This window comes from Gallinula chloropus (genome assembly GCF_964237585.1).
Source record: "Gallinula chloropus genome assembly, chromosome: 4".
NCBI classification, from domain to species: Eukaryota; Metazoa; Chordata; class Aves; order Gruiformes; family Rallidae; genus Gallinula; species Gallinula chloropus.
In genome coordinates this window covers 47,637,666-47,709,754 of record NC_140088.1, presented here as the reverse complement: position 1 = coordinate 47,709,754, position 72,089 = coordinate 47,637,666, and the positions used below count along the sequence as shown (strand labels likewise).

The following is a 72,089-nucleotide window of genomic DNA, read 5'->3' as shown; positions in this document are numbered from 1 at the left end:
CCCCAGTAAGCAACGAGCTCTCGGGAGCAAGGGGTCACTGGTGATTTATCTCCTACAGAGAAACATGGATTGCTAATGTTACACGGAAGCAGAGAGAGTTTTGACAGCTTGGTGATGGAGTTATTACATATGAGGGCCTGTGCACAGTGAAGTATGTTATAAGAAAATTTGAAGCCTATAGGAAGAAATTACGTCAGGAAGGCTAACCCCACAAACTTCATGGGAGTTAGTGCAGTTGAAAGGAGAATTTGTTCTTTCTGGATTGTCCCCAGTGAACCTTCCAGTAGCTCTCTCTGTATGTTTCTGGAGGTCTTATCATTCCTGATCTAAGTGAGACTCTGTTTCCAGCAGTTACCTTAGTCTCCTTCCTTACATGTGCTTTGAAACTTCAATTTGATCTCAGTCATTGTTTTAAATATAGAGAATGCAACTGGCAGAGCTGCCTAGCCTTTTTCCTTCCCCCTCCTTCCCACCCCACCCAAGAAAAGGATGAGATCACTAGTAAATTCATTAAAACAAAAAGGTAATTGGGTCCTTGATGTTTGGTGCTCCTTTTCCCAAAAGGAAGAGAGGATTCAGAAAACACTTCTTGGGAAGTATGTTGCAAATTCAGCATGATGCCATGACTGCAATTGCTCCAGTGTGACAACGGTAATCAAAAAAAGAAATTATCCTTCCTCAAAAAATCTCCTCTAGGTCAGTGGTCCCCATGCTGTTGCCCACCCATGACAAATCACAAGTTTGAAAAGCTCGTCATGACCCGCTGGCTCTCACACAGCATATTAAATACACACTAAGAGTGTGATACAGTGGAGATAATGCTTGACATCCATTGATTTGGTCTATTCCACTTTCTTTTTCTTACCCTTGAAAATGGAAAGCAATTGCTTGCATTTCCAGCAGAATCTCCAAATGTTTTCTAACAAATGGCGGTGCCAGCCACTACCACTAATTTTTCTCTAGAGGCCCTGAAAACTCTGCAATTCTGTGTTCATTTACTAATTAATCTGGCAAACTAAAAAGCTCTCATTGTTTCCAGAAACTGATCTGTATCAAATCAAGATTTTGCTTTATAATTGATTTGCTTTTTCTCCTTATGTAGTCATTAAATCTGTCAGGGTTTTATCTTTGCCATAATACTTTCTTAGCATCTGAACATTCTTGTGTGAACGTTCTTCTCCCTCATTAACCACATATTTTCCATAAATGTTGTCTGGTTCCCAAGTTATTCTTTTAGAGCAGAAAAGTTATTCTTACTAGACAATCTGTCCCTTTTTTTTCTTTCTTTTTTTTTGGTTTGCACACTTGCTCACACTTGAGCATCAGAGAGTGTGCAAAATTTGCTCGCTCTTCTTATATGATGCTACTAATTCCTTCCAATCATTATTTCATTCTTAAAATATTTTAAAACTAGGAAATACATAAGATTTCTTCCACGTATTTGGAGTTTTTTTAAGTATCTGTGTAAACAAAGTGATTCATGTGCTGACACTTACTAGCTTGTACTGTAGTAATATTCAATGTCTCACCATTGTACATGACATCTGTACCAGAGGTCACAAGCAAACACCTAAATCCAGTCCTGTTTTTCAGCCACATCCTTTCTTTCAGTATCACAAAATGGAAAAACTGTAAAAGGAGAAAAGGAAGGGGGGAGAGAAACATGACTGTTCTATAAATAAACCATTCCCTTTGCACTTTTTTTACATTCCTTTCTTTCTCACCTTTGCCAAATATGGTCTCCAAACCCATGACTGTGTTTGGAAAAGCAGAAAGAGATCATGTTGAAATGATTTGGGAATGCCAAAATAGAGAATTATGAATAAGGCCAATGATTATCCAGTATTTACTTCTGCTTGTGTTATACAATTTTGCATCCGTAAAGAAACAAAGGAAAGCTTGACCTGATCTGCTTTAATTAGACAGTATTAGTTGGATCTTTTCTCCTATTTGCTTGCCTTCTTGCTCATTAAACCACTTTGTGAGAGATTGTTATTGCTTAGTGAGAGCATTGTGGCTGGTATTAATTTTTCTGATTCAAATACAGATCCTGCAATTTGTTTTTACCTCATATTCTGCTGTATTGTAAATGTCAACAGACCCGGCCCATTTCCAACCCATCGTCAATTAGTTGGTAACCCTAAAAAGGCACGATTTCCACTCCTGCCAAATACTACATGGATTTTTTACTTGCCTCGCACACATAGTGGGACTGTTTATGACAGAGATTTTGAGCATTTGCAGGATCAAGGTCACGGTCGGTGTATGGTAAAGGAGATGGTGCAGAACACAGATTTAATTTCATTGCACTCCCAGGAACTGTTAGAAGCCAGCAGAGAGAAGGTGTTTGCAAATGCCTTGAGGCAGTGCTCATATATTGTGAAAATCCTTATTATGCTGACTTACCCTAGGGTTACATATGTACTGAATTACGTGAACTTGCTACATTTCTTCAAATCAGAAACACGTTTTCTGATTACATCAGTGTTTCTGCTGCACTCATTGTAGATGGTAAACTGAAGAGGTGGTTTGTGCATTATATTCCATAAAAACTGTAATGGGTTTCTTCCATGCCTGTAAGAATTTCTATAGTTTTGCACATATAGCATTTACATGGCATGTTAATGATGACTGTAAAGTTGTTTGTCTTCACAGAATTAGACATAATCCATTTGCCAGCTCAAATATGCTGCGGCAATAAAGCAAAAATAAAGCTCACGTTACTCACCATGGTAATTCCCAAATAATTAGTTTGTCATGCTAGGTAATAGATCTGTGATGTGTCTCAATCGTAAACTACATAATGCATGGTGTGGATATAAAACACTGCTGCTGCCCAAGAAATACAAAACCAGAAATCAAATTGCTTCAATTCAATAAGAAGCCAGCTTTGAACTTAACCTCTTTTCATATCCTGTTGTGGAGCTTTTCTTCCAGTTCTACTGTATGGAAAATCTAGTTCTTTTTTAGGACTTGCACTGGGCATGCTAGAAAAACCCTCTCTTACTGCATCCCCACCATTTGGCATTGCACAGTTCAGTCAAAAGACTCATTAGCAAAATCAGGCCTGTTTTGTATAGAATTCTGCTTATCATACGTTTTTTGTCACTCTAGAGAGAGCATCAAAAACTACGTGGCCACTGTTAGCTGCGCTGTTCTGCACGCACATTTCTCGCAGACCTTACTTAAGTGGATTTCCTTGTTTTTTCACTTCAAATTGCTTATTTACTACTTAATAAGCAGCTATTTATATGCATACTTGTTTTATTTCCCACCGTTTAGATGAAGAGAAGTATCAATGCTTAAAAGCAGGAATCTGGGTGGGGTTTTTTCCTCAAAGTCTCACCTTTTGGCTGACTTTCTTCTACCTTGGCATAAAAACTTCCAGAGTGTAGTTCAGCCTGTAAAGTGTTGCACATACTACTTACAGTGTTTAGTGAATGTTACATGCGTAGGAAATTTACTGTTGGAAAAGAAATCATCCTGAATTGATTCCAAAAACATTCAGCAAGTGTGTGTGAGCGTGTCTGTGCTTGTTTTCGGCCCATGTGAATTTAGTTTTTGCATCCAGAAACCTGGTGCTCAATTACCATAGAAACAACAATATTCATACATATACTAAAATCGGTTCAGTACACGGTATTACAGCAATTTGCATCAATGTTCAGTTACGTTTTCTTCCTGAGGAATGTGTATAACTAACAAATACGTCCTTAGGCAAATATCTACAATCACTGCAATAAGAAAGGAGACAGATTGCTTGAAGCACAATGTGTTATGCAGTAATTTCCAAAGGGCTAATCATATTAACAGAGAAAATACAGGTGCCACTTTTACTTTAACTACTTAAATTTTCTTGAGGGCTACTGTACCTATCTGCTGTCCTTTGTATGATTACAAAACCATCTACGGTGTTATAGTTCACCCTTTTTAAAGGCGAGCAGCTGGGGAAAAAATTTCATTAAATAGCAACACTTAAAATGCAAAATGTGGAAAAAAGATCATAAATATAAAATGTATTTGGGGTTTTTTTGTTTTCTTAAAACTGTGGTAATGACCTCAGTGGGTTCTCCAAAATGCAGAATAATCTGAATCTGTGAGTCTACTCTGAGTGTTATGAAAGCCAGTGGAACAACCCGAGTCTCAGCAAAATCCCACTGGGAAAGTCCTCCTTCCAACTGATGCTGTTCTAGAGCCAATGATATACGGGTTGGGAGGTGTTCCCCAAAAACAGGCATTCTCACTGCTCGTCTTGTGCATGGGGATGGAACTTTTCATAAGGCTGGGACCTGGATGAACGACATGTGAGCAAACGTGTTGGAATCTCACTGTTATGGTATTGTCAGACAAAACCTTTAAAGGTCACTTTGAACCCAAAACCTCTGTCAAAGCAAGCCCCTGTGTATCGTAGATTTCCTGGATTTGCATTTCACAGAATCACAGAATTGTAGGGGTTGGAAGGGACCTCGAGAGATCATTGGGTCCAACCCCCCTGCCAAAGAGGGTCCTTAGCACATATTGCACAGATAGGCATCCAGATGAGTCTTGAATATCTCCAGAGATGGAGATTCCACCACCTCCCTGGGCAGCCTGTCCCAGGGCTCTGTAACCCTCACTGTGAAAAAATTCTTCCGCATGTTGGTGCGGAACTTCCTATGCTCTAATTTGCAGCAATTGCCCCTTGTCCTGTCCCCACAGACCACTGAAAAGGGGGTGGCCAATTCCCCCTGCATCCCATACTTAAGATATTTATAAACATTGATTAGGTCCCCCCTCAGTCTTCTTTTCTCCAGGCTGACCAGCCCCAGCTCACTCAGCCTTTCCTCATAGGGGAGATGCTCCAGGCCCTTAATCATCTTCATAGCCCTTCTTTGTCCTCTCTCAAGGAGGTCCCTGTCTTTTTTATACCAGGGAGCCCAGAACTGGACACAATACTCCAGGTGGGGCCTGACCAGGGCAGAGTTGAGGGGGAGGATCACCTCCTTTGACCTGCTGGCTATACTCCTCCAGATGCACCCCAGGATCCCATTGGCTCTCTTAGCCACCAGGGCACACTGCTGACTCATAGCCAACCTGTCATCCACCAGGACCCCCAGGTCCTTCTCCACAGAGCTCTTCTCCAGCAGGTCATCCCCCAGCCTGTACTGAAACAAACGGTTATTCCTCCCCACGTGCAAGGCTTTACACTTGCTTTTGGTGAATTTCATTAGGTTTCTCCCTGCCCAGCTTTCCAGCCTGTCCAGGTCTCGCTGGATGGCAGCGCATTGTTCCTGCGTGTCAGCCACGCCTCCCAGCTTTGTATCATTGGTGTACTTGCTGAGGGTGGATGCTATTCCCTCATCAAGGTCGTCGATGAAGATATTAAACAGGACTGGACCCAACACCGAGCCCTGGGGAACACCGCTAGTCACAGGCCTCCATTCAGATTCTGCTCCACTGATCATGACCCTCTGAGCCCAGTCTGACAGCCAGTTCTCAACCCACCTCATTGTCCACTCATCTGTCCCATGCTCTTTCAGCTTTTCTATCAGGATGTCATGGGAGACAGTATCGAAAGCCTTGCTAAAGTCAAGGTAGATGATATCCACTGCTCTCCCTCCATCCACCCAGCCAGTGATGAGATCATAGAAGGCTATGAGATTGGTTGATCATGATCTCCCCTTGGTGAATCCGTGTTGACTACTCCTCATGACCTTCTTCTCTTCCAATTGCTTGGAGATGGCATCCAGGACAAGCTGTTCCATAACCTTTCCGGGGACAGAAGTGAGGTTGACTGGCCTAAGTGAGGCTGACTGGCCTTAATTGTCAGCCTAATACAATTTCTTAATTACAGAGATCTGGGTGCCTAACTGGTTACTAACGGCTCTTTACAAGGTATAGAAATGACTCAAAGAGAATTTGTGGCAGAAAATGCTTGGGGTCCCATCACATCTAATTAAAAAAATGACCTATAACTAGTCCAAACCAGTATAATCTATGTGAATTATGTTAACTGAGTACATAGGAGAAAAAGCAGAGACAGGTTCTCTAGTGCATATACAAATACAGGTGAGTTACACAAGGGTATCTTGGCATTCTTCAGGTGTTGATGTACATCTAGACAGTCTTTGAGCAATCTAAATCAACTTAAGATCATTTTGACTTTGACTGTGAGTGACCTCATGGGGAGTTTAATCCATTTTAACATTCCCAGCTACAGCTAACTCAGACTGAATTTTCTTGTGTATCCACACAGAGACAGCTCTCTGAATGTGATATATTCAAATTCTGTGGTTCAACAGTCTGTGGAAACCATTGGCAACCAGGAAGCCAAGAGAATCATAGAATCATAGAATTGTCTTGGTTGGAAGGGACCCTTTAGATCATCAAGTCCAACCACCACTCTAACATGCCATCCACTACTAAACCATGTCCCTCAGCACCACATCTAACCATCTTTTAAATAACTCCACGGATGGAGACTCCTCCACTTCTCTGGGCAGACAGTTCTAATGCCTAACAAACCTTTCTGTGAGGAATTTTTTCTTATTATCCAATCTAAACCTCCCTTGGTGTACCTTGATGCCATTTCCTCTTGTCCTATCACTTGTCACTAGAGATAAAAGGTCAGCCCCCACATCTTCACAATGTCCTTTCAGGTAGTTGTAGGGAGCAATTATATCTCCCCTCAACCTCCTCTTCTCCAGAGAAAGTCCTGTAGTTTGGAAATCATCAGTTAGACATGAAAACCTTCAACAACTGTATGTTAAGTGATATAAGAGTCTCCACTGACAGTATATTACTTGTTACTAGGAGTAACACACACTTAAATCTTTTTACCCCCAAAATTTTACCCAAGACACTGTTTTCTGAGTATAACACTGTACATTGGAAACAGCAGACTAGGCACAAAACCTTCCACTGGAGAGCTAATGCGTCCACAGCATTAGTCATGAAATATGGCAAGTAACCAAGTTTCCTGTTTCATGCCACCAAGCATATCTAAGGTACTGTGTTTGTGGAATTGGGGATATCCCTGCAGACATGAGATATTTGGTCTATTTGAAATGAGCCATCTAAGAACCGACCTGAGGATTTGATATTTATTGTGAGAGGTCTGCTTTAACCAAGAGATTAGTCTGGCTTACTGTAAACCAAGAAATTAGAATTAATGTTTTGATCAATATGGTCAAAACTAGATGAGAGATAAACAGGCATTGGTTGGGAACAAGGCTGCTCTGGAGGAGACCTGCGTTTTTGGCTCCAGGTTTCTGACATAATGGACAATTCCATTTTCAAGTCATATTTATATGGCTGCCAAGTCAATCTTTGACCAGTGGCAGTCTGTGTATTAAGCAAAATGCAGGTCCATCTGCTTTTCAGTAAGCAATTTGTGTGGTTTGACTATATATGATTTTTATGGACGAGTTTGAGCATCCAAATAATACTTTGAAGAACTAATTTTAATCTATGCATTCTGTTCTTCTGTGGCCAGAGTGCATCCAGTCAGTCAATGTTTATGGTTTACCTTGTTTACCTCAGTCACAGGCCACCTAGGGAGTTGTACAGCATTTCTTCTTCTCTCTTGATTGTTCTAAACTAGTATTTTGCTGTGTAAAATAGGTGTCTATTTTTATCACGACTGCTGGCTCTCATATTTGGATTTTGACTCTGATAAGTATTTCTAGTAACAAACCTCCACGGAGAAGAATGCAAACAGAAGGTGAAATACAGCTAAATATTGGGCTAATAGCTTTTACAATTTTATCACCTTCTGAAAATTTATTATGGACTCAAACCTGACTGTGAGAGAAGAAAGAAACATGCCTTGAGAATTATGCATGGTAAAAAGTGACAGGGTGGGCAGGGGGAGAAATCTGTGTGTGTGTGTGGGGGGGGTGTCTAGCTATTTTTCTTAAAAGATAAGAAAGTTGAAAACACAATGTATTCACAACTCAAGATTCAGACAACACATAGGATCCAAAATGTTTTAAATATATTTTTTAAAATCCCAGGAAAATTAGATGCCTGCCCTATGATTGGAAGGCATAGGGTTTGGGCAAAATTATAAATGAATACATTTTTACTTTGTATCTTAATATCTCTTATCCCTAAATGAGAAGAGGGATATGGCTTTGATGGGCTTGAAGTACACATTTCTGCATGTCAGGATAAAAAGGCTCAACCATTCCTTCCCGATTTTTATATTTCACATAATTTTATTGCACAAAATACAATTTCAGTAGTGGGAGTTTAGACCATAAATACTATTACTTTCTCTGGAGTTCTGAAGTAGCAGGAGTTATTTGCCTTATAGTGTGGATGAAAGAACCTGTGGAATAAAGACAATCAAATATCAACAGACAGGTATTTGTGGTTTTTCCCCATATGTTAGATATTTGTATAAAAACATGTGTGTATGTATATATAGAGAGAGTGTGTGTACCCACATATAAATACACAAATACATACACACAAACATTGACCTACCAGCAGCTGCAAAATATTTAAGATTTAAGAACAGAGTTTGCCAAATACACACAGTTAAAGTCTATTCCCAGGGGACAACTGTAACCTGTAGATGAAATAACTCAAAGCTTCCGGTGGCTGATACCAAAACTGCCAATACTTGAGGAACCTGCAGTTTCTCAGGGATTTTTCCCTTTTTTTTTTACTTTCCTCTGTTACATGTGGTGATAGTTTCTATTTCACAGCATTTATAACGCCTGTCACTGGGGAATGGAGAAAACAAAAATAGTCAAATTCCTTTAAGCCACAGCAATCATTTTATCACCTGCAGAATCGCAATGCTACAGCGACTTCTGTCATCCCAAGGGCTTCAGCCATAGCTCACCAGAGAGAGGACCATTTCCACTGACTTCAAGGGATTTCACTTCTGGCTTTTTCTGGACTAATCAACTATTCCTTAGTCAAAATATGTTCCTTGTATCTGTAGGCACTGTGCAATAGTGTGTCCTCAGTTGCATGCTGCAAAGTGAATTAATTTTCTCTGAGACTGCATTTGGGAAGCTACTTGATGTGGTCAGCATGCCTGATACTTGTACAAAATCTCAACTCATCTGCAGCCTGTGGCACAAACTCAAATATTTCTTGTCAGCTCTAAGGAAATTGCAAAGAAACAGGAGAAGCCTGTTCTATCCTGTGAGCAGTCCTCAAAGAAGTGGAAGTGGTTGCTCTGTAGAAACACATACAAGCTTGTTACGTTGTATGCTTTGAAGGCTCTGCCCACTACTTTTTCTGCACCGGATAGGTATTTGCATCCCGATGTAATGTGCAGCACCACAAAACTCATTAGGTAGCATAACAGTATTACTGTTGGGTTTATGAAAAGATTTGTCCCCAGTGAAGCTAAGGTTAATGACACTGTCAGTAGTGCAGAGCTGGCAATGAGGTATCTGCATGGGTAATTCATCCCAGATGGGAAAGCAAGGAGACATGCAGTTTTTACTTCAATTACTCCCTATCTGTGGTGGAGAGAACGCTAACCGGCCCGGGGGGGTAACTTGATTTTATTGCAGGACTGTGTCCTCTCACAGGAGTGGGCCAGTGTATAAATGAGTCTTGTACAGTGCTGCTTGTTTGGACAGAGGAAGAAGGAACAAGCAATCAATCAGAATAGGTAAGAACTGATCTGTGATGAGGTTAGAGGGCAATATAACAGACCGTGTTGATGGGTCCACATTTGGTTTTCTGGTAAACAAATCTTGCTTTCTGGGATCTTCCTGGAATAGGATTTCAGTTCCCTCTTCCCCCCACAGTTTGGTTACTCATGGTGATGTTTCAAAAGGCTTGCATGTAACTGAAAAGGCAGTCTGATGCGCGTCATTAAACATGCTTGACAGGAATTTGGAGAAGGGGATGGTGCTGGTTGGAAGTGAGAATCAGTGGGGATTCATCCATGGGCCCAAGACGATGCTAGCGTTGTACTTAATTAATCCAAGTAGCAATATGTGTGATGTTACCAAACCAGAATGTTACAAACGGTTCTCAGAAAATTCTTTATTACACTTTCAGTTTGGGAAACTAGGAAACTGCATGTTTTCGTAACTTCTGGCACCCATCCAAGCTGAGCTGAAATCCTGTTTAGCACGCAGAGCTATGGCTAACTTTTCTGACTTCCCAGGTAAAGCGACAGAAAACCTTTACCTGCAAAATTTCAGCTCGTTGTTATTCCTTGCACTCTAATAGTGCCTCGAGGCTCTAATTTGCATGACATGCTCTCATACACATTTTGGTTGGAACTTGCTGCCCTCTGCAGAATCCAAGAGGTCACATTTTATGCTTTTTAATTACTAATTGAACTCAATCGGCACTTTTAAATTATCCTAGTATTCAGAACAGACTGCAGCCTACAGATCTTACACTTCTACGTGATAAAAAGTTATGCTGAATTTCATCCTGGCCGACTTTTGCAGTGTGATTTGATGAGTGCATTCTTTTTCTTCATTATCTTTTGGCTCCTAAGCAACATCTATTTTCTGTCAAATTAGTTGGCCCTTTACCTGATGCTCTGTGACACAAAATATACAGTAGATCTGCTGAATAACATAAGTGGTTTTAGTGTTGTGAGAATATACAGTAGATCTGCTGAATAACATAAGTGGTTTTAGTGTTGTGAGGGATTGGGGTTTTTTTTAAGAAGGTTTCCAAGATTGAATCTGTATCAATGAAAAAATGGTTAAATATCACTTATATGTGTAGCCGTTGCATTAATTTTGGAGACTCAGTAATTTCATACCTGATCCTTGAAAAAAAGGCCTGGGTTCCTATGGAAAAAAAGCACATGCAAGGCACATGCAACCATTATTTAGAAAACGTGATAGACTTAGCAACACAAGGCAAGATAAAAGCTTAGTAAAACAGTAGCTCAGTCCACTGAGGAGTCCCTTTCCAGTAGGCTGTAAACTGGAGTCTCCAAGGCTGTATCTGCACAGCAGCTTTAATGACTTATACATGTAGCATATGTATGTCCAGTTACAGCATGGATCTGTACCCTGCATGGTTGGTGTTTGGTCATAAGAAAGATAGGGAGCAATTTTTCAACCTCATGGAAGAGGTTAAAAAAAAAAAAAGCCAAACAAATGTAGTGTGTACCCCAGTTCAAAGGGTACAAGGGGCAACTGGGTAAGGTAGGTGTGCGAGGAAGAAGTGATAAAGAGATAGTTGTAGGTGTGGTGCAGACTGGACCTTGAAGGCATTCCCTCCAGTCCAGGTCAGAAACATAGGAAGGGTTTCTCATGACCTTGCTGCTCTCCCAGCTACAGCATTTCTGTGGGTAGATAAAGAGGTCATTTCCACTAAAGAACTTTTTAAGGAGCAATAGTGCCTGATTCATAAAGAAGTCAATCATTTCCGGAGTCCACAACATAAAGAGGGGTGGAACTGTTGCAGTGGGTCCAGAGGAGGGCCACAAATATTAGAGGGCTGGAGCACCTCCCCTGTGAAGACACGCTGAGAGAGTTGGGGTTTTTCAGCCTGGAGAAGAGAAGGCTATGGGGAGACCTTATATCAGCCTTCCAGTAAATGAAGGGGCCTACAAGAAAGCAGTAGAGGGACTTTTTAGAAGTGCATGTAGTGATAGGATGTTGTAGTTTTGCATGGCTGGGTTCTGGTGGAGGAGGGGTGGCAGCAGGTCTTCTGCAAGAAACAGCAAGAAGCTTCCCCCAGGCCCGACCGACTAAACACCAGCTGGCTCAAGGCAAGAGTCCTTGACCAAGGCCGAGACCATCAGCAATGGTCACAGTGCCTCTGGGAAGCACATTTAAGAAGAAAAAAACTGCTAGCAGCTGCTTTTTGCCAACAGAGAAGGGAGTGAGAAGATGTAAGAAACTGTGCAGATGCCAAGGAAGAGGAGGCACCCCAGGTGCTGGAGAGAAAGATGCCCCTGAAGCCCATGGAAAAGGCCGAGACCCGACCTGCAGCCCATGGAGAGGCCACACACTGGAGCAGTTCGAGACATACAGAAGACACTGTGACCTGCCTTGAAGCAAGCCTCTGCCAGCCCTTGCAGCCTGTCGAGAGAGAAACAGAGAGACACAGAGACAGAGAGACAGAGATGATGAGACAGAGCCGCACCGAAGCAGGTTTGCTCAGGGAGAGGGGACTTGTGACCCCGTGGAGGACCAGGCTGGAGCAGTCTGGGCCTGAGAAACTGAGAGACATTCAGTGATTTGTGACTGCAGCCATAGAATTGACCCATGCTGGAGCAGCTGATGAAGAGCTGAAGCCCAGTGGGAAAGGACTCACATTGGAGAAGTTCATGGAGGACTGTCTCCCATGCATGGGACCCCACACTGGAGCAGGAGAAGGGTGTGAGGAATGCCCACCCCCCTCCCTCTAGCTAAGAAGGAAAACAACTTGTGAAGAACTGACCAAAACCCCCATTCCCCCATTCCCTGCCCCTCCCTGTGCCACAACGGGAGGAAGAATGGAGCAAAATCATGACTGATGTTAAGTCTTCTAAGAAGGGAGGGGTGGAGGAGGTGCTTTAAGATATGGTTGTACTTCTCATTATCTAACTCTGGTTTCACTGTGCGTGTAGTATAGTCTTATAAATGAGATGGTCATCTTTCCTTTGTTCTGTGTTGAGTCTGTTTTGCCCATGACACTGATTGTGGAATGATCTCTCTCTGTCCTTATCTCAACTCCTAAGCCTCTCAATGTATATTTTCTCCCCTCTCTAGCTGAAAAGGGGAGTGATAGAGTGGCTTTGGTGGGCGTCTGACCTCCAGCCAGCGTCAAACCACAACATAGGATGAGGGGGAATAGTTTTAAATTGGAAGGGGTGAGATTCAGTTTGGATATTAGGAGGAAATTCTTCACTATAAGGATGGTAAAGCACTGGCACAGGTTGCCCAGAGAAGTGGTGGAGGCCCCCTCCCTGGACATGTTCAAGGCTGTATTGCATGGGGCCTTGAGCAGCCTGGTCTAGCGAGAGATGTCCCTGCACATGGCCAGGGGGTTAGCACATGATCTTTAAGGTCCCTTCCAGTCCTAACTGTTCTATCATACAATGATTCTATGAATTCCAGGTAGGTGTTACTGGTTGGAGCTATATTCTCTTAGCACAAAGTGAGTGTAAACAGAGTCAATTGCTTATGCTGCAGAATGATGTTTAATATTGTTTGTCAGTCTGTGTGCTTTCCAGTATTAGCCTAGATTTGATGCTCATCAACACAACTACTGTTTCATAAACAGTCTGTATAGTACAAAACGAGGCCCAGCACAACTCTGATAATTCCAAATGGATCCTTAAAAATTCATTTTCTGCACTGTTTTGTCACTGCCAGAGAAACCAGCAGGAAATGAACAAAATACAACCACCAAATGAACAAAAAAACCCTCAAAAACCTGATGAAATAGAGAATTTCAAGTAGACCTATATTTAATTACAAGTTCCTTGTGCTGTTTTACGGACCCTTGTGTGGAAAGTGGTAAGAAATGTTGCTTTTGCAAACTGAAAAATGTTATTGCATTCTTTACTGACTTAAAGGACTCAGGCTGCCTCATCAGAAATCCTGTGTAGGGAATTTAGGGTAGCACATAAAATAAGGGGGGGGGGGATACTGTACTCAAATAAGGGTTCAATTTGAGTACATAGCTCTGCTAAAAGATACAGATGATCCTGGACAATGAGATAAGGGGTTAAATCGTGACTGAGGACATGGGCTGGAACTTAAAGGAAATCAAGCTAGATGAACCATGGTCACACTTCGACCATGTTGATTGATAATGGGGCACAAATTACCACATCAAGGCAAACAGGCAAAACAGGCAAAACGTTGTGGGGTCTCGATAAATCTAATCATTTTGACCAGGATTGGAATCGCCCATTAGTAAAGATAACAAACATTTTCAGGAGCTACAAAATCAACATGCACAACTGAAACCTGTATGGAGCTTTGACTTCCTTCGGCCCAGTAAGCAGTTGTCCCAGACAAAAGGACTCATACATTTTAATTTTCTTCACCAATGGAAGCGGGAATCTCCCAGACATGCGATGTGTATTATATTGTGTACTGCTGTGGATGGGGCGCCTTGGTTGACCCTGTAAAATCCATAGTTAAACAGAGGAAGGAGGTGAAAGGTTCAACCTGAGGAAGACTTCCTCAACGACATTGAAATGATTTTCTTGCAGCATCCGTTTTCAGTTCAGGTACAATTCTTTCAGTTTTTCACGAAATAAAATGTCAACACTGGACAATTTGTTCTGCACTGGGGCTTTTGTGTGACACAGCACTATTATATTCAATCAAGTCTTTATTAGCAATGATGTCTGGGGAGCAGTAGGGCATAAGAAGGATAATGATGTAGGGAGAGTGGGAGAGGTAAAGGAATAAAAGAAATAAAACTTAAATGTGTTCATCTTTGGCTCTAAGTCTACTCGTCCAGTAGGTGATATCCGTAACAGATGTCCAAGAGTTTTCTATTTGGGAGTCTGCCTATAAGCTTTCCTTGAATATTAGAGTTCAGCTGAGCAATCCTGCCATATTGCATCATTTATAAAGCTTTGTATGCTACGTCTGTGAAATACCGTTTCCATTGCCGTTGCCCTGCTCCAGTTGCACCAAGACATGGCAGGCTCTGATTTGTCACATTCCCACTATCATTCACTTTCCTAGGCTACAGCAACACAAACACAGCATTCCTTCTCTTTAGCAAACGTACCAGGAACTATTATCATCCCGTTTGGGCATGCCCCTCCTGAAACATTTTTCACCAGTCGGTCATTTTGAATCAAAACGTGAAAGGGGGAATGGACATCATTAGTTTTGTCAATGAATATCAGCATCCAGGTAGAGCAAAGAAGGAAATTGGGTAGGGCAGTTCCCACTACAGCAGCGCGTGGGACGAGCAATTCTTCAGCTCTGGGGTGTCAGTCACAAATTCCAGGCTTTGCACTGTAAATGTCTTCCTCCTGTTCAGTGGATAGAGTGAGGATTGTAGAGATGAAGGAAGGAAGAGTGCTCTAAGAAATAACCAACACGTGGTTGCATTACCACTGTGTGGATAAAATTATTTAGTGCAACATGAATACAGGGTCGTCACAATTCGTGGCTATTCCTCATAGAAAAGAAAAATTTCCAGAGGCTCTGAAGCCAGTATCTTCTTTAACAGGAGGTCCACCCATTGCATAGCCTGAAAAATTTGTAGGTTCCTAAGGGGCCAGCAACTGCTAAAATATTTTGGGGCAGGACAAAACTATAAATATCAAAGTAGATCGGGGTTGTGCCTGAATACTTGTCACCGTTTTTAGATGCTTCTGAAAGGCTGAGATCATTATTGTCCAAAAGAGCTAAGGGGAACCACTGACAGGAGTGTAACATTAGACTGTGGAAATGTAGACAGTCATAGACATATCTGTGAAAAATCTTTCCTGTTGCCCCTCTAGGCGATTAGAGGACAGTAACTATAGGAAGCATTTACCAGTGTATGCAAAGGTACTTGTAAGGGCTTGTTGTAAGTATGTTGTAACCTCCCTTTTGACCAGGCACAGCTGGTTGGACTTTGAGACCGTCTGAAAGTTTATTTATATTTGTTTTCATTGCCAGTCATTATAGGATATAATTCAAACTTGTTACCAAAGTAATCTCTCACATTACAATGGGTAAAATTCTATATGCATGCCCTGAAGCTTGTATTTTGCATAGCAGTGAGTCATCCAAATGCCATTTCCAGAATTTAGCAACTATTTAAAACATCCTGAGCCTTAAAAGCACTTCATTAGCATTCTTCCCTCTCCAGACCATGCCCCATCCCAAGTTAAAAGCATCCCTCCCCCTTAAAGCTCACATTAGAAAGGAACAGCTTAGTTGCAGCTGTGCACCCCTAACCTTGAAATCAAATATTTTATGGCTGATAGGCAGTTGGTAAAAACCCTTGTAGTACACTGCGGCATTATCCCTGATAAACCAGAATTTTTTTTTTCTTTACAAAGAGAAAGGATTCTCTTCAACTATAAAACTTTAGTTATTCTCAAAAGATTGATTCTGTTTAAATTTTCTGGATTTACACTGCATTAGAAGGTCATGCCTTGCCCCAGTTCTTTTGCTCTCGCCCTTTTAACTGCGCTGACATTAAGACAAGTTTTAAACTAATCACATGGCCTTGTGTGTAAAAACCTGTGATCTAGGAACAAATGAGCCTGTTCCTTCTGCAGTATGGGAAACCATGTTGGAGATCACAGCTGCTCTCTAAGAAAGAGATTTTGAGAGTAGCATGCCAAGGCTTCAAAGCAGGAACCCTCAAAATGTGTGTTGTAACCTATTCCGATTATTTGGAAAAATAAAGAAAATAAAGGGGATTTTGTGTCTGCATTTGTCCCTCTCTCTGGGGGCACTTCCTGTGGACTTGGGTGTGTTGGTGACCACGTCAGAGATGTTGGTCCATGGCTCAGTGCAGGCTCAGCTGGGCCAGGCCATTGAGCAGTTGCTCACATTTCAGCTCTGAGAGGTGCCTGGGTTGGTGCTCAGAACCACATGATGGATGTGCTCCACACTGCCCAAGCAAAATAAATTGTTTTGTCCTTGGGACAGCAAAATTCTGTTTTGCCGTTACATTACCTAGCTGTTAAGAGATGATGTAAACACATACATCTAGCAAACACAGCTCCTTTGCTTCTTAATTGGTAAGTAGATCTAACTACCATGAAGCTGCACAGCCACTTCATGTTAAGAGGGGTTCTATCATCTCTAATTAGTCACTGTGAACTGGGTGATGCTTTTTTCAGGAAGGACTTTCCCTGGCATCTGCTGACCTGGTCACCTTTCATCTGGAAGCACATCACCCCTTTGCCCTTTCCAGAAGCAGTTGTTTTGGTTGGGCTATGCAAATTTAAAGACTCACTTCTGTTTCTGAAGTTGCATTGGTTTGGTCACTACAGGGACTGACATGAGAGGTATCTCTAAGGTCAGGACCTACATTTCCAGAGTGACTTTATCAGTGTCAGTTGAGTGACTGCACATTTATATGATTGTGGGCAGCTGAGATAAGAATCTGGACCTTTGCCTATGACACACAGCAGGGAATTGAGGAAAACGTGTGTTAAAGAATAAGTGAACAGCATTGGTTATGGTCATGTCATAAAACAGTGAGTAAGCCACAGGTAATTCACAAACAGCATATCTGTAAATTAATTACCAGGCTCCGCCAACAAAGGCAAAGGGAATGATGTCAGCCTTGTGACTCACCAGGTTTTTCTTCATGTTTCTAATCCACTGTATCTAGTGTTGAGCACCTGGCAAAAGCACAGCATCCACCTGGGAAGCAGAGTGCAGTGAAGTCCTGCTTTTTTCCCTTCTCCACTTGGAAGGTACATTGAGGACAGGGGTGTGCAGAAATAAACTGGGGTAAAAGGAAACACCTACATCTCCTGCTTGGAAATACCTGTAGGAAATACCTACATCTCCTTGGAAATACAGGACTACGGACTGTGCGTAGGCCAAAGCCTGCTTTGTTTTTGCTGTAGCTGTAGCTATGAGGCTAAAAATAACAGTTCCAAAAGCTGATTTTTAAGCAGACAAGTTTTTCTGGGCTCAGTCATAACCAGGAAGAGGGCTGGAATGCACATCTTGAAACACGATCAAGCATCTCTTCTTCCTGACAGCTCTGAGGAAGCTAATCTAAGGTAAGAAGAATCGCAGTCTCCAACTAGGAAGGATTACCTTTCTGAGACCCATGGACCATCAGGAGAACAGTTACAACATTAGAATCGGAGAATTAATTTTTTTTTTCCTACAGACTGGCTTCCTGAGGCCTCATTTCATTGTTGCTGCTTCTCTCGAGCAAGATCCCCTCTCAGGATGTGTACCAGCACAAGGAGTGAGAGATGGATCTTCCAGCCATGGTTGGAATTGTGTGCCCCACTTCCCCCCATGCCACAGGCGCTCCTCATTTTCTGAAGCAGCTGGCAGAAAGGGTCAGTCAGGCACAGAAGGAAAATACATGTGTTATCATCCATTTTGGAAAATGTTTGTATCTGCATCCTCTGAGTCGTGTCTTGCAGGAGATCTGGACATACACACAAGGACCAATATGATCAGGTCAATGCCCTTTGTTCAAACCGTTCGTCAGCTTATACAGTCCCGTGCCGTGTGCTCACATCTGGATAGCTCCACCCCCACCGTGCACATGCATCCGGCCGCTATTGGTTGAGAAAATAGGATCACACACCCCAATACACTCTGTGATTGGCTACAAGCCTTACAGCACGCATGCAGTTGTTACAATTCGAAGGCTGGATTGCTCACATGCCCATTGTCCGCTAAAAAGCCTCCAACAGTGTCTCATTTTAAAACAGGGTTGTTTTTTTTTTTGGGGGGGGGGGGGAATCCAACCCATAAAACATTTGGCTTTTCTGTTCCCTGACCCAGTCCAGCAGCAAGCGGCTTGGTGCTGCAGAGGGAATAGGAGCAGAGCTGTGACTCAGAGACGTCCCTCTGAGTCAGACCTCCCGGGGCTGTTCCCCACATCCCAGGCTTTGACATAAACTCCTCCAACCAGACTAATTCCCTGCTGTCTGTGCTAGTGTTCACTCTTCGCTCTCCTTCCTGATTGCTTTTGAAGGAACCATCTCCTTTAATTTTTCAGCTGCAGCTTAGCTTTATAAAGCTGCTATCTTTATCTTATATTTGCACATCAAATACATACGTCTCTGAAACAGAATGGTTAGATGCCAGCCTGGACTGAAAGAAGGAGAAAAGGGAGATGTTTAACAGCCCCTACTTTGACTGAAGGCGACCACAGATGAGCCTTCAACTAAAGACCTATTCTCTACACATGTTTAATTAAGTTAATTTTATGGTCTCAATGCACGCAGAGATTGCATAACAAGTACTAAAAATATATCATTTCCTAATGATATAATAAATTCAATTACAACTGCTGTATATTTGAATTAATATATTCACTGCACTCAAGTTTAAATACCTATGAAGATTCTGTATTTTGTTTCTCTAAGGGGAAAAATACTTCCCCCGGCTTTCACAACTCTTCTGTTCCTTTCACTGAGCATCCTAAGTGGGCTGTGTATAAACCACACTTGCAACATTTTATTTTCTTAAGTGGATGTCCTGGTTTCAGTCAGGAGGGAGTTAACTTCTTTTGTAGCAGCGGATGGAATGCTGTGTTTGAGTGTTAAAATGGGAGCAGTGCTGATAACACCCTGACGTTTTTAATTGCTGTCAGACAGTCAAGGACTTTCTCAGCTCTTCATATTTCTCTATTCAAGAGAAAGGAGGGGCGAAGCCAGGACAGGTGACCCAAACAGGCCAAAGAGAGTATTCCATGCCAATTATGTCATGCTCAGTATAAAGGGGTTGTTGGGAGGAGGAGCGGGGCGGCTCCAGGATGCGTAGTTTTTGGGGGACTGTCGGGTTCTGGGATGGCTCTGGGTGGCACAGCCTGAGTTGTGTGGTTCGGTGAGAAACTGCATTGTGTATCAACAGTTTCATATATTTTTTGCTTTAAAGTCCTGTTAGCATTGTTATATTTTATCTTTCTGCTATTTTAGTAAACTATCCTTATCCCAACCCACGGGCTTTTGGTTTCTTGGTTTTGGGGTTGTTATTTGCCCCTTCCTTTTCCCTTCCCTTGCCTCACATCCCCCCATCCCCCCACCCCCCACCCCCCTCTTTTTCCCCTGCTCTTTTCCTTTAAAGAGCAGGCATCTGCGTGGATCTCGGCTCTCAGCTGGGGCAAAACCATGACAGTGGAATATTAATGGCACATTACTTTCCAAGGCCTCTTCACTTGAGGGCCAGTAGGGTATGTTGCTGACATGAGCCTACTTTGGTTTTTCCAAAAGTGGAGGGAACAAAAAAAAAAAAAACCCAAACCAAAACCTCACTGACTATGGTCACCTACTTGGGAATGATTGCCTCGAGCCAGCCTCCTGCTGACCTGAATATTTTGGACATGTTGGAAATATTTTGATTACAGAAGCAAAATCCTGTAGTTATATGTAACTAGCCATATATGTGGATATAATGCATGGGTTATCTAATAAGTGAGCTGCAATAGCTGGTGCCTGATATTTTTTAAACAAGCAAAAGAATTAATGTAAAATATGTTTAACTACTAGAAAACATAGATAGATTTGATCAGATATTTAGTGTGACGCTCTAATATTTGTCTGCATCTGTGGTGCTATTACAGTCTATATTAAAAGTACATTGTATGTGGTTTGCTGTTTTGGGGTAGGTGGGTTGAAGGTGCAGTAATTGCATTCCTAATGCAATTCGCCTTTTGGAGTTTTAGGTTTCTGTCTACATTCTTTTGGTCTTAAAAATGTGGAGAAAAACAGGACTACAAATTTTGAATGGAGAATTCTTCTAAAGGGAATGTCATTTCACTACATGGAAATGTAAGGGCTCCTTCAGCTTAAGGTTTGGGAGGTTTTTGATGAGTTTGAATTAATGTGCTGTAAAGCTCCTCTGATTTCAGAAAAACGCTGTTCTACCTCAGGAGTTAAACTATATGGGTTTTACAATGCAGATGTAATTTTATCAGTAGCACTTTCCAGTGTGGAAAAGCCCTTTGGTAGCACATTAAAATCACTAAATCCACATTTACTTCCACAGTCTCCCCGCTGCAGCATTGTACAGTGCAGCACAATGTTTGGGTGTTGGGGTTTTTTTCTCTGGATCGATCTTTTTCAGTGGAAACTTTAGAGTGGGGACATTTCTGTTCACATGAAGTTGCACAAATTCAGTTTTGACTCAATTTAAAGTTCCCGCAAGACAGCATTATTTGATTTTTTTTTCCTGTCTCCTGAACAAGGACACCAAGAGCTGAGATGAACTGAATTACATTTGTGTAGACATCGAGGCAGGCAAAATCCAGACACTTGCATTAGACATCGTTATTGAAGGTAACTGCCACATTCAGCATCTAATCCACTTGCACCACAGATATCAGATAAGAAGCTGCTTCTTGTGTCTGCTGTATTCATTTAGTGCATGTCCACTGAAAGGTGTACCTGTGAGAAAAACATTAACCCTGGGAACCTGCCCTGCTCTGAGACGATAGTGCTGACATTAGGAACTTTTCATTAAGCGAAGCTGCTCCAGCTGATTTGATGATTTTTCATGCAGTGCCCAAGTGAACACCACACTGTGGGAGAGTTGTGCTCTCTGACAACACAGAGCGCGCACCCCCCCACCCCCGTCTCCTTTCCCATCCAAAAATATTCTTCTGTTCCACGGAAAGCTGCTTCAGGAGGTATTAACCAGAGCCGGGGTGACCAGAGGGAACTTTTAAGAGTATACTGAAGTTCTAGTACTCGCATCTGTCAGGTTTGAGGAATGAGCAGGAGGAATAGCAGACGGCCTAGCTGGTAGCAGGGAGTGTCTGAGGGTTGCAGGCACAGCGGTGCAGAAACTCCAGCATTTCATCTGAGTGACTGTTTAAGAGTTAATGCTTTATTAAATCTAGTTCGAGTGAAAGTTGTTCCTGTCTTTTATGACTCATGCTAGACAGGTCAAACCTGCACATTTAGTTCAGTTTAGCCTAACCGTGCATGAAGGGAAGTTTCTGCTTGCTTCAGTGTCTTTCAGGACTGGTGTGAAGTTGGATTTTGCAGCTGCAGCACATTTGTACTTTAACCCAAATTTCAAGGCACATTCCTCGCATTTGCCACAGCCTTACCAGAATTGGGGGGTTTGACATTTGGGGCTGGTTTGTGGCTGAAAACAAATCCGGTACATTCATATCTTCCAGATGTTTGTGGCGATGTCAGAAACACTTCAAACAATCGGTATTTCGGCGGTGGAAGAAGGCGAAACGACCACCTTTAGCTTTGGGAAGGAGGCGCGGGACTCTCCGGCGGAAAGGGCTGCCCTCAGCGGCGGGGGGAGATGAGAGCAGGCGTTGTCCCGGGGCCGAAGGAAGCAGCAGCGGACGAGGTGGGGCTGCTGCCCGGGCGGGGGCGGGCGAGGAATGGGAGGCGGTGTGGAGCGCGGGGAGAGAGGAGAAGAGGGCAGGAGAGGAGGGAAGAAAGAAGTTGCTGAAAGGGCTGACTGGGGGTACAGCGCAGGCAGGGCGCAGGCAGGAGATGGGTTTGCAGAGGGGGTGGGCTGGGGGGGAGCAGGGCTCCGGCTGCCTCCCGGGGTCCCCCTGCTCCCCCGCTGGGGCCGCCCGCCCATGCGCCGGGAGCTGCCGGGGGAAGGCGGGCGGCGGGGGGGGAGAAGAGGGGCGGAGAGGGAGCGGCCCAGCAGCGCCGGAGGGGGCTGGCGGAGGGCGCCGAGCGGCCGGTGTGTGCGGAGGGGCGTGGGGGAGGCGGTGCGGTCTGTCCCGTCCCGTCCCGACCCTTCTCGTTGGCTGCGGCGGCGCTGCGCCGGGGCGCCCTGACTCTCCCCGCCATGGGCACCGGCCCCGGGATGGGCAGGCAGCGGCGCCCCGGCGCGGGGCCGGAGGCGGGCCGAGGATGCTGTGATCCCCGGCGAGGCCCGGCTCACGCGGCCGGCACCGGCACCAGGACCGGCTCTAGCGCCAGCACCGGGCAGGGCGGCCTCCGCCGCCTCTCCCGCAGCAGCTGCTGAAGCTGTTGAAGTTGGCGGTGGCTGCGACGAGCTCCTCTGCGCTCCCCCGCCCAGCCGGACCACTGACAGTGCCTGCCCCTGCCTCCGAGAGCAGTTGGCTTTGTTGGGGATTTTTTGTTGCTGTTGTTCTTTGTTTGTTTTCTTTTTATTATTCTTTGTCTCTCCCGTCTCGCTCTTGCTCAGCCGAGGCGCATGGCCCGCGGTGGGTGTAGCTGGGCTCGTCGCCTCTGCAAGGGGAAGATGCTGGCCGTGGGTGTGCTGGCCGGCCTCTCGGTGCTTAGCCTCCTCACCTACGGATACCTGTCCTGGGACAGCCTCGGACTCGGCCCCGGAGAGATGGAGGCGACAAGGGCCGATCCGGGAGAGGAGCAGGAGGCCGTCACCCCCAGCTCGCAGCCTCACATAATCTTCATACTGGCTGATGATCAGGGATTCAGAGACGTAGGGTACCACGGATCGGAAATCAGGACACCCACTCTGGACAAGCTAGCTGCTGAAGGGGTTAAACTGGAGAACTATTATGTTCAGCCTATGTGCACACCATCCAGAAGCCAATTTATCACTGGAAAGTAAGTTTACTACTACTTCATCATTCATCTCACCAACCTTAATGCTGTCCCTGTTGAGAAGAGCCGGGGTTGAACCTGGCAGGGTACGCCTCTGGTTTATCCTGTAGGCAGGAAGGTGCCTTTCTGATTCCCTGCAAAAACTTTGAACATAAATGGACTTTCGAATGTGTTTGGAATAGTGAAATAAAAGCTCAGGCTTATGAGCCAATAAGGATTGAGCCCTGTGAGCTACCTCCGCGGAGTCCTATAGTACATTTACATTTTCCCGCGGTACTAACATACGTGCTAGTTGTCAAGTAATGCCATTGTCACTGGGAAGCAATATGCTTAGCTTTTCTGTGTGATTTCAGAGTCACTTTACAGGAGGAGCCCATGTCGAGAACTGAAGGCATTAGTTTTCTCCTGCACCTTCATTGCAGCTGGCATGTTCAATCATGGGTCTCACTGAACCTTGACTTAACATGAGTTCTCTCTGAGTGTTATATTGTATTTGGGAGATGATTGCCTGGTGTGTCACGTGGGGATGGGTGCAAGGAATCCAGACCCTCTCTCAGGATCCTCTGAGGTGCAGAATCACTCTTGCCATCATGCAGTTGCTGCTTTGCAAGTGATTAGAAACTTTTTTCTTAAGCCACTAGAAGAGGTGCCTTGTCAAAATGGTGAAATAAGTGGGTTTGGTATCATGTACTTTGCCATCTCTGGTAAATTGTGGTTTATTGTGCTCTCTTAAGTAAATAACCTGTTGCCCAACCTAAAGACCTTCCTACATGTCAAGGTTCATAAGGATTGAGGGGAGCAGGGGGACGGGGGATGCATTTCAACTGGAGGAGCGGCTCCCAAATAACTCCATGTTCCATTCTGGAACAAAACCACCTCATTTCTGTTTAGCTTAACTCACTTTGACAGGAACAGAGAACTCTTAAGAGAGCAAAACAAAATGAGAGGAAAAAAGTTGCTTAGTTTATTTTCTCCTTTCCTAAAGTATAAACAGGAATAAGGCAATGTTAATATTGCTGGTAAAAGAAACACATGTTTTATTTAAACAGGCAACTGGCCTGGTGTCTTGCATCTCCGTATGGTAGAACTGGAGGTAATTCCTGGGCCCAGCCTAGTTCCCGTACTGCTTGCTGGACCAGGGAGATTTGTGTGGAGAGCTGACAGGTTATCTAGAATGAGACTTCCCCACCTGCGTGTTTGGGTGGGGTTTTTCTTTTCTTTTTTCTTCATGGGGAGGGTGTATTAGAAGAGGAGTTACCTTGAGACACCTACTCACTCATTCACAACAACATAGTTGCCCTGTGGCAGCTGAAGGAACAACTTAGAAGGGAAATGTGTATCAGGATAGCGTTTAATGCATCTGGGTTGTCTTTAAAGCCATGTAGCAGTTGGAAGCAAGGACCAGTGCCAGCAGCATGTAGCCAGCCAGCTTTCTGGGGACAGTGGTTTACAAAGGGAATGTCATGCTGTGCAACAATGACTCATGCAGCAGCTGGAGGAATGGGACGATGGGTTTTCAGGGCATCCAGGGTGCTGCTTTGGCTCTTGGAGACTGGTTGTCTAAATGCAAAAAACCAATAAAAGTAAAGTAAGGGATGACAGAAACTTGGTTTAAGTATTTTAATCCCTTGTTAAACATGGAGCAGTTTGTGTGTAAATATATCCTAAGAGTAAGTAGGGTTCTGAGGAACCCTGCTCTTTTCATTGGCTCCTAAGGTGGACATGGTTCTGCAAATCTGTCTGCTTTGGGTTTGGAACCTTTTAGAGGAAAAGAAGAAATTTGCAAATGCTTTGTTTTTATTTTTTTAGTGCGCTGGTCTAAAGCCCTAAGAACACTTTTTCATGTCCTACTTCAGGAAAGGGAGCAGCAGTGAGAAACAGCTGCCTGGCATGACTGGGAAATAAGGGAGGGAATGGTGAGGGGCTGGTAGACTTGGGTAGAGTATTAACAAGGCAGATTCAAGGGATGCTATCATCCATTCCAGCTGAAGCTAAATGCTAGTGATAACTATTTTTCATGCTTTCTTAGTAGAGGTACCTTAACTAAAATGCCAGTCCTGGCATTTTAGTGCTGTTATTTCTTGAGTTCCAAAATGTGCTAGTTCAAGGATAAAAGCTACTGAAGGATTCACTGAAGGATCACCAGGGTGCTCTGTGCCGTACCCGTACCATGCGTAACATGTTCCAGCCATTACCTGATTGATCTATGAAAAACAGAGAGACTTGTGTAAGCCAGGCTCACTAGGAAGCATTGACTCACATTGCCAAGTAGAAGTTAAACTTCAGGCAAAGAGACTCTGAATGTTCTGAATTCTTCATAGGTCTCCAGACAGTCTCTCTATTTCTTGGGCTAGTAAAGTCTTTTTTTTGGTAGCTGACCTGTGCTAGCAAACGAAGGAGCATGGGGAAGGAGGTCAGAATCTACATGTTAAGAGGTAGAATTAGCTCTGTTTGCTTTCTCATGTCCTTTGCTTGACCCTTCCCCTTCCCCTTCCCCTTCCCCTTCCCCTTCCCCTTCCCCTTCCCCTTCCCCTTCCCCTTCCCCTTCCCCTTCCCCTTCCCCTTCCCCTTCCCCTTCCCCTTCCCCGCTCAGAGCAGGGCTGGCTAGCACAGCTTTTTTTTTTTTGGAGGGGGCTTTATTTATGGGTGTAGGGAGGGGGTTGCAGCTGAGCTGAATCTTGGGAACAGAGAAGAAAAGCGTGAGCCAGCAGGCTGACCCAATTCTGTCTAGGGCATTATGCAGTGTAGTTGTAGTTGCTGGAGCAATACTTAATTTAGCCCAGGAATCTCATAAATAAAACTATCTGATAAGAAGGAACCTAGGCATAATATACCAGTATTTTTTTGGCATTATGTAGGCAGCGGACAACTATTTCCTCTTCTAGTTTCTCAGTTTCGTACTGACTTGTAACCTTGGCATCACTACATGCACTGGGATTCCTTTAGGCCACAGGAAGATCCCTGAACCTCCCAAGTGTAGGGTCTCTTTTGAAACTGATGCATGCTAGGGCTAGAGATCACTAAGGAAGTTAAACTCCCTTTTACTGTGAGTGCTTTTCAATCACGGAAGCCTGATGCTCATCTCAAGAATGAGCTTTCCACGATGGATGGAAAGTGGAGATGGCAGATGTAAGAAATGTTCAAGGTCTGGGGAAATAAATCCCTTTTCGCCATGGGATAAAATGAAATATTCAGAACTTGCTCGTCCAAAGCAGACAGAAATAGATTGGATAATTAGTAAGCTTAATCAAAGTGATATTTGTAACTAATTGTCTCTGTTACCTGATTACAAAGCTATTACACATCTGTAAATATCTGTAGCTGGCTAGTATGTATTCTCTTGTAGGCATCCCTGTGTAGCAATGCATAGTTCACCATTAAAAATAACAATGTCTAGCAAACTAAGAATTATTTTGACAAACAGGAATAGATAAGAGGTTATTCAAGTACTTTGAATTGAAAGCAGTGCAGTTGACTTGCAAGCAAACAGAAATATCATATTGTGGGGGTTCAGACTTTTTTTTCCCCCCTGCCTCCTGGATATGTAATGGTCCAAACTGCAGTTTCAGCAACTTTGGTTGCTCTGAGAAGGATCTGATACAATGGTGATGGGTCTCAGAGACTTGGTGGAATCTTGGGTGTTTCTCTGCCCTGAGCAAACCATCAGTGCTCAACTGGTATGGGAACCACTTATGGGAGGAGGTAAAGGACTCTAGGCCATGTGCTTGTAACCCACCTTGCAGAGGGTGAATTTCAAAGGAGATGGGTGCCATGCAGGCCCATGGCCACAGCATGTTGCTGCCATCCCATCAGAGCATCTGCTTCCTGTGCTGTTGAGATATAAGCTGGCAGCAGCCCACTGAGGAAGCTAGTCCCTCTAGCAGCCTGCTCCCACCACCCCTCCTCCAAACAACTTCAGGGTCACTTGTGATGGAGAGGGGGGAGGACTCCACGCTCACAGTCTACATCCCTACATGCACTTGTGAGCTTGATATGAGGAATCTAGTTGTGCAGAGAGAAATCTGATGTTATAACACATGTTCAGCAGAAATTTATTATACTAGAGAATAAATACTGGAAATGTATGTAACACTCCATCATACATATTCCCTATTTCGTAGTTAAAATATGAGGGGCTGCAGAATATCAGCTTTAAGTATCGAGAGATGGCCTGATACTTGATCTGCTCTGAAGTAAAGGGACTTGGCAGTCATCGGTCCTAAGTTAAATTCTGATCGGTGTTTCCCTTAAGAACCTGGATGTTGAAATAAAATGTTCTGATTAAATATGCCACTAAAATAGGAGGGACTGCCAGCATTAAGCGAGTGTAGTGATACTGAAAATCATCTCAACAAGTTAGACAAATAATCTGGGAAAAAAAAGGCAGAATTAGCATCAGCTGTGATTGTGATAGAAGATACTGTGCTGATGCAGGATTAACTTTACAGCAGAGGATAGTGAGCAACTGCTTAGCATTTCTTTAGAAGCGGAGCTGGAATTATAGTGAATCATGCACTGAATATAAAGTCAACAATGTCACACAGTTACAGAAAAGGCAAACATCATACCAGTTTGTATAAACAGGGGAGCCTAGTATATAGGTGAAACAGCCCCTCTGCTCTACAGCTGAAGCACTTGTGCCCAAACTTGGGCATCGTTCTCCAAAAGTGATGTGCAAAACTGGAGAGTGTCCAGATTAAGGGTGATCAGAGATCTCAGAAAGATAACCTTGGAGAAGAGATCAGAAGAAATGCAGTTGTGTAGTCTGAAGAAGAGAAAAATGAGAAGGGACATGGTAAGTCTTGGGTATTTTAAGAGCTATGCAAAGAGAAAGGGCGTAATGTTTATTTCTTCTGTCATGGTGGATGGTACAAAGAATAAGGGGTGTTCTTGAGCAGAGAAAAAACTTTAGGCTAGATAATGGGGAAAAAATTTCAGTGCTAAAGGATTGTGAAACACTGGAATAGCTGGCTTTGGGAAATTGCTGAGCTTCATCATTGGCAGTCATTAAGAACAGACAAGACAAATATGTCAGGAATGACATAATGTAGTTGAGTATGTCTTGGGGGAAAGGGTTGAACTAGATAGCTTCTCTTCCAACTTGTATTCATCTGTGACTCATTTCAAGCACATATTAACTACAGAAGGTGCTCTGGATAGTGTTCATAAGATATTTTTAAACGCTAGAAATTATTTCAGCATTCAGTCTGGGAGAAAATAGTCTGTGTGAAAGTTTTCTCCTAGAAATTTCTGTTTGCCATAGTCTCATTTTCCCTGAAAATTTTCAAGATCCCTCTCCTCCCTCCTCTCTGGCCTTCATCACTCGTGCAGTATGTAATTATTTATTTCTGCTGACTTCTTTCAGGACAATGAGTGGGACTGCTGCCAAAGATGTCGGGCTATCTTTTTCCATGTTCTTGCAATGTCTTTCACTTAGGATGACATTGTCCATACAGACACACTCACATATATATGTGAGAGAATAAATAATTAAATGTAAGGACTTCCTTTTCTTGTTTTTTTTTCTGTCTCTGCGCTCTCCTCTGTTCTGTAGAAAATTAGATCCAGGTACTGAACTGCTTGATGGTGTATGCTCATGTCATCTTAATTACTAATGCACCATACAAAGGAGTACTTAGAGGGAAGAGATGGAAAGAAAACTTCATGCAAACAATAAAGATTAAAAACCAATAACATGGAGGAAGTAGCAAGATGTAGTAACGACTGTGATATTTTTTTTCTTGCATCACTTCCTGTTAACATTTGAGAATATTGTTTGATAGTTTACATCCGCTGCTTGTAAGACAAACAATCTGGCAAATATAACTAACTAGCTAGTGGAAATTACTTTTTTTCATTGTCCAATTTAGACAAAGTGTGTGGTAAGTTAAAGGAACACAGTTGGAAATAAATTTGCAAAACCTCTGATGGTAAATTATCAGTCCTGTGAGGAGTTTAACTGAGATGTGTGCATGAAAACTAAGCTAATTTTTTTTCTTCTGTTTTAGTATTTGGTGTGGTTTTTTATATGAAAAGTTTGTAATTTGTTGTAGAACCTAGTAATTTCCATTAAAAGTTTTAACTGTTAATATTTAGTATTTTGACATGTATGAGTAACTCTTCAGTGCATGACACTTTATGCTGCTTTTATTAGGGTTCAGGTCCAGACTAATGCAGTTTCTTGCAGTGTGAGGAGCTAGCACTTGCTCACCAGTTTTGCTGTAAACCTTTGAGATTTCCTGTTTCCCCAGAATTTTTTGCCTTGTTTTGTATTGACTCATAATCTGATTTTCTATCCTGAATTGAGTGCCTTTTAGTTATATAATGCACGCATAAGAATGAATGAGGTAATTTCACCAGCCTTAATTAATTAGATTAATATAACTAGCACAAGGTAAACAAGGATCCTGCCCACATGAGCATTCCTTTGTAGAATGTGTTTGCTTTCTCTCTATCAGTAGTCATTTTATAATAGCTGCCCAATTAATTAATTTTCTTACTTAAAAGCCAGTAGATTTCAGTGACCTCAGTTTGACTCTGTAAATGGAAATTGGTAGGCTGTGAGGCAATATGGAGAGTTCAGAAAGAAATCGAGTAACTCAAATGCGTAAATTTTAAATATGCATATAAAAGATGTTTTAATCATTGAGGCTTGACTAAAACAGCTTTGGGCAAAAGCAACAATCATTTCTTACCACTTTCCACAGAATGAGCTCCTGTTATAAACTGAGGAATATTTAGCCATCTTTGTTAATACGAGGTATATATACTGTAAATAATGTGGTCTTCTGTGATGTTTAAGAGTTCTGCTGTTTGGCACTGTTATAGCCCTGTTGAGTCTTCACTCTGTGACAGATTTAATTTTATAAACTTCGGCAGCAATGTGCGTCCCATGGTGAAACTACATGTAACATGTCTCAAGAGTTTTAATGTCCTCTATTGATTTCAATGTTTTGTATTCTTTTGCCACCTGAGACAATGACATAGTTTGTATGTTGGGTTTCCATTGTTACTGGCTTCTGTTTTCATGTTCCTTTTATCAGCTTGAAGTTTTGGGGCTGCTTTAACTGGTTATGATGAGGTTTTTGACTGGCAAAACTTGCTAGGTTTGAGTTGATCGCAGACTGGAGCCCAGTAGCAGCCAGCTTTTAACCTTCATTTGAAAGAGTCAAATGTTTTCATAGACATTTTCAGTACAAATGCTATGCTTGCTCTGAGCTCAGAGCTTTCTATATAGTACATAATATTTCTACCATGCCAAGCATTGGCTATTTTCCACTGGGGAAATGTAGCTCATGTAGCCTGTTAATGTCTTCCCTGCTAACCCCAAGGGTCTCCTCTGTGTTGTTGCTAGGAGCCAAGTGGTTTTATTCAGCATCCTTTTGATACTCTGCCTGCTGCTACTAAATGTGACCTTGAAGTGCACTGGAGTTTAATAGTCTGAATTCTATCTGTTATCTCCTACACTGCACTTTTTAACTGGACGTAGTCTTTGCTAGTAAGCTGATTTAATGGTATTATTTGTGTAGATGTAGCTTTTCTGTGCTGAATCTGAAAAAAAGTCATGTCACGACAACACTTTATTATTCAACACGCTTTCTCTGTGTAACTGAGTCATACGTGCTCACTTCAGTAACAAAAACGTATTTTGCTACCATTAGACACCATGAGTCAGCTTAGGTAAGGCAAATTTAAGATTTTGAGCTATTTTGCTTTGTTTTTCTTAATAAACAAGCCACAACCTGAAACATCTTAAAAGAAAAAAAAAAATTGGAATAACTCATTTCTGTGTGAAATGATTTTATGTCACAGTTAAGTTTTTGGGAAGGCTTGGGGGTATTTCTGCTCCTTTAAAAATGAATTATCTTGATAATAAATGGATTTAGGTTCAAAAACAGATTCAGAAGAAAAATAAATGTAAGCAGTCAGATGACAGATTTTACTTTCTGACCTTGGGATCATTTGCCTGGGTTCATGTGTTTTGACACCCTACCCGTAGGGTGACAGCAGCCATTACCTAAGAGGAAAAATGGCGAGGAATTCCTCTTCCTTCCCTTTTAACTAGGAAAAAGCTGTTTGCTGGTTTGTGTTAATTGTGGCGTCTGTGCGCTTTAGGAAAGTATAGACACAATAGTAGTGATGCTGTCGTGGGTGGTTTGACTCCAGCTTCAGGCCAGACACCCACCAAAGTCGCTCTCTCACTCCCCTTTTCACCTGGACAGGGGAGAAAACATACATTGAGAGGCTCAGGAGTCAAGATAAGGCCAGGGAGAGATCATTCCACAATTAGCATCCTGGGCAAAACAGACTCAACAATCTAATATATTGCACAGCACACACAGTGAAACAAGAGTTGGATAATGAGAAATATGACCAGATCTTAAAACACCTCTCTCCACCCCTCCCTTCCTAGCAGACTTGACTTTAGTCATGATTTCACTCCCTTCTTCCCCACCCCACCTCCCCGACTGTGGCAGGGAAATGGGGTTTTGGTCAGTTCCTCATGAGTTGGTTTCCTTCTTAGCTGAGGCATGAGGAGGCATTCCTCACACTCTTCTCCTGCTGTACCATGGTGTCCCACCCATGGGAGGCAGTCCTCGACAAACTTCTCCAATGTGAGTCCTTTCCCTCAGGGATTCAGCTCTTCATCAGCTGCACCAGCGTTGGTCAATTCTATGGGTGCAGTCATAGAATCATAGAACGTCTCTCAGACCCAGACTGCTCCAGCCTGGGAACACCACCTCCACCCTGGCCCTGCAAACCTGCTCCGGCACTGATCTCTCTCTCTCCCTTTCTCTGTCTCTCTCTCTCTCATCTTTCTCTCAAGTGCTGGCAGGGGCTTGCTCCAGCGTGGGTTACCACATCTTCTGTATGTCTCCACCTGCTCCAGCGTGGGGCCTCTCCAGAGACTGCAGGTGAGGTCTCTGGTCCCCATCCTCTTGCATGGGCTGCAGGGGGAATACCCGCTCCACCATGGGTTTCTCCATGGGCTGCGGGCGAATCTTTCTTTCCAGCACCTGGGGCACCTCGTCCCCCTGTCCTTCACTGGCACAGTGTCTTACATCTTTTCACTCCCTTCTCTGATGGTAAAATAGCAGCTGCTTGTGGTTTTTTTCTCCTAAATGTGATTCACAAATGTGCTATAGTTGTCATTGACTGGCTCAGCCTTGCTCAACACTGACTCTGTCCCTGAGTCGGCTGGTGTTTACTCTGTCGGACCTGCAAAAAGCTGCTGGCTGCTTCTTGCAGAAGCCACCACTGCAGCCCTTCATTTCTCCACCAGAACCTTGCCATGTAAAACCACAACAGACGCTTATGTGAGAAGAAGTATTTTTTCTAATTAACACTGAATGCAGTTAGGTTGACAGTAACTGTAAATTAAGAATAAGTTCCTGTGTTGAAATCATGGATTTAAATTATTATATGGAACATATGAATAGAAAACAAAAAGGCCAAACATTTTGACTGCTTTCAAATTCACATATTTGTGCCAAACATTAATTTTGGTGTTCATAATGCAAAGTTTTGTCTAAGAAAAGCAGTGATAGTTGAACATAATATGGCTGGTACAATCCAAAGTAGCATTTTTGTGCCAGTCCACCCCTTGTGGAGTAATCAAACCTTTACACACACCCTGTGCCCTGGCGTCTAGCTTACATGCAAATGAAAGCACCAAAGCTGGGACCCTTTATAGCCTTATATATAGAGATATATATAGTCAGTGGAGATAAATGGCCATCACTGAGGAAGTGACTCAAAACACCTAGTTACGTACTTAAAGTATATGACTGCTCTCCCTGTGTGTAAAATGTACTGAATAAAATTCTTTGAGCCTTACCACACATGCTTTCTGACAGCTAGAGAAATAAATAACAAATGAGGAGTCCTATCGGACAGAGTTCTGCTGGATAAAGTTCCTTTGAGAAGGACGATGGCAGTTTTATTTACTGGGGCTAGGAAGAAGTGGCATAGTAGCTGGAACATGCTACAAGGATTACATCTGTCCTGGCCTAAATCTTCTCATGATGTAGCTATTTTAGGTTTGAAGCAAGGGAGCTTTCTGGAATGTAATCGTATATTAGCTGGACTCATTTACTACTATGATGTCCATCCTTTTGCAGGAGAAGAACAGGGAATTATTCTGTCCATAGTGGCCCTGTCTCTCTGGGCAGCAATTACCTCCCATCCTTCACTATGCCTCTTTGACCTTTTTCACACTTTCCCATCTAAACATTTGAGCCTTTTGAGTTGTTCCAGAGTCAGGTTTGAACCTTTGCAGCCTTCCATTCATCTTCCAGGCTTTCCTGGATACCAGCCCACTGGGTTGTCCTTTTGGAGTCTTCTGTCTGTTTCCATGGCCAATTGGTTTGGCTGCCCGGACTTAAATCTATTTTCTTCATTTCCCTCCTTATCCTGTCTCTGGTGCCAAGTGAAGGGGGAGCCAAACCAAGTCTTGTCCACAAGAATATCACCCCATCCTTTAGTTCTCTCTAATTCTTCAGTTGTTTTTTTTTTTTTGTCTGAATAGCTAGCCTGGTGTATCTTTTGGACCCAATCAGAATTTATGTTCATGTTGATCAATTACCAGTGTGCACGCATTCAGCTTTTATACCTGTAAGGTATTTATACTTGCCTTATGGAAGCATTTTAAGGCTGGATTAATTCTAGTTGATCACAGTAGCAGATAAACTTTAAGGAGTATCATAGATATTACTCCTTGTGCAGTTTCAAAGCCTGCTATCAGCAAAATCCTAAAAGATGATACTAACAGGGAGAAGAAGAAACTTCACAAAGGTTGTGCTAATGCTAAGAATGTTTGAAAAGAAAACAAACCTCAGGCACTTGGAGACAGTTCAGGGGCTTCTAATTAGATATGACATGATACGATATGTGATGTGATGTGATATATAGGCAAGATTATTCACCTTTTAATTCAGCTTCATTATTCAAACCACACCATGCTGATTTACTGTGAGTCCTGGAATTTAGTTCTGTTTCTGGCAGCTTGTCTTAGCAGTGTAGGGAAATCTCTTACACTCTGGTTTGCAATCTGATACAAGAACAAGGCAATTTCAGAAATGCAGATGTTCTTTTTACAGCTGTGGTCTCCTGGGTTCAGTCCCTCTGCATAATGGCTGGCTTTGCTGGCCCTGTCTCCTACAGGCACTGCTGACGTTCCACTAGCAGGGAGGAACTCCTCCATCTTTGTGCTGGGATTAGGCACGGCTCTGGCTGTCTGGATGGTGTTCTGGAGGGCCCCAAACCTAGGCAGTATGGCTTCTGCTGAGTTAGGAACAGAGAGAACAACTGGCACTTGCTGCTTTGTATCCATACAGGTATTTCTGGAAAACAGGAATTTAAGAAATCTTAATAAATTACCTAGTGCATACTACTTTAGGAAACATTAACAAAATAACTTGTTCCTGAAAACCTCCAACAAAGAGTTCCACATTTTCCCCAGGCAGTATTATCTATAATTTCCGTTATATATCTTTTAAATTGCCTGACTTTCTCACCGCTCTTTAAACCTATTATCTCTTGACAGTTCCTAAGAACTTATTTTGTGATATATCTCCTATAGGTCCAAAGTCTGTTATCATGTCTCTCCCCTTCTCTAGCCTGAGTAAAATCAGTTCTTTTCATCATCACACATAGTTTATATACCTCTGATGACTTTTAACATTCTCCTCTGGACTTGTCATATTTGGGCCTATTTTTCATGAGAAGTGACTCTCAGAAGAGGACACAGTGTTCCAATTGAAGTTTGACCAGTACTGCCTCGATATTTTGTTATAAATCCTGAAGTTTCTAAAATATTTTCAGTGTTGAGTAATTGGAAAGCAGTACATCAGCTCCTTTACTGGCATGAATTTACCTCAGTAGAAAATCTGGCCAAAGCATCTGTGTATCAGAGTGTATGAGCTTTTTTTTTTAATTTCCCTACTGTCACTGGGTAGGAAATAGCACAAGAACAACAGATCTTGTGTTATTTTTACCAGTTAAGCTGATCTGCATATTAAAATGAGATGATTATCCTTATGGGTTCGTTCCTGTTAGAACACCCATGTTCTGGTGTGGTGCAGGTCAAAGCCCACTCAGGACACCCCAGGCCAAGGTAACAGCCATGTCTCAGGTATGTCCCCTATGTCTGGTTGGAAAATACTTTGCCAGCTGTCTTCTTTGTTTGGGGTTTTTGTTGGTTTGTGTTTGTTGTTGGTTTGGTTTTTTTTTAACAGGATGTCATATGCTTTGCTCAACCTATCATTTTGATACATCTCAGTCAGATGATGCTTTTTCTCACAGCAGCAAGTCATTGCTGACTCAGCTTCAGGTCTTCATGTTGGGTTGTTGATAACCCCATATCTTTTTTTTTTTTTTCTTTTTTCCTCCTGAGAGAAGATAAGTTTGCGCAGTTGATTATCCCCACCAACAAGTGCTCCTTTGCAGTTGTAAGTCGATTGCCTTCTGTTTAGTTCGGGCTATTCTTCTAATTCAAGTTCATTTTGACTTTCAACTCTCCTCTCCAAAAGGGAATGTAGCAGTTCTGCTAGTGTAAATTCACAGTCTGCACAAGTAACAAAATTTACTCCATATAAATTTCACCTCACAAATGTATTCATAATCCATATAAAAATTGCATAAATGGAATAAGTAAATTCCACTTCCTTTTATTCCTCACAGATGTATTTTAAGAATGAAAAAGCCTGTATCTGAAATACATCTATTACAAATTCTTAGGACTGGAAGATAAACTTGTCAAATATATTTTTTTTAGGATTAGTTAAGGAAATCATATGGGTTTTTCAGCCTTGGGCTTTTGGAGTCTTGGGTGCTTGTTTTCATTTTGAAGTGTTTCTCTCCCTTCTCTGTGTTTCTGGTTCATCAAACAAAATAATTACCTGGGGGTTTGGCATTACAGTTTCAAATGAACCATGTCAATGCATCCTGGTATGCTGGAGTGTTAATGGATGTCATCTGCAGGCATTTAATGAAGACCGAAATAGATTGATTGTTTGATCTTGATTTGTTCCTATATTTCTCTGAAGACATGAGGCAAACCATTGCCAAAGTGAGTGGATGATAGCTGTGGTGGTATTGTGCAAGCCAAGAAACCAGGCTGTCCTGGTGTGAATCTCAGCTGTGTACTTCCCATAGTGAGGAAGGATGGATTTGTCTTTTGTAGGCTACCATTTACCCATAGGTGGGGATGAGCCTTGTGGCTTGTAGACCTTCAAGGTAAAGTTGCTTGAGTATGATTTTTTCACAAAATAATTGTCTGTATTTCAGATCAAGGTGATCATAAACCGTACACAGGGCCAGAAAGCTAATATGCAGGTACAGCTCCCATATTCAACAATGACAGTACACTTGTACTCTTTGATAGTCTCATTACTTTGTTTCTCTGCTGAGCAAAGACCAATTTAATAAATTAAGGGACACTGGCATTTGAAAATATTTTCTTAAAAGACTGTTTGAAGCTTTCAGATCTTTTGAAGTAGACATAGGGTGTTTAACAACAAGGACATTTTCTACGAAATTACTGTTGGGGCCTCATTAGGTTTTAAAGATTAGAGATGACCAATCAGGCATGCTCCAGGTGTTTCCTCTACTACAGCTAATAACCATTTTTATTAGAAATATGACCTTTATTTTCTTTTGAATCATGTCCAGCAAAATGGAATTGCATAGTATTACCAGCAAAACAGATTTTTGGTTTCAGGAATAAACCATGCATGTTTGTAATTGTGCATAAGAGTTTCTTCTCTTCCTCTCAAAAAAAAAACATGGAATATGATGAAGAAGGTAGGAAAAGTAGTTCCTTACTAGATTGAAACCATCAGGATTATATTACAAAAAAAAAATTTAAAAAATTGTTGGTTTCTTCATTTGATCTAGCAGTACCAGAGAGGGCAACATCTGTTGCTCAGCCAAGTATTCCTGCTTTTTGTTTATCAGCAAGTTTTGTTGTATTTTTTCCTCACCTTTCATAAGACAACCTTGAGAACTTGCCAGATTCTGTGCACAGTACTGTAATTTAGTAAAAGTCAGTGTTACTCATAGTTTTCAGAAGAGAGAGCTGAAGATTAAAAACATTCACTGCTCAAAATAAGTGCTGTAAAAGTACCCAGCCTTTTAAAAAAGGTTTCCTAGAGGAAAAACTTCCATGCTAAAAAATACATTACTCCAAAAAAGAAATACTGTAATTTTCCTGCAGTGGTGATAGATTGGTCTGTAGAATAGCTGTCTGTTTGCCTTTTCAGTGTAGGGAAGCAGTTTTTAAAAAAACTGTCTTCTCCCAAATTTAAAAGGGAAAATAATGGATTATTGAATGCCAAGTAAAGTTTTGGTATCTAGAAAAAGAGTAGTAAGGGTGACATAAAAGTTTTCATTTTTTCTGCTACCATTCTTCTATGGAAAATAAATTTGCTGTCTCACTTGAACTTTCATTCTTCTGGCAACAAATGTACATGACCATAGTAGTTGTTTTTTTTTTTAAATGGTACAGAAAACTCACCCTTGTCTAGCCTCATTCCCTTGGCTTGCATGTGGGAAATTTTGAATTTAGTAAATGGAAGAAATATGGTCTGAATTTGCTCTGTTTGGTAGCAGTTGATAACTTGTGTCAAAACAGCCCTGTGTACTTGGAATAAAATTCTGCATGTTTTTGAAGGAAATATTTGCACATATTACCACACTGCAGAAGTGTCTGAAACAGTTGGTGCTGGTACAACACTGGCCAGGCAGAAATGGAATTAAAATATTTCCCCTCTGCCGTCTGCTGTAGGCTTATCAGCTGCTCATGCCATACAGAAACCATGTCTGTCTGTAGTACGCTGATCCAAACTGAAAATATTTTCCTGCATAAACATAAGTGTTCTCTTCAAAGAAATCTTTCAGCAGCTTGGGCTTAACAACCATGCTTTAATTACAGCCAATTTGTCTTGCCCCAAAACCTCCAATACATCAAAATAAGGTGCTCTTCGCAATTAATAACTTAACATCAATTGCATTGACACAAATGGAAATACTCCGGGTTTACAGTGGTCCAGTGCAGACTAATCAGTGACTTCATATTGGAAAGTAGTCAAATTCTGAGTCTAAATGAGCATAAATTTAACTTAGCAAAGGAAAGAGTTCACATGTAAATGAACTCTAGAAATGTTTACTGTAAATATAAATCAGCATGATCAAGGACTTATTTTGGTAGTTCAAAAATGTAATGTTTTAAAACTCATTTTTCTTATTTCGCTCCTTTTGCCAAAGACAACCAGTGACTGTACTTCATCTCCCACTCCTGTGCTGGGTGCATAGGTCACACTGAGTCAACATAACTCATGGGGGAAGGCATGCTTTGCATTTTCCTCTGTGTTCCCATTGGACTGAGGAAGTGATGCTCAGGATTTGGAATGTGACGTGTTTATTCTGTGCCACCTCCTGTTGTGGCAATGTCCTCTACCTGCCTGTGGGAAGAAAGGGGAGCAGGGAAAGTGATAGGTAATCATATGGAGACATTTACATTTTCTATACTCACCGTGACTGCTTGGGACAGCCTTAAGAAGCTGATCCAGGGCTAGAGATGTAATGTGGAATGTGAAGTACGTGACTGTATCTCGTGGGTGGAACACATAGGAAACAACACAAAGAAATGACCTTGGCCAGGAAAACTTCATCCATCTTGGGAGAGAGTGATTAGATGATTTGCTAATTTTCTTAATTGTTAATGACTGCACTCTTCCTAGTATTCAGTGTACGTTTTTGAAGCATCGTTTTTCTATTCTTCTATTTTTACACTGATGTATCTTTGTTTTGTTGGCTAGGTGAACTCAAATTCAAGAGCTACTGAAGCCACTAATTGCAAGGTTTTATTTAATACACATGCATGGTTTTGCCATGAAATAATGAAAAATATGCGACTTGTTAAAATGGGAATAATCTGTTAAACCTAAAATGTCATTCCCTTAAAGCTAGAATTTGATACACAATTTAGAAATAATAATGTGGATTTTCCTAAATTAGTTGTTAAATAAATCAAAATAAACCCAGACAGTCTATTTAGGTAAGTGGTAGGTGCTTGAAGACAGGTAATACACCAAAACCAGAAATACACACAACTCCCCCCACCCTACACCCCCGAATGCAGCTTAACTGTGTGTCCCCTCCTGTATTCTGTCCCATTAGGTCTGAAGATCCTGGTGAAAAAACAGAGTGTTCTGAGTTCTCCTGCTACAACTGGAGATTGGCATGCCAGAAGATGTGACAGGGGATGGACAGATTGCTTTCCTTCACTAAAGTAGATGATTTAACCTATTTTCTATGTGTGGAATGCAGCTGTTAGTCTTTAAGAAAAAAAAATCACAGGAGGGGTGTGTGTGTGTACTGATACCACTTGCTTCTAAATTTGCACCTCATCACTTCAGTATTTAAGGAAGCGAGGAAGGAAAGAAACCTTGTCTTGATTTGTGTAGGTGTCTGATAACACAAGAGTAAGTGAAGCAAGACAACCTGTGGCTAAGCCGAGAGCAAAACATTTTCTAGGAAGGAGAACATGCTGCCATCCTCGTGCTGTCTGTGCTCATGCTGGGTAAAAGAGCCCCAATATGCTGGTTAGTAACACGGGGAAACAGTGAACGGGAAGAAATAGGAAAGATGGGCTTGAAGGGAAGTTCTTCTGTCCTTCTTTGCTGTAACTTACCCTCCCACCCTGGAACTCACCCTAGAAATTTTTGAAAGCAGTTTTCAGAGGATAAAGGATGAGAAATCTAGTAATTGTCATCATAGACCTTTGAGAGAGTCACTGAACTATGGAGACTCTAGCTACTTTGGTCTTAAAGCTTTGGCCCTCTGTTGCTGCTTCTGTCAAGGGATTTCATGTAGCTTTTGAATCACAGAATCACAAGTTTGGAAAGACCTTTAAGATTATCAAGTCCAGCCATTCCCATCCTAAGCTAAACCATATCCCTAAACACCTGATCTACCTTTTTTTTAAACACACCCAGGGAAGGTGACTCAACCACCTCCCTGGGCAGCCTGTTCCAGGCCTCGACAACTCTTTCAGTAAAAATTTTTTTTCCTAACATCTAATCTGAACCTGCCCTGGTGCAGCTTCATGCCATTTCCCCTTGTCCTGTCACCTGGCTGAAGAGACCATCGCCCACCCCTCTACAACCTCCCTTCAGGTAGCTGTGAGGCAGTGATAAGGTCTCCCCTCAGCCTCCTCTTCTTCAGGCTAAACATCCCCAGCTCCCTCAGCTGCTCCTCATATGATTTGACCTCCAGCCCCTTCACCTGCCTGGTTGCCCTTCTCTGGACTTGCTCAAGGACCTCAATGTCCTTCTTATGGTGAGGAGCCCAGAACTGCACACAGTACTCAAGGTGTGGCCTCACCAATGCCGAGTACAGGGGCACAATCACCTCCCTGGACCTACTGGCCACACTGTTTCTGATACAAGCCAGGTTGCCATTGGCCTTCTTGGCCACCTGGGCACACTGCTGGCTCATATTCAGCATGCAGTCAACCAAAACCTCCAGGTCCTTCTCTGCCTGACAGCTCTCCAGACAGTCTCCCCCAAGCCTGTAGTGCTGCATGGGGTTGTTATGTCTCATGTGCAGCACTCTACACTTGTTAGACTTCATCCCATTGGTCTCAGCCCATTGGTCCAGTCTGTTCAGATCCCTCTGAAGAGCCTCCCTACCCTCAGGCAGATCAGCACTTCCTCCTAGTTTAGTGTCATCTGCAAACTTACTGGGGGAGCATTCAATCCCTTCATCAAGGTCATTGATAAAGATGTTGAACAGAACTGGACCCAGGACTGAGCCCTGGGGGACACCACTCGTGACCAGCCTCCAGTTGGATTCTGTTCCGTTCACCAAAATCCAGCTGGAGGCATTAATAAGTTGGCATTAAGGAGGTATTAATAAGTTGGCTTCACAGTGCTCTGTGAGTGGAGGAGAACTGAGTTATTATTCTGGGCTGATAAAATGAAGAGTTGTGTTGAGCTAAATCACATTAACTTATCTGCATGCCTTAAGATACTTTTCTTGCTAACATCTGTCACCTTTCTGAAGTCAGAGGTTATTGCCCAGGTTCCAGAGGGAGCAAAAGGGAACATAATTTTGGCTTTGCCATTGAAGACTGCAGTCTGGGGTATTACCATAAACTCCCATTGTAGCTGGGTTACTGCTAGCACCAAGGCAAAGTTTCTCTGGGGTGGACAGCCCCTGTGAGAGGATAGAGAGAATGAGATCTTGGGAGGATGCCACAGTTTATTAAAGAGTTGGAAGTCCTTTATCTTACATCTAAAGGACATTTGAGACAAATCAATAGAGAGATTCCACCTTTCCTGATCCACAATTTGTTTCTTTAGCTGCTAGTTAACTTTGGGGTGGAAAACTGCAGTGTGCAGGCATGGTGTTTAATTGTTTGCATTTCTTTTCTAGAGAATAAACTGTCTGCAGGTAATAAAAGGCTCTCAAATGCTTTTTAAACAAGCAGCTGAAAATATGGCTATAATTGGGAAGAATGTTGAAGTGGGAGTCACTGAATCAGGAGAAGTGGAATTTCATAAGCACATTCCTGTGGGAGTGAGTGGGAGAAATCCTTTCTGGTGAGCACATGAAATGGTGTATATGCATTTTGGGGTTTTATTAAAAGGTATAGCCTGCTCCACATAATTCCATTTGTTCAGTAGGCTAATTTAAATATTTCTTTTCCATCTATATCAAGACTTCCATAATAGTCATACGCTTTAAGTTTTATCATTGTAAGACTTGTTTTGGTTCATTTCTCCCTCTCTCAGTAACACACCTTGGAAGGTGCAGATTCAAGGAGAGAATGAGAAATGAGAATTTTGGGGTTTTTTTCATCTCAAGAGAAGTTACCAAAAAAGAAAAAAAAATATTTTTTGTCTAGAAAAGAAAAACAGATGGATGAGCAAAATACAGTGCTTTTTATTTTGTTGGCTGCAGGATTCTGTTTCTTATCACCAGAATATCTGCAACTCTATTAGAGGTTTTAATTTAAACCCAGATTTAATTACTCTGGCCTTTCAAGAGTGCTTTTAGTGTGCTGGAGAAGTGTGATGAAAAATAACAACATGACTGTTGATCCTGACTGTCTACTGAAAGGTTATTTGAGATGTGGGAAACCTTTAGGAGAAGCAGCAAATTCCTGAAGACTTGGAGAGAGTTATATTGCTGAACTCTGCAAAGTAGTGACATTCATACAGAAGAAAACCATATAAACCACTGCAGAAGGCAAAATCAGAACTTCTTGAAGGTGAATCTCTGAAGCTCATGTTAGTTTGGTCACAGTGACTCCTGTAAGGAACCCCAGTGACCCAGTGAAGCTATTATTCCAGCCTTATGTGTAACTGATGCAAAGGATATTTTTATGAATACTGGTACAGAAGGAATCAGTATTCATAAAAATGATGAGACATTTTTCCGAAACAAGTGAAATTAAAAGGAGGTGTTTTCATAAGCAAGTGCTCTAAATCATAGTGAAGCTAATATCTTCATTTTGAGTTCAATTGAGAAAGAGTTGCAACAGCTATTTCAGATCTGGTACAGGGAATTCAGGTAATCTCAGAAGAAAAGTAGATAGTTCCTTGTCAAACCAGTCATACCATCTTAGATTCTAGAATTGTGATTGGCTGTAATTTCAAGCATGGGTGGTTTGTTTCCTTCATCCCACAGGAATGAGAATAAAGATGGATGGGGATCAGTGGAAGGAAATATTTTTTCTGAACTGGAAAAATTTGGTGGATTCTAGAAAGTGTAGTTAATTCAGACCTATTTAGTTGTGTTGAACTGGGATACTTTGACAGGCTGTATGAAAAGCTTTGCATCAGATACTTATTTTTTCAAACTACTACAAAATGCTATGTGCTTTATGAAGGAGTGAATGTTGGCCTGGTATAGCATCAGAACAGATTGTGTAGTGTATCAGTTGCCTATAATGCCAAATACTCAATAAGATACATAGACACATAGAGCCATGTTTTTATTTTTCTGGTGGAAATCAGGATTTACATTAGTCCACACTGAAAGAATGTTAATTGGTATCTTTGGGAGTGGTATATAAAGAATGACTTAAAACTGTTTGAGCTTTGCTGCTTCTAATGTGTCAGAATACAATTGTCTCCATGCAGCTTTGATATTAAGTGGAAATTTACTGCCCTTTGAGTTGACTTGTAGCATTGGCAACAAACAGAATTACTGTTATGTGGTTTTTTGTTGGGTTGTTTTTGACAGACAAGGATGATGAATTTCTCATAGTGTACAAGAAAATTTCAAATAGACAAATGAGAATCAGTGAATGGGATAAAGACAGTTCAAAGACCTGTAGTTCATAAAATATTTATACACTGATATCAAAATAAAAGGGGAGAAGAACTTAAGTAGCACACCAGAGAACTGGAGAGCCAGCGTAACTTTTTTTCACATCCCACAGCTGAACCTTAACTTACATATTTCAAGAGAAAGTGTGTCTGGCCTTGGCTTTTCTGCAGTCATCCCAGGATGTATGCCATTTCCAAATGTAATAATTCAGCTCTTTGCTATTCTATTGTTCCTAGGCTGATGTGTCATTTCCAAGCTATGCTTATTGTGACCAAGTGCAAAAAACTAGTTTGCTGTGGGATTTTTCTTTCTACTTAATATTGCAATCTGCATGCGAAAAGGGGGCAGGAGGGAAGCCTGAAAATTTACTGGACAGTTTAAACTTGAATGACATTCCAAAAGAAAAAAAAACAAACCCACCACCACCCCCCCAAGAAAAAAAAAATCTTAACTGCCAGGCAATAAAAACCTGTGAAGTAATTTATGTTGTCTATTAGCTAGTTCCTGGTGTCCTTTACACAATTATATATTGTCATGTCTAGATTAGATACTTTTCAAATTTCCTTTGAATTTTAGACAGGAAGCTATTTGCTTTAAAAACACTGCACTTATATACTAACAACTACAACTGACTTTATATCTAAAATGTATTGAAAGTTGTAAAGGAAAGTGTATGAAATCTAATGAAAGGCTTAAGTTAAAGTTTTGCATTACATGAATAACTGGATCAAGCCCTAAGGAAAACACTAAGTTGCACTCTAGTGCTAATGAGTTTTCTGTGAATTTTTCATCTTTCCCTTCTTCCTTTTATCTCCTTACTTCCTGCCCTGGTGCAGCAGTTGCCATACTTACCAGGAGAGATTGATGCAGTTTCCCCAAATGGCCATCAGTACTGCTTTGCTTCCCTGTTGGTTAAATACATTGTATCAGAAAAATAGAAGAAACTTCATTTTCCCAAGTTAGAGCCAAAATGTGTGTTTAGCTCAGACTCTCATCTCACCAAGGAACAAGTTATCTAGGACAGTTAGTAAAGAACTGCCTGAATTGCAGGGGCAAGTTCGCAGAACGAGTTGAAAATGCTTTATAGTGTGCACCCACCCTTGCAAGAAAACTGGTTCATTGATCCTTGATAAGCCTGTTGCTCTCAGACAGTATTTGCAAGGTTAGCAACAACATATTAAGCTCAAGTTGCACACGGTAAGGAAATGCCCCTCAGGAAGCTTCAGTTTGGGTTAATGTAGAGCAAAAAAAAAAAAATCTGTAGAGAAAATTGTCAAGGCACAAACTTGATCCAGTTCGTAACCGAAAATTGTCCACCCAACTACGTAACTTTCTACAGTTAAGCTTTTGGTACCGGTTTTCTTCTGTGACAGGCTGCATTTTTCCCTATCTTGGAGTGCCTATATCTGAAGAGCTATGTGAGTTATGTATTGTTATTGCTAATAGGAAAATGTAGATAAGGATGTTGTTACTGGGTTAGCAGACAGGCTTCCTGAAGGGTTTACAGCTGCTTCTGGGCTGCTTCCTTCTCATGTGACCCATTAGAGTGACACCAAGAAGACAAGATTTGTTTAGTGAATGGAAAAGTTTCATACAAACAACACTAAGTGGATGTTAATCAGTTTTATTCATCAGTTCTGATGTTCATCAGTTTTATTAACATCTTAAATGAAGATAGCTCTGTGGTATTGTCACAACTCATCAGCTCTGCGTGATATTGTACAGTTGTAATAATGCTATACAATGTCAGCAAATTGCTGGCCGTGCGTTCAGTTGTGCTGACCCTTCCTTTAGCTCACTTGGCTGCTGAAGAGAAAAGAAATATTTTGTCTTGCCTTTTGTGACAGATAAAAAACATGCCTAATTCTTCTTTCTTCTCCTTCCCTCTTTTCCCTTTACAATCCCCCACAATTCCCATCTTGCTGCCCCCACAGGGGTGAATGTTGGTATTGAAAACAAGCTGTAAATGATGATGCTTCATTTGTTTGCATTACAGCATTTTCTTAATTTTGATGTTATTGCCATGATAAATAACTGCTGAAATCCATAGTTTAGCAACCTTGAGAGGACATAAGTGATTTGGGAGCCAAAAGTTATTTGCTACTGATTGAGTAATGTTCCTGGTAGTTAATTGCGCTTAAACAGGAGTGATGGGTTATAGTCTTACTGTCATCTTTTTCAATAAATGCTCCCCCAAGAAACCCTAAGGTTGAAGATCAAATTTGTAGGAGATGCTTTTCTCTAAGGACAATGATTTTGTTTTGGAAACTCTGAGAAAACAGTGTGTCCTATTAATTTCCCTTTTACAAAAGAAAAAAAAAAGGGGGTGTGTGTGAAGGCTATATCATTTGTGAATATACTAACATGACATGTAGTTCTACTGGGGCAACAGAATTGCAAGTTAAAATAGAGAACAATTTACTGATCTCAAAATAAGCATTTTGGATGGCATGCATATTTTCTCTTGGGAAGAAAGCTGCCGTGCTCCTCTAAGGATCTAGATGTCATATTAGACCTCCCTGTGCACACACAGGTATGCCTGAATTTGTACCCACCTTAACAAATTCCATTTCCCTGACTGCAGTGCAAGGTTTACAGAGAAATCCTGAATGACCAATTCCATTTTTTTTCAAAGAAAGCTCAATAATGCAGATTGGGAATTAGTGGGTTTTTTGGTTTTGGTTTTTTTTTTTTTTTTAGTTGCCATACCTTGCTTGCATTCCTTTCATGTTTTTGAGAATCCTGTTGAGCACCTATTTGTGTCTTAGATGTAAAAACATTTACAGACTAGTTATAGATGTTGCAAAGACTGGAAGTGCACTTAAATATCAGTTCAAGAACAGGCTATTGTTTAAGTCTTTCTTGTTTGAGAAAGCTCTCCTGTCCCCAAGGAATTTAAGCAGGTATTGAAGGTCTGCCCATACAAAGGGATCATCCTGAGTCAAAGCTCTATATCTATTTAATGAAACAAATTTGATAAATGCCAAATCTGTTTCCCTTTTTCTGTAACAAGTAATGTTTCTCAAAGAATCACAGAATCGTAGGGGTTGGAAGGTACCTCAAGAGATCATTGGGTCCAACCCCCCTGCCAAAGCAGGTTCCTTAGGACATATTGCACAGGGAGGCATCCAGACAGGTCTTGAATATCTCCAGAGAAGGAGACTCTACAACCTCTCCGGGCAACCTGCTCCAGTGCTTTGTCACCCTCACTGTGTAAAAGTTCTTCTGCATGTTGGATCAGAACTTCCGATGCTCTAACTTGCAGCCATTGCCCCTTGTCCTGTCTCCACAGACCATTGAAAAGAGATTAGCCATTTCCCTCTGTGTCCCACACTTGAGATATTTATAAACAGTAATAAGGTCCCCCACTTAGCCTTCTTTTCTCAAGGCTGAAAAGCCCCAGTTCTTTCAGCCTGTCCTCATAAGCAAGATGCTCCAGTCCTCTGCTGGACTGTCTCCAGGACATACCTGTCCCTTTTATACCAGGGAGCCCAGAACTGAACACAATACTCCAGGTGGGGCCTGACCAGGGCAGAGTTGAGGGGGAGGATCACCTCCTTTGACCTGCTGGCCACACTCCTCCTGATGCACCCCAGAATCCCATTGGCTCTCTTAGCCACCAGGGCACACTGCTGACTCATGGCCAACCTGTCATCCACCAGGACCCCCAGGTCCTTCTCCATAGAGCTCTTCTCCAGCAGGTCATCCCCCAGCCTGTACTGAAACAAACGGTTGTTCCTTCCCAGATGAAAGACTTTACACTTGCTTTTATTAAACCTCATCTGGTTTCTCCCTGCCCAGCTCTCCAGCCTGTCCAGGTCGCGCTGGATGGCAGCGCAGTGTTCCTGCGTGTCAGCCACTCCTCCCAGCTTTGTATCATTGGCATACTTGCTGAGGGTGGATGCTATTCTTTCATCGAGGACATCGATGAAGATGTTAAACAAGACCGGACCCAACACTGACCCCTGGGAAACACTGCTCTCTACTTACACCTTTAAATATTCATTTTTTAAAAAGGGTTTTATTTCTCATGGCTCCAAAAGAAACCTTTTAGAATGGAGGCATTTACTTTTTCAGAGATAACAATTTAAATTACTTCTGGTTTTCTTAATTTACAATATTATGTTTATTTTGTCTTTCAACTGTTGGAGTTAGTGATGGAAATTCATGCTCTTTGACAGTATATGCAATCAGTTAGTAACACAACACCATAATTTATGCACATTCTTTCTCTATAATATACATGAGTAAAGTCTGGTGAACTCAAGAATAAGAACAGCATACAGTTGAATGAGGGAAATATGAACATATGAGCATCTTTTGCTTTGACTGTAGGACAAAATGGGTCACTATCAGGTGTCCATCTGGAGAGGACCCATTTGAGTGACTTAAAGTATAGAAGGGGCAGCTAGGTCAAAATTACCAAAATAAGAGATCAGAACAAAGACCCTGTGAAATCAATGAAAACTTCACCCTTAGTCTGACATCTGATTTGGGCCAATATACCCATCCACTTCTGCCAAGTTATTCTTTGCCTTGAAATTGTTTCATAGTATAGAATATTATACATGTAGAATAATACACCTCCTACTTCAGTAGGAGCGATTTTGCAGAGGGTATCTGTCCTTATAGCACTTATCACAGGGTATGTGATGCTAATATCATTCTGTTAAACAAACGTTTTCAGGTTTGGGGAAGCCCCAGAGAAGGCACACATACACAGCGTTGATGGCATCCATACATAGGTTCCATGAATGTACTAGGATTTCATTGTTTAATAAGTCGAATGTATGCTGCCAAAACTTTGTGTCCGATTTACACCTCACTTACACTTAGCCCACTTGCTCCATTACATGAGTCATTTTTGTGGTATTTTGTCTGGGATCAAAATCGCCTGCTAGCATCTTAAATAAGGCACAGTTCCATTATTATAGTAAGATTTTATAGTGAATATTTTATGTATGCTTTGTCTGGTTTTAGCCATACTTGCTGTATGTGTGAGAGTCATGGTTTCTAACAAGGATGGACTAACAAAGTTGAGGCGCCTGTTTCCATTCACCTCCGACCTTACACTCCATTTCATTCTCAGGCCTATTGCACTGTGGCCTCAGTTTCTGTTCAGCTTTTGGATGCTCCCATGATGCAAACAGTAAAGTGTGATGTGACTGAGGAGCAGTATAAATGAGAAACTGCCGATCATTAGAAAGGATTAGAGCGTGCATGCAGCACTGCCATCCAAGATAGCACTACTTGTTTTGTTAAGCAGGATTTAGGAGGGAAATAAAGAAGCATTTATCCAAATCACTTCATTATTTAGTCATATGGAGGCCGAGAAACAGATGTGCATTTAACCTCTGGTCCTTACTAACTCTAGTTTGTTTTCTTCTGTGGCATAGGAAATTGAAGGGAAGGGAAGAGTGTAGCAGGATGGTGGGAGAGGGATTTGTACTGACCCATGCCCTAGCACCATCAAAGGTGTGGGCTGCCATTAACCACTGGAACAGAGAGAATTCTGACTTTACTGCACTCCTGCTTGCATCACAGCCATAGGTTTCCCTAGCCATTGCGTGATTTGGATAGAGCACAAAGATAGCAGCTCAATTCCCTTTGGTACAGAAGCAGAAAAGAGCCCCATTAAGCACCAAACTCCTCACAATCAGAGGCGACTGTGCAAGCTAAATCTCACGGGTGTTTTAGTACTTGCTTCTGTTCCAAGGGGTGGCTTGCACTGAGCTGTGCATAGTACCTGCTGAAGTGTTTTTTTTTCCTTCTCAGTTCCCACATATGGGGCTTTTAAGAGAGAAAGAAGCAGATAACTGCAACATTTAAGAATATGCAAGAGAAGTTCACTTCTTCACACTTTTATGGCTTTACAGAAATTGGAAAACCCCTAAAGTAAGAGAAGAATCATGCTGAATACAGACATTTTGCTTTGCTTTTTATGCCGTATTATACAGCATGTAATCTCTCTGATGTGTCAGTTAAAAATTCACACAAATGACTGACAGTGCTGAAAAGCTGCTTCCTACTCCTTCCTCTGCTATAAAAACACACCTACATTGACAACCACTCAGATAACAGCAGCAAAAGCATTTCATTTCCATGTGGAAGCTCCTCTGTGAATAAACAAAGATGTTTCATTTTCCCATGTTGTCAATCAGGAACTTTTTCATCTGGAACCCAGGGTAATGAAATACTTCATCATCTTAATACATTATTTCTTTGGGAACTGCACACAGTGCCTTCAACACCATTGTTCCTTTGCATCCTTCCAGTGTTTTCTATCAGAAGACTAAAAAAGCTCATTTTGAGTGTTATGTAGTAGTACAGATGTAGCACCATCCCTTCTTAAAGGAACGGGAAAGACAAAAGACTAAGAAACTAATATGAATGTATTCAAAGGATGAAAGAATAAAAGTCTGTTGCAATGCACAGGCTAAAACATATGCTGAATCCAGCAGAAAGCATCTCTTGGCTCCCAGCCTTCTTTTTCAAATCAAGTGAAAGTCAGCCGAGAAAACTATGTTGTTGAAAAGTCAAAATGTAATTCTTTTCTTCAGTCCAGATAAAGCTGTTGTCCGTACTATTGGCACTGTAGATTTTCTTAGAAAATTACTTATATTCTGGAGTGGCATGAAGCAATTTCTGTCAGTGTCTGTCCCAGGATACCTGCAGAGACAACAGTGAATGGCATCGTTGCCTCCCTGACAGGAATGCTGGTGTTAAAGATCTCAAACAGGAGGTGTCTGGTGGGCACTGCAGCATTGGATAAACTCAAAGTTACGGGGTTAAGTAGATTAGGTGGTTCACACACTCCAGCTTTTTCAGTTTTAGCTAATAGTTTATCATTTAATGTGCAACTGATGAACTAGCAGTATTCATTACAAGCATCTTGAAATGTATAATTAAGCTTTAAACGTAAATGACCATTTGTGTTGCTCTAGATGAATATCCTGCTATGTTGAGTGGCTGTGTGATACATTGGGGATGAAGGAAGAGATAATAACTTCTTTTTAGTACAAACACATGTTTTGCAATAATACTATACAATAAACTGCATTTAACAAAACAAATAGAATAGCAAAATTAAGATCACAGAATCACAAGGTTGGAAAAGACCTTTGAAGATCATGAAGTCCAACCATTAAGAAGATGAAACAGAAAAAAATAATCCAAAAATATTTATTAATTAATCAGCATTCACAGTGAATCTCTGCGCTAGTAAAGGCATTTTGTGAATTAATTTGGGGGCTCATTTTGATGACACTGAGCAGAAATTTATCTAAAAGAATATTCAAACCAAATGGAGGGAAATGATCTTTCAACTTAAGTAGGTATATATTGATTAAGGGGGCTAGAATCTGTTCTCTCTTTCCTGTAGCAGGTGCTTTGAGACAGTTGACTAAGAGATATCCTAGAGCAGGATAGTAAGAATATTGTAAACACTAAAGAGAGACTATGGCCATTATCAATTAAGTAGCATAGTCTCAATAATAAATTATCCCTAATTTTAAGGCTAAAGTTTAAAAAGAAACTTAATGGCCTATGATATACTTAAGCTCAATAACGCAATAAAACTATGACATTCTCCAGTGTCATGCTCAGAAATGGTATGTTTAGGTTTTGTTCAATGGTTAATAAAAAATTGTAGCTTTCACAAAGTTTAGATGTTGTGCAGAGGTATATAAAACACTGGAGAGGTCTCTCAAACTTGGAATAACCCTGATTTTTTTCAATGTCATAAAGTTCTTTTATTATAAAGCAGTTATCTCTCTCAAATGATATCGCATAAAACCATGATGTGGTAGTTGTTAACCTGTATTTTCCATCTTGTCTTTTTGTCCTCAGTCATCCTTGCTGTCAATTCAAGGTCATTTTATAGCATTTAGATTGATGGAGACTCTAAGCATTGGATATATGAATAATGCATAAGGGCAATATTAATTCAGAAATAGTAATAAATGGTCAAAATGGGTACTTTAATTAAAGTGTGAAGTAGGGAAATAAGTGTTTGGTTGCTACCATAAGGGCTGCTGTCAAGTATGTCATATTTATGAAAGATGCCTTCTTATGAAAGGTAGACACGTCTCTTAGGCACATTCACTAAATCCGTTCTTCTATAAAGGTGAATTAATCTTCCTGAACTCACACAGTACTAAGACCTTCACCCTTGAGATTTCTAGCTGAAAAATATTTCACACATATACATGGCAATTATTTTTTTTTCTGGCAATGTAAAAATGCCGGTGTTATTACCAGTTAACATATTCTTTGAGACAGAATACTTCAATGACACACATAGGGCAAATGCCAACCTGTAAGAATGACTAGTCCAGGAAATTAAGAACATCTGCAATGGTGTTCTCTCCAGCACAGCAGTGAATATGCAGGTTAAAATAGAGGCCACTTTTATGCACTTTTCAGTGCTCAGAAGTTACATGCTGTAGCACAGAGACAACCTTTACAAACCAGTCTGTGCCATGCCCCTGCTCCAACACGCTGGTCTTGCAACAGGGTCTGCAGACTACTTTTTTGAAGTACCCAAGGGGAGATGATTCTTCTGTATGCCAGTTTGTGGCTTTTAGACTCCATTTATCTAATTTTCTTCTGCTTTCCCTCCTGCAAAAATGACTAAAGTTAAACTAACAGGTTCATCTCTTACTAATGAATTGTTTTTCCTTTGCCATTTGCTTGCCTTGACTTCAGAGCCATAACATATGGATAAAATAACTGCTTGTGCGAACTTCTACTCATGCAAGTGTAGCTTCAGTATTGCTCCCTGAATTGTTTTCCTTGTAACATGTTGATTAGGTGTAATATCCAATGGGATCTGGTTTTGCTGAGAGCCCAGAATTTGGTGCTGAAGTCTGGATTTGTGGTTGGCATGCAAAGTATTTAGTCAAATTGCTTTCTTACAATGTATCGCTTATATGTAGACATAAAACCAAGCATTCCAATTATGCAATCACTCATCCTACCCCCCCCCCCCTTTTTTTTTCTAAATGAATAACATTCAGTGATAAAGTCGGAAACTCTGCACTCAGTTTCCACAGCTGCAGCAGACTTGGAGCAAAGAAAACAATAGCTGGATATACACATCTGCATTCCAGCTGCTGCCCACTCCCACATTCTCCCCTATCCTTTTTGTCCTCCCATTTGAGCAGATAAATCCTCTCAATGACAGGAAAGGTTAGAGGCAGACATGCTGCCAGGCCAGTGACCACTTTGTAAAACAAATAAAAATTAGCATGTGAAAATACTAATTACACTTTAATTTGCGGGGTGATATACAGTTTAAACTTCTGCTTGAGTTTCATTATATGATTTTTATTTTTCCCTGCATTAATCAGTCCTTGCAACCAGGGAGAGTAAACAGAAAAAGGTTTCTGCTTCTTCTCTCTCCCTACTTGCTTCCACAGTCAGATGATTTTCCTGAAAAGCTAGCAACTCTAGAGATGAGGGTTTCTTTCCTGCTGTTCACCAAGCTCTGCCTTGGTCCTGGGGCGCCAGGTGTGTCAGGAGGAGTTGGGATGATAAAAGAAAAGTTGAGCTGGTGCATATCCTTGAAACACAAAATTGGTCAGAATATAGTCACAAAAAAGCAAGGTGTTTTGGTTCTTCAACTTTTGAGCAGCAGGGTCTGTTGCTGGACCCAGACTTCTGAACTACCACAGAGTTTGCTGGAAAACCTTCTGGTTCTTGCTGTTGATAAATGTTTACTTTTGTTAATGTAACTCTGGGTGGCATTTCTAGGTGCCACATAATAAAAATCCATTCACAGGATAGGAAATATATCAGTGCAAAGACATTATTCAAATGGCCAAATGTCAGGACTCGCATCAGATCAGAGTTTACAAATTATTTTGAGGTTAAGTTAATACATCAAAATCCAAATGGCTTTTGGTTAAACAAGGATACCTCAACTCCTGCAGGTCCTTTGTAAAAGGCAATTGGAACAAAAACTGTGATGTTATTACTCCACGAATAAATGGCTAGGTTTTTTTTTCTTTTCTTCTGTTTGATGGAAGAGCCTTACCTGATTCAAAACCACAAAGAAAACCATCCCTGTCCCTCAAAAACTTGAAAGAAGGGCAAGATTCAGAATCTTTCAAGTGAAATGTTTGAAATGTTTGCAGTAGCACTGCCAGAGTGATAAACAGTAAATAATTTGAGTTAGGCTTTTTATGTAAACACTTGGTTTAGAAATGGATATTTTTCTGCTCTGATTTATAAGCACATAAAAATTCAAGGAATACAACTGGAGATTAAATGAATATGTGTGTGTGTCTGCCTGTGAAAACTTCAGTTTTGGTTTATGTGGGACGACACCGCATGTCTGTAGTTTAGTCTTTAAAGTTGCATTTGCTTCACTGATCCATCCACATTACACCATCCCCTCCCCCCCTCCAAATCTTTAAAGTTGTAAGCTAGAAGCTAAAACTGGTTAAATGATAGATTCATAGGGGGATTTTTTTTCTGGCATATGTTTAACATTGACCAAAGACTTGAGCAGAGAAAATGTTATGAGGTGCATATTCAGATACATTCGGGATTCCCTGCCCACATGGCTCCATTTCTTTCCCAAGGGAAGCAGGGAACATAAGGCAACGACATGCGCCAGGGTAGGGAGGGTGGAGGTGGGGCGGGGGGGCGCATGGTGTGGGGAGATGGGGTGTCTCATCCCATGACACGCACCCAGGTCTCATCTCAGCACGCATTCAGCATTTGGTCAGTTCAGCAGTTGGGAACAAGGACTGTGGGACCAGAGGGGTCCTTCCTACTGCAGAAAATGGACTGTCTTTGCCTCCCTTAATTTTCTAAAAATAATTAGGCAGCACTGGTCAGGCTGTGGCACAGTATTGTGTATGTCATTCACTGCAGCAGAGCTCTTTGAACCCTCAAACCATAATTCATATCCTACTGAAAACCTGTCTCCATACTAAGGTGATCAGTCTTTGCTGCTCTTGTCTAGAAGCAGATTTTTTTTCTGTAAGTCGTGCACTCGCCATCTCAGAGAAGTAACTCCCTAACTGTAGTACTATTTGCCAGTATTAATAAACATATTTTATCTCTCATTCAAACCAATGCAACAGTATTGTAGATATACAGAATGTCTTGCCCACAATCTTAAGCAGGTAAAAAAATAGGCAGCATAAGCCAATGCATCCTTTCTCCCCTTAATTTATATTGTTTGGCCAGAAGGTATGTTTTGTGACAGATCATGTGCTAATGTAGAAGGCAGGCATTTCCTTCACTTCTTAGTGCTGTTCAGAATTTTAACCAGGGCAAAATGCCGCGTGGCTGACTTGAGAGTTATTTCCATACCTACAGCATCACTCATGTTCATGGCACAAACTTCAATTGCTTACTTTGGTCCTGTTTCAGCCAATTACCTATCTGACATCACGTTACTATTTAAACTATAGCTGTAACTTTGCTTTGGAACCAAATATCTGGAATTTTGGGCAGAAAAAAACCCACTTTCTCCTGCACTTCTGCATAGCTGCTATTTATGAATGGCAAACAGTAATTTCTCAAGCTCAAGGATCCTTAAGATTGTTTCTGAGAAGATATTGTGTGAAAAGCCAAACTTACATGCTTGCATTTAGGTAACGTATCATGTACATGGCTGCCACAGACCACCAATACTGAAGAAACGTGATTGATGGAATTTAGCTAACCTGGTTTTGTTTAGAAGAGATATTTAAACTTGCTGCCAAGGTGCCTACTGCCTGCTTTTGCTCTCATGGAAGTGTATGTAGAAATTGGCAAAGGCAAGACTAGATATAACTATTTTCTCTTACTGGTCATTGAGTCCTGCTTCTAATAATTTGTGGGTGGCAAGTGGGTTTCTATTTGCTGTATTTTATTCCTTTTAACAAGGAAATGCATAATCATGACTATTGTTCCCTTTAATGTAGCATGCACACTGTTGTTAGAAATGACAAAAGGTCCTAAAAACAGGACTTAAGGTAGATACGTAGTGGAACAATAATTTATTATACGTTCTTGCAAGAGCGGGTGACCCAACAAAGTGGGCACACTTTTGGTCAGAGCTTGCAGCATTTTTATACCATACATCTATATATATTCATCACCTGTCCCGCTTTGTATTAAGATGAGTTCCAAGAGGTGGTTTCCATAAACTCCTCCCAATTGCGTCTGCGCATTGTCCTGTGGTAGTGGTCGTCGGGGGTCTCAGCGATGAAGGCTCCCGAGTCTTCCTCTTGGTTGAACCTTTCACCTCCTTCCTCTGTTTAACTATGGATTTTACAGGCTCAACCCAGGCGCCCCCTCCACAGCAGTACACAATATAATACACATGGCATGTCTGGGACATTCCCCGCTTCCATTGGTGAAGAAAATTAAAATGTATGAGTCCTTTTGTCTGGGACAACTGCTTACTGGCAAGTAGTTGTCTTTATCTTAACTTTCCCTGGCAACTAACATGGCCCTGGGCTGAAGGAAGTCAAAAGCTCCATACAGGTTTCAGATTGCACATGTTAATTTTGTAGCCTCTGAAAGGGTTTGTTCACTCCTGATCAAAATTATCAGATTTATCGAGACCCCACATCGTTTTGCCCGTTTTTCCTGTTTGCCTTGATGTACAATCAACATGGTTAAAGCCTGTTCCTTGAGCCTGATTTCCTTAAGTTCCAGCCCATGTCCTCAGTCACGATTTAACCCCTTATCTCATTGTCCAGGATCATCTGTATCTTTTAGCAGAGCTATATACTCAAATTGAACCCTTGAGAACAGTATTCCCCCTTATTTTATGTGCTATCCTAAATTCCCTACACAGGATCTCTGATGAGGCAGCCTGAGTCCTTTAAGTCAGTAAAGAACACAATAACATTTTTCAGTTTGCAAAAGCAATATTTCTTAGCACTTTCCACAGACAACAACAAAGAGAGCTCAGAACTCACATACACAGTATCCACAAGTCTTGAATCCCTACACTTCATACAGAATACTATCAGTCTATTACCTTTATGTAAATACTGTCTATAAAGGTCAAAGTCTAAGAAAACCCATAAAACTTGATTCTGTGGCCTGTCAGCATTTGCTTGCATTGAACTGTTTGTTAGTGTTGTGATTATCATAATGAATTTCAGAGTATGCATAATCACAACTTGCTTTCTACATTTGGGATTAAATTCAACCAATTCATTTGAAAGAAGTAGCTGGTCTTGTGTTGGAAATTGATGACATCTATAGAAAATGCTTCACAGACATTGCATGGTAGACTTCAATCTATTTATGGACAGGCAATAGCCTAATGGTTTTAATTTTCTAGATATCTCAGGAGGCCCATTAGACTGGCAGTAGTAGCAGTATGTGTCTGGAAGTCCCAAGTCCTACTGCTGCAAATTAATAAAAACGGGGTTTTGGGGTAGATTCATAGTAGTGGTGGACCCAGCTATTCAATTTGGAACTTAATCTATTCTTGCACTCAAGGAGAAGTCATCTTTGGTTTACAGTGTGCTGTTACTTTTTTTTTTCCTTTTGTTAGAGTTAAAATTATATAAATGGATTTGTCCTTGATTTCTGATACTTGCTACTGCCCATGCTGAATTCATTTTCTAATCATATGGAGGCCATATGTATTCTTTACACATAGACTGTAGTGCAGTGCAGAATTTATTCTATCCTTTACATATACTGCTGTTACAGGGTCAAGGTCTTGCATGTTTATATGCTGGAGATAGGTTTACCACTAGTAAATTATGAGGCGTTGTAAAAATTGTATTTAACCACATAATCTCCTATAATCATTGTTAAACAGGGACGTGTGAAAGCTTTCTGTGGAGGAAAAAAAAGGACCTCTAAATATCTGTGCTCCTATATATACAGGTATTTTGACTAACTCAGTTCATGGAGGAAAGCATTTAATTGATCAGTTAGGCAAGGATGGAAAACGTCTGCTGAACAAGAGATCCAGGGATGCAATTATCCCTTCCCTTTGAGTGGTCACTCTTAAACTTCTTTCGCTGTAACTGCAGATGCATCATTGAGTTTTGGCCAGGGTCCTTGCCATCCATGCATGCTTATGCCTCTTACTATGGAGATAAATGCTGAAGTGTGGGACTGTAGGTGTTGCAGAAGAGAACAGAGCCAGACCCCATTGTGTATGTGCTGATAACCGACTCAGTTGTTATAATATTAGTAATATCTTTTCTAAGTCATAGCCTGTGTGCATATCACATTATTGATAACCAGGAATCAGACCATCAGACTTTTCGGCATTGTGCATGTCCCGAGTCAGAACTGTCCCTGCTTGGGAAAAAACAATGCAGTGGTTCTGCTTAATAGGGCTTGTATAACACAGAAGGGGCTTATTGAGCTTGACTGCTAGCTTTAAAACATCAGTGCCCAAATAATTGTTCACAGGCAGCAGCATGTTGCCTCTGAGATCTTTCGGCATTGCTCATAGCTACAAGGAAATTAAAAGATTAAAAATGAGGCCAGAGGGGAGGGAAGCATGTGATGGTGCTGTGTCATGTTTCTTGTTCTGTATCACTGCCCACTGGCCAGAGGAGGTGGGGGAACCATTCTTAAACATGTGAAGCAAAACAGATGCTGTCCTTTTTCAGCAGATTTAATAGTATGACCTCGTTAGTTTCTGACATGTGCATTTTAAAATATTTCCAGAGAAATTTGCTGCATGCTTGGGGATACTTTCTGTTATGCAGAAGGGCCTGACCATTTCTTTCCACGCCCCTGCCTCATGCCTGTCTCTTCCCTGCCTCCAGGTACCAGATACACACCGGTCTTCAGCACTCTATTATACGGCCAACCCAACCCAACTGCTTACCTCTGGATAATGTCACGCTACCTCAGAAGCTGAAGGAGGTTGGTTATTCGACACACATGGTTGGCAAATGGCACCTGGGGTTTTATCGCAGAGAATGCATGCCCATGCAGAGAGGATTTGACACTTTCTTCGGCTCACTATTAGGCAGTGGTGACTATTACACTCACTTCAAATGTGACAGCCCTGGGATCTGTGGCTATGACCTGTACGAGAACGACAATGCAGCTTGGGATCATGACAATGGCATCTACTCGACACAGATGTACACACAAAAAGTGCAAAAAATCTTAGCTTCTCATAACCCCAGGAAACCTATATTCTTATATATTGCTTATCAAGCGGTTCATTCACCTCTTCAGGCACCAGGCAAGTATTTTGAACATTATCGCTCGATAAATAATATCAACAGGCGAAGATATGCTGCAATGCTAGCTTGTTTGGATGAAGCCATAAACAATGTAACCCTTGCTTTAAAGAAGTATGGTTACTATGAGAATAGCATTATCATTTATTCATCAGATAATGGTGGGCAGCCCATGGCAGGAGGAAGTAACTGGCCTCTCCGAGGAAGCAAAGGGACGTATTGGGAAGGAGGTATTCGTGCTGTTGGGTTTGTCCATAGCCCCCTTCTGAAAAACAAAGGGTCTGTGTGTAAGGAGCTGGTGCACATCACAGACTGGTTCCCCACTTTGATCACACTGGCAGAAGGGCAGATCGATGAAGATATCCAGTTGGATGGCTATGATATATGGGAAACCATTAGTGAAGGCAGGCGTTCTCCACGGGTAGATATCTTGCACAACATCGACCCGATTTACACCAAAGCCAAAAATGGGTCCTGGGAAGCTGGCTATGGGATCTGGAACACTGCGATTCAATCTGCCATCAGAGTGAATCATTGGAAACTACTGACAGGAAATCCAGGATATAGTGACTGGGTACCTCCACAGGCCTTCAGCAACGTGGGTCCCAACCGCTGGCACAATGAACGTGTTTCTTGGTCAGCTGGAAAAACAGTATGGCTTTTCAACATAACTGCTGATCCATATGAACGAGTGGACCTCTCTGCGAGGTATCCAGATGTGGTGAAGCAGTTGTTGCGGAGGCTTTCACAGTTCAATAAGACTGCGGTTCCGGTTCGATACCCACCGAAGGACCCTCGGAGTAACCCAAAGCTGAATGGAGGAGTCTGGGGTCCATGGTTTAAGGAGGATGAAAAGAAAAAGGAATCAGATAGAAGTAAAGGTGTGAATAAGCAAAAGAACAAGAAAAAAGCAAATCAGAAAAAAGGGCAACCATTACATTGCCGTTCACATATTGCTGGTGGATAGACTCTAGGCACACTCTTTTGCCAAGTCTAAGTCAGTTTGGCCAAACTTTCTTGAACTTCTGACAGAATATACTAGAAATGCACTATGTGTGAAAGTTGTCATTTTAATTTTTTTTTTTCTGATTTCACCAGCACAAAATATTTCAGCACTCTGTCTTGAGCGTACATAAACATCCCTGTGACAAACTTGTTGTTTGTTTGTGGGTTGTTGGGTTTTTTTCCTTTGATTTTAAATTTTATTTCCACTCTATCATTCAGAGTTTTATTTAATGGATCCATGTCCTCAGAGTACTGTAAAACTGCTAGAATGAGAAAGGAGACTGATTCAGGTGCATCATTTCATTATGTATTTGCCTCCAAATACTTTGAATGTAACAAAGTGATTATTTAATTTAGTAGTCACGTGAATATTGTTCCATTTCTGTACAGAAGCTAGGCAATCTTTATGTTTGGGGGGGAAGAAATTCTACTTTAAGCCTTTTATTTATGTGTCTATTAAAATAGTCTATTTTTATGGCATTCATAAAAGTAATCTGGCTCAGTAATTTTGTCCTTGTTTATTTTAAAGGAACGCAGTAAGCTTTTTTTATTAATATTATTTTTGGTGTGGGGATGGTTTTATGACATTTTTCTTCCAGAATAGGATTTCTTCTTCCAATATGCATACAGTTTGAGACTTGACTGAAACTTTGCCCTTTTCCAAGGTGTCTGCATGGATGATTAATGGATATACTTGACTGCATATTCTTGGTGATCTGTGATACTTGATATAATACATAGGCACATACAAGTTTCAAGCTGAGTTATGTTAAGTAAAATTGATTTTTTGTTTGTTCAATAGCTGTAACGTGTTTTGGTAAATTTAAAATGCTTTTCAACTGCATCTCACTTGAGTCAAAAATGTCTTGCAAGTGAAAAATGCAACATTTGTAAAATCAGTGCACACACTGAAATCTGAAACATGTCCAACCTTCCAACACCCTTGGCCTTTTTTGAAAAGAACCTTAACTGCAGACATATACTTCCACATTTTAAGCTATAAAGCAGGATAAACCTGTTGTTAATGAAAACTTAGAAACAAATTGGTCATATTTTAGAGTTACTTTTGCAATGAATATAAAGGGGAGCAAATCGAAATGGACTTCTTGTATGGTTACTGAGAAATAATATTGTAAAAGGATGAAGTGTATCTTTGTAAGCAATATTGTCAGTATTATTTTTTCATATCATGTGGTACTTAAGAGGGCTCCTTAATTTTCTTAGAAATCTTCATGGCTTTACTTAAGATCCAGGCTATTCCATGAGTAATCAGGAACTCAAATATTCTCTAAGTACTGTTGATGTCCCTAAAAGAAATGATAATAACTTCTTGAGATACTATACTCCAAGATGTGATGTATAAATTCATATCTTTGAGAAAATGCATATCTTCTTTGTCCTTGAGAAAAAGTGAGACCTTTTCAGTCAGTCTGGGTTAGGTATCAATATGCAGGTATAAGTACAAACTGGACAAATGTAAAAGTTATTAGGTTTTATGACATACTTTTTCTAGTTTGGGAAATGACCTGCATTTTAGTAATAAATATTAGGAGAGCAGTGAAGGAAGCAGGAACCAATTTTGAAACATTACGCTGTCCAGTTTACAAGTTATCACATAGATCATGATGTTTATGTTTGAAATACCCCTGTGTTGCCCACTGAGTTCAGCTTGAGAAAGAAATAGTAATGTTTCTGACACTTCAAGGTCATTTTTAAAAGGCAAAAATTAGATAGCTAAGCCAAAGTATACATTAAAAAAAAAGGACTAACATAATTTATTTTGGCATAATAGAAATGAGGCACTGTAATAAAGTGTTATCCTCATAGAAACAACAACAACTCTTTTACATGAAAGTCTTCTTTCAAAGGTTGCTTTGTCTTTTATTGGACTGAAACCACCAGAGAGAATTATTCTGTAACAAAAGTTTGTTCTATAATTATTTATTTCTGTCCTCTTTCAGACAAAAAGGGAGCCCTTGAAAATAATCAGGGCATGGCAGAATAGCAGATCAGTTCTTGCATGCCTGTGTGTTAAATGCACGTGCCACAAGAATTGTTTGCAGATTACACAATGGGAGTATGTTTTCTAAAGTCTGCACAGGCTCTCAGTTCAGCTGATTCTCTTGATATTGGTACTCTGATCTGGTAGATGGCAAAAGGTGGATTTAGAATGGGTTAGAAAATACCCATAATTTGGAACCCTTCCAGAATCTTTTGCTGAAGAGATACTGGTGTGGAAATACCATGTTGCAGTTTTTCTGTCTTCTCTCACACATTACTCCAGCAATACTCCAGTCTCAAGTTCTCGGTGACACTGTGTGGCTCTCAAACCTGACTTGCTGTTTGAAGAGTTTTAAGTAGTTCATACACTCTCCCAGCAGGATTTCACAAGTTATTTGTGTCTCAGAATGTGTTATGTGCCCAGTCATGGGGAAGGTATGAGAGGTAAAGGCTGCAAACATTTCAGAAAAGGTTACTAGACTTACTAAAATTGCAGCACTATACTCTGAAGGAAAACCAACAGTTCTGAATTGCTGGGCAGACATGGGGAGGAAGTTGTCACTTTGGCTGATACATTTTAGCAAAGGCAGGCTTGAAAACTAATGGATATGAAATGATAGTATGTGTTAAGTTGGAAGGGACCTTTAAAGATCATCTAGTCCAATCCCCCTGCACTAAGCAGGGACATCTTCACTAGATCAGGTTGTTCAGAGCCCCATCAAGCCTGACCTTGAATATCTCCAGGAATGGGGCCTCCACTACTGCTCTGGGCACCCTGCCCCAGTGTATTAATCGGTGTAAATCCATAACTGGTCACTCTACCCACATTTCTGAGAACTAGAAAAAGACTGGGTGGTGGAGGAAAGGCAGGGAGGATCCTTTTTAAGTTGTCTCAAGACTTCTATTCTCCATATGATATATAAGTACAAGAAAAAGGCAGGAATGATCATCACTCTGATACGGTCACAGTGACATCCATGCCTTTGGGAGGACCAGCCTGAGCAGGGAGAAAATATTTCTTTCTTTTCCCTGTATTATTGATAGCTGTGATCCTGGATCATGAAGAGTGAGAATGATAACAACAGGGAAGAGACAAAGATTGAAAAACTTGAGAAAGAAAAAACCCAATAAAACAGAAGCAAGAAAATCTTGTCTGTGATCCGTGCTCCCTGAAAATAGTATAACATGCTGAATTGAGTTTTAAAATCTTTTAAGTATAAAAAATGTTTGTGCTGTCCTTTTCAGGTTTTCTCAGGTTTATTTTAAAGCTCTTTGAATTACTTTTCTAATGGTTAGATAATTTTTATTGCGTTAACCTTTTATTATTGTTGTTAAGATTGATACAAATTTGGAGACACAGATAAAGACCAGTGGAAGGAAGTACCAAGAACGGTAAGTAAATCTAAAATGGCAGTCTTTATGTAAGGGACATTGTAAAATCTGAGGGGAAGTCCATGTGGTTGAGAAGCTCAATCATGGATTATGAGTTATCATAAGTAATGGAGGCATTAGTGTCTGAAGACATCCAAAAGGTTCTTTTCTCTGCTGGGACATGATGCTTTTCGGAAAGTGAATTAGGCCATTAAACCCAGGAACTTTCTTTCTCCCTAGAAGTAATGGGTGTTAATTGGATTTCAAGCTGATGAAAGAGCACTCGTGTTTCCGTCTGCACAGGATTGTAGATAATGGGTTATCTGAGGTATCGTCTAGACAACATTGAAACTTAGGGGTTTGGGATCACACTGCACAGAATAAGCTTCTTTTTTCTTGCTCTGTGTATCATGCGCTGCATGTTCAGCAGCCAACACTCACGCTTTTACACAGCCATCCACATTTTGAAACTGGCCTTTTATAAGAGTATTAGCTTTCTGCAGCTGAAAGTGAGACAGCAGCAAAAGTTAGGAAACATGAGGTTAGACACTGGGCTGCAGCATGTAGGGAATAAACTAGAAATAGACTTCCTATTAACATTTCTTTGAATTGAAGGGTATTAGTTGATGGAAAAAAATGAGTGGTTTCCACAACAAAACTGGACCAAACAATTTAATATGTCTGAATTCTCCTTAAACTACAAGGAGATACTGAATTCCTCCTGGTTGTATTCTTCAGTGTAAATGGGGGTGCTGGAACTATCAGCTTCTACTCCATAGGTAGTTCAAAAGAAAATCCGAGAAAGAAAAAGAAAGGAGGAAAATAACGTCATATGTTTTATAGGGTTTTTTTTTCTTCTCCCCCCTCCACCCCCCAGATATGGAGATGCACCCCAGGATTCCATTGGTCACCAGGGCACAAATACTCTCAGGACAGCAGTAACTTTTTTCTTTTGCTGTTCTCAATCTTTTATTTTCTCATTTCCAAGAACAGGTAAAGAATGCATATTCCCACAGGAGGGAAAAAAAACCCAACCCAAGAAAAAAACCCACAATATTTATTTAGCGGTTAGATAACACAAGCTTCATTTCACCATGCTGTTCTTATTCAGCAGACTACTCACTAACACATGTCATTTCAATTCTGTGGAATGTTTTTCAATGTCTTGAAGTGGAGGGGTCATGTAAAAGGCAGGCTGAAGTGAAAATACAAAAATGTTCTGTTTCCCTGAATTATGCTTGTTTTCATCTCTGTTGGGCAAGTTAATAATAATAGATATCAATACAGTTAGCTGCAAGAATGTAAGGAGATTGAATTAAGTGCCTGGATTGGAATTTATGTGGCAACAAAGATATACTCCATGATATGGTTAAAAGTTATTTCAGAAATTCCATTCATTTCAATTGTAATCAGGGCAACATTGCTGAAGTTTAGATTGTGACTGAAGTAACAGAACTGAAATGTCATACTAGCAAAGGCCAAAAAATATAATTTAAAATACCTTATAAACATCAGAGTCTCAGTAAAAGTCAAGTATTTAATCACCTAAAATTAATGTAGGCCATGTTGTTTGTTGTCATTCCCTAGATCTGTTCAAAAAGTTCACTCAAATGGAAGGCCATGTTTATGGGCTTTAAATGCAGCTTTGATTCTGCAGGTTAAGATTTAGCCAGCATGCAGGAGAAAGTCAAAGTGGTTCCAAAAGGAAGAATGGTTCTTCACTCTTCATATATAGAGTGCAGTTTGGAAAAGGGCATCACTAGTAACAGAATTTGGTATGTTTGGAGAGATTTGCCAAAAATCTAGTGCAATTAGATTCATTCCTTTTAGATAAGCAAAATGTATTTTTACTTCTAAAGATGGCTAGAGAAGGAAGAGTGGCCCTGTGAGAAAATGAAGAGTACCACGCCTTGGCTGGTAACATACATGGAAGGAAGAATTTGCAGTTTTCTTTAAAGGAACATTTTTGGAGGGTGCACTGAATGTCATTAAAGAAATACTTCTTCTATCATCATCAAAGCTCTGAATATTGACAAAACTTTAAGACCAGGAGTATAACTAGTAATGTCTGACCTTTGGACAGCTTTCTTAAATCTTTTTCTGACAGCATACCTTCTTTCCAGGGATTGATTCCAGTTTTATTTGGATTTTCTTTATCAGATATCATTACAACTTAGCAATCTGGCTGGAGCAAATACAGTTAGTTTTGATAAAGACCATATTGGAGCTTCTTGGTCAAATTTCAGTCTCTTAGAAAGACCTATTTCTAATATACTTAAATAATTCATCTCTATCACTATGTGTGCACCTGTTGATGATTTCAAAATTGCATTTCTATGCTCTCCATTACATTTGGACAGAAGAGGAAAGTGTCTGCAGTTAATAAATGTTAACCTCCAAGAAGGATTTGCAGAGATATCAAGGGACCATACAGCCCTGGCATTCAGCCCAGATGACTTCAGCAATTAACAACCTTTTCTCTTTAAACATGATTTCTTTCAGAATTTTAGTGCCACTAGAATTTTTTTATTATTATTATTTCTCTGAAAGGAAAAGGCTAAATGATTAATTTTGCTTTCAACATCAGATGTGAAAGTCTGCTTGGAAACCCCACTGCGTAGAAAGGCAGCACAAGAACATGAAGTGCCTGGTTTGCGTCAGGAGGAACATGCTGTGCTGCATCCTTTCCTGCCACTCTCCTCAGCCTCCCACAGCCCCAGCTATTGAGAAATTAACAGGAAAGTCACTAAAATTTTGCGTGTGAAAATGCCAAGATCCAATAGCTATCCCCAAATAATGAGAAAATTTAGATGAAACAGTAACCTTCCTGGTTGCGGTCCTTTCTTTCCTTACTTCCTCACACTGACTAAACTTGTGGGATGATTATATAAAAAATCAGTGGAAGGTATTCTCTGTTACAGATTCAGCAGGCTGAGATCTCACTGACATCTGTTTCCTTCTATTCCATGCCAGCAAAACCAGCATGAGAACTTGTACTAGAAGACAGTCCTTGAAGCCCAGCTAAAGTCCTATCTTTTATTAGTCGTGGTTGTTCCTGAGATGTATGCATTTCATATAACACAATCCTAAATTCAACAAAGAATAACTGTTCTCATTGTCCTGTTGCTTATGCAATAGACTTGTTAAATAGATGGTGTCTTACTAAAGATGCAAGCTCACTGGGTTACAGCTTCCTAGACTTTTCTTAATTCCCACTTCGTAACTCAAACATTGAAAGAATTCTGTTTAATGAGAAGATAACTTTTACATCAATAAGCGTCCACAATCAAATTCCGATTTAAAGCAGAAGAATATGAAGACTATTACTTCCCATTGTAAATTTCTTGCAGTAGTTAATATCTGAGAAGTATATATATGCCTTCTTTCTAATTTGATTTTTTTTTTTTTTTGGCTAGCTACAGATTCCTTTATCCCCAAGAATATGAGTCCTTTGGCACCTGATGTTTTCCTTTTATGGTTGTACACTTTGTTCTTATCTTCAATTGTCTTTAGAAGACAATTCTAATATCAGGTCATTAGAATCTAATTATTGTATGATTTGCCAGTTCCTGAACGGGGGCTGAGGGGTTTTTTTGCACACCTTCTCCAGCTTTTCAGCAAACTATGAAAAATGTGGATATCAAAAGTAAATGCAATATGCCAGTATTAGTTTCACTCGAGCTGTATAAAGGAAGAAATGTCACCTCCTGAGAAGAAAAGGGGTACTCTTCCCCATCTAATGAACTGCATGTCCTTTGTGTCTCTCAAACTGATTTTAGGTTTTCCAACAATTCCTTGTTACATATATTCTGTCCATTGGTCTATATCTGGTTTCACTAAAACATACTTTGTTGAAGAGGCTGAATTTCTGTGATTCTATGAATTTCACAGGTAATCTGCATCACTTTGCAGTGGCCCTATCCTTGTCGTATACCACTCCAACAGCTTTCATGTCACCTGCAAATCTTGTCTGCAGTCACTTTGTATGGTCTGAACCTGATCTTGCTTTGTGTGAAGCCACCTTCCTTTGACAATGACTTCTCGTGGGCAGCTACATTGGAGGCCTATCAGGTAGCTGTTGCTTATGCAATTTGATTTGTACTATCCGAGTTATTTTAACCTGCTGATTCAAATTTTAGTAGCAAAACAGTTTCACATCCAGGAGTCTTGAAAGTCTGAAATCTCATGTGGTGGGAGGTAGAGATCACGTTCACACTCTGCCCTGCAAGCTGCACTGAGCCTAGAGCATTCCCTGCTGCTCTGATGTCAGGATGGCACTCCCAGTGATGGAACCCAGGTAGGGAACTGGCTGTGCAGTTTGTGTTGATTGTTGTTATTTTGTGTGAGGCAATCTTTCACGTTGTTTATTCTTATAAAGGGGAAAAAAAAAAATCGAGTTGGAAACTGCCCTGAAAGAAGGATTTGATGTTTTCTCACAGCAATTCCGTTCTTTGTCTCAATTTCTACAGCCATTTTCTAAAAGCTCTCTGTTCAAAGCAGAAGATGAAAATGTTTAAAATAAAGACGCTAGAGAGTAAACTATCTAATTATATTTTATATCCCAAAATATCCTAGGAGGAGTATACTAGCATGCCTATAATGTCCAATTCAGGAAAAACATGGATGTCCTCCTCTAAGGAGTAAACTTTCAAGTCACTTTCTCACACTTCCTGATCCCAGAGGGCAGGCATACGATATTTATTTAGACACAACCTTCAGGATAGTGTGCATAATTGAAGTGTTTTAGGGGTTGTATTTTCCCAGCAGAACATGTTGAAGACTGGATAGGTGAGTGATCGGTGCTGTAAAACAGCTACTCCTTTTTTGTCGCTATGGACAAATCCTCATCTGGTTTTCCAGGTGCACCATGCTGTGTTACCACTGCTGAATGGTGAAATTCAGTCTGTCTCACTGAAACACTACTGGGAAATATGTACCTATTTATGTCTTCCACTGTTTTACTTCACTGTGTGCCCTCTTGGTTTTGAGTAGTTTCTGTACAATTACTAAATCTACCCTGACAGTTTGCAATGCAGACATTATTTCTGTCTCTGTTTTACGTACAGGAAATAGAACATAGGTTGTTCCAAGGTGACAGAAGAAGTCCCTGGCTGGCAAAAGCCTGGATGTCCTGAATTGGAGTCTAATGTTTAAACCTTAAGGCCATCACTCCTCAAGCACTTCATTGGGTGTGCTCTGCTGGTGTTCTCCAGCAGCAGTGTTTAAATCCATATGCAATAGTACCATTGTAGTAGCCTTCCCCTTGCCTAGATTAGCTGCTGTGTACTGAGTTTGGATGCAAAGAGCAGATTCGGACATTCTCATTGTTTCAATGGACAGGGAGGCAAAGTTCACATTCTAAAATCAGCTGCTGCCTTGGCCCACAGGTCAGCTGGGAGGGGAACAGAGGACGGCTTAGTAATTTGCATTCTAAAATCTTTCGAAGCATTGGATAAGATGAGCAATGTTTTCCCTATGGCAGCATCGAATATATATGTAGAACCCTCCTCTAATTCCAGAATTTATTCTGTCTGTAATTGCCTACTGATTCTGTTTCCCCAAAGATCATTATTTTTAATGTTTTTTCACTGAATACTTTCTGGAAATACAAAATAAAGTAGAGTTGTTCTGGAAGAGCATCCATACCACTGGAAAACACTAACATCTTTAATAATTAACATGTTGAATTAACAGGCTTGAGAGTTTGTAGCCACTGCTGTTGGTCTAGGTGAGAGATGTCCTGGCTTAAATGGACATTTTGTGAGCTACTAAGGTAGATGTGACAGCAGTAAATCAAACTTTCAATTTTTTTATTCCAGGGAAGAAAGAATGTTCTGTGTGTGATGTTACCAACCCTCTGTTTTGTTCATAGAAGAACAGACACCTCAGTGACTCTTTCTACATTGTCTCCTGAGATAGAAGTGTTCCCAAGGTACGAAAGTGTGTTTCTAGTGCTGTCGTTGAGATTTATCAATCCGATACTGTCACTGCGTCCTATGATGATTCCTTAGTTTACCTTAAAGAAACAAAGATAAACTTACTTGTTATTATCTGTAAATCCGATGTAGTGCATTTACCCAACACTACTTCCACAGCAACATCTCACTGACAGTTTAGGTATCTGCTGTTCATTACAGTTATTAGTTTTTCCTGATGCACTCAATCTCTCATTCTCAACTAGAATTTTATAAGTCTTGTTTGTCTTTCTCTTCACTTGATATTTTAATTTATTTTCATTAAAAGCAGCAATCCTGTTCAGAATTCTGTATCTGCTCCGGTCCTGTAAGCACATTTGTTGTAAAGCAATGCAGCTGTTTCCTGAGAAGTAATATGCAATAAAGAGGTTACCCTCTGCAACTAGATGGAAGATTAAATTGGTACCATTGTTAGCTGGCTGAAGCACAAGCTTTTGCTAAATTATCCAGAATGCCTTTGCTTGACCATCTGTTTCTAATGGAAATGAATCTTTGGCTTTAATTACAAATCTTTTATGAATATTATTTTTCTTCTCTTTGCTAACCCAATCTGCCCTTTTGGAGACCGCTTCAGATCTCTGTGTATTGTATGAAAGGTGGATGGGTTTACCAGGGTGGCTGACAATTTGATTTAATTTTTTTTATGAGCCTTCTGTTAATGATTTAAAATCTATTCATGAACTTGCTGCAAGTTGAAGCAAAAATCTGTGTTACAAAACTGTGTTTACAAATTAGCTACAAGATAGCATGTTATGAAGCAGCCTAAGTACAAACATGTTAAACCATATGGAAAATCCACCCCAATCTTGCCAAATTGTACTAATGTTTAATTACCCAGATCATTAAAAGTATGCACCCTCTTTCTAATAGGGTTTTTTTTTTTTTTTTCTCATTTCACAGTCTGGCCTTCAGCTCATATTATAATTCTTTGTGTTGCCCAGGAAGGTGGGCATAGGTTGAGAACAAATACAAAACCCTCATACTTCAGGTGCTGGTCTCCAACCCTTGGATAAGAATTACTATGTAAAAACTTGTCATTGAAATGCTTTGTAGATTTTTATTTATTTTTCCCCCAAAGAAAGGGTAAAGTCATTCTTTTTATTTTAAATTAAATGGGTGAAGGAGGAAACAGTGCTCTGGGCTGGATTGTCAGGGGAGTCGTTACTATTGGTAAGATTCTCTATGGAGCTCTTAGCCTTCATCTTGTAAGGAGTGGGGAGTCTTCCTTCCTCTGGTAGAATGGCTTCCTTTTCTTCCATGTTGTCGGCAAATCATTCTCCATTTGGTTTCTTCTATCTGGGTTGTCCAATGTGCCCTGCACACCCAGCACATACTTTTCTCTGCCACCTACCCAGTCTGAATCATAGTACTATCATAACTTGTATCTTCTGCAGCGCAGGGCAGAAACCTTTTTTTATGACCAAGAAAGAAGAGAAAAAGAAACAGTTACATTTCTTGGCATATTTTCCAGCTCCATTAGAGAACTTGGCCCTTGCTAGTCAGTTAGAAGACCTTGAGCAACCAGAGGAATCTTTTTTTCTGCCAAGTTGTCTTTCCAAGCAGAGGCAAATTTGTAGCAACACAGTGTGGAGTTGAGTCAGTGAAAAATGGACTTAGGTAAACACTGTTTAACATGCTACAGAAATTTTCTGCCATATCTCCAGAGATGGCTGTATTTATTTCTTCATCCAAGATGCATGGAGATGTGAAGGCATTTGAACACTCCTAATTGAAATCCTAGGATATGTGCTGGTCTTTTCCTCATCCCTTTCACCCCTGCAAATTTTAGTTCCCATCCCTCACCATCATCAGCAGGTGGTGCATGTCATCACACCACAGGTCTACACACAGCAGCGTTGATCAAAACAAAGTGTTTCGATCATTCTTTTCAAAGGATTTCCAATTTTGAAGGGTGCCACATTACCTTCTATCTTCTTAAAGGTATTTTCTCTTCAGAATGACAAGAATAACTTTTATCTAAACATGCTTTTTTCAAATGGTTTCATAATAGTTTTCTTTAATTAAATGCAGTATTTTTTCCCAGTAGAGATAAAAAGAAATTAAAATGAGGGGTATTTCTTGTTTCATACAGCTAGCTTTCACTCTGCAGAAATCAATCCAGACAAGGCATACATAGGATATTTGCAGTAAATAAAGACCTCTAGTCTTTATTTAGGAGAGAGATTTCTGCCCTCTCCTCTCTTGGTCAGTTACACTGTCCTTGTTAGGCCCTTTCTAAATGTACACTTAGTACCAGCATAATTTGTTGGTGTGATTTTTGCACTGGTGTAATTAAACCAATGCAGCATCTCAATGATCCCTTCTACACTGGTGTAAAGGTGTTTCATAGTAACACTGCAATAGCTTTCCCCTCCCGCTTCTATATAGAAGATAGATAGATATAGCTATATGGGCTTGTTTTGGGGCACAGATACTCTCTTTACCCTCACAGGGCAAATTGCCTTACTTCAAATTCTGCTTAGTGGAAGGCAAAGAATCCTTCCTGCACTCTTTGGAAGTGCTTGTCCATCACATCACTTCTCTATCACCTCCAAATTTTGTTATCTGCTTTGCCTTGTGACTTCATATGGTGATTTATGCAGTACCTCTCTCAGTGCAGACCATCCAGACCTTGGATGGCATGTGCCACAATCTGGAACCTCAGAGCTCCTTGCCACTGGTACAGAAGCTCATGGTGATTCTTCTGTATGGTTTCACTCTACTAAATCACAGAATCACAGAATCACAGAATTGCAGGGGTTGGAAGGGACCTCGAGAGATCATCGGGTCCAACCCCCCTGCCAAAGCAGCTCCCTAGCTCATATTGCACAGATAGGCGTCCAGTCAGGTCTTGAATATCTCCAGAGAAGGAGACTCCACACCCCCCTGGGCAGCCTGTCCCAGGGCTCTGTCACCCTCACTGGGAAAAAGTTCTTCCGCATGTTGGTGTGGAGCTTCCTGTGCTCCAACTTGAGGCCATTGCCCCTTGTCCTGTCTCCACAGACCACTAAAAAGGGGGTGGCTAATTCCCCCTGCATTCCATGCTTAAGATACTTAAAGACATTAATTAGATCCCCCCTTAGTCTTCTCTTCTCAAGACTGAACAGCCCCAGT

The 72,089-nt window shown here is 41.0% G+C and overlaps 1 protein-coding gene across 1 annotated transcript; it reads left to right on the top strand.

The window, feature by feature from the left end:
* Nucleotides 1–22,730: 22,730 nt before the first annotated feature.
* ARSJ (arylsulfatase family member J) lies at nucleotides 22,731–59,590 on the top strand (the record flags this gene model as incomplete). The annotated part of the gene is made up of 2 exons (XM_084263893.1): nucleotides 22,731–23,107; nucleotides 58,198–59,590. 2 exons carry the CDS (start codon nucleotides 22,731–22,733, stop codon nucleotides 59,588–59,590), a joined length of 1,770 nt encoding a protein of 589 aa, XP_084120019.1.
* Between the last annotated feature and the right edge of the window lie 12,499 nt (nucleotides 59,591–72,089).